The sequence below is a fragment of the Nuphar pumila genome, chromosome 3 (assembly GCF_984573655.1).
Source record: "Nuphar pumila chromosome 3, dmNupPumi1.hap1.1, whole genome shotgun sequence".
NCBI lineage: Eukaryota > Viridiplantae > Streptophyta > Magnoliopsida > Nymphaeales > Nymphaeaceae > Nuphar > Nuphar pumila.
The window spans coordinates 141,354,032-141,415,122 of record NC_143251.1 but is presented as its reverse complement, the minus strand read 5'-3'; the positions used below and the strand labels follow the sequence as shown (position 1 = coordinate 141,415,122).

Genomic DNA, 61,091 nt, shown 5'->3' with positions numbered 1-61,091 from the left:
TATAAATAGTCATGCCATTTCTTTTCTTCATGTTTTTTTGAAAGGCAAGTTGGGGTTAGGCAGACCCCTACCAGTTATAGAACTATATCTGCAACGTCTCACATAAGGTGACATACACTAGCTGCTCCTACCAAACAAGCAGTGCCCCCTGTTGATTTTTGTGGACAAGTAGCAGGGATTGATGTTTGTGGACAAGATGATTGAAAAAGGTGACCCATATGGGATGCTCAAAAGGGTGAAAAAGTTTTCCTCAATAATTGACTTTTAAAGAAAAAGCAATGTTGTCAAAATAGTATCGGCTATCGAATCGGTTTGCCCAACCATTCAGGTGAATCGGCCTATACCGATTCTCAAGTGAATCGTTTTGAATATGGCTAAAAATTAATTAAAAAATATTATGTATCAATCAAAACGTGACATGTGTTAAAACTGTTAAAATAATATTGAAATAATTTAAGTACTTTTTACATTTATTAAAAAATAGCCGATTCAGGTTAGTATAGTATCACCTTTTTTCTGCCGATACAACATGAATCACCGATACTGACGACATTGATAAAAAAAAAGTATATGTTTTAGAAACGGGAGCTCTCTCTCTTAAAAGATAACACGATTGGAAGTGGAAAAATATATATAAGGATTTTTTTTAAGGTAAAAGGATACGCTCTTAATTACTTTTAGTAAGGGTGTCAACGGCTCGGGTTTGGTTCAGACTCAGGTAGAACCAGACTTGGGCCCGATTTTTGGGTATGGTATCGGGTCCGGACTTGGGTCTAATTGGGTCCATTATAAGAAAAACCATATCAGGATCTGATAAGAACTACATGAACCAGACCCGGACTATACACAGTAAAATAATATTTTTTTTATCATTTTTTCATTGAAAATTTGTGGGTTAGTTGGAACTCGGGTCGGGCCCGGGTCTGGTATAAAATTTCACAAACTATACCCGGATTCATGCATTAATCGGACCTTCGGGTTCAAAACCGGGTCTTATTATTTATCACCATATACCCGGATCCTATAGAGTTTGGTCCGGGTAAACCCAACCTGTTAACACCCTTAACTTGAAAGAGGTCAAGTATAGATCCGGACCCAGGAGAGAACCGATCCTATCAGCAAACCAAATGATCTTGTAAATCTGATGAGATAAAATCTGATAGCCTTCAGTGATATGCACAAAAAAAACATGTGTTGCCGCAGTGGAGCCCAAGAAAACACACTGGTTTTCTGGTTTTCATGTGTTTCTGCGCATACCCTCAGATTTTTGCAGCAGGCAGACACACCCTTAGGAAAATTTGGCTGATATTGTTAATAGTGAAATTTAAACTCAAGTAGCAGCTTTTTTTCATTCTGGTAATTCAACAGAATTATTCTGTCGCTAATAACCTATTTTCTTGTAGTGTTTAGGGCTTTTTTCATGTGGAAAAACCTAGCTAAGTGCCCCAAGTCCTAAGGGGTGTTAACAGGAGGGACCTTCACCATACTCCAGTGGTTTTGAATTTGGATCCGATTCTAAGGTGCTGGTACTGGATTCAGATCAGGGTCTAACTACACCTGCCATATGAAAAACCATACCCGAGTCTTATAAGGATTAAATGAATCAGACATAGTTCATACCCAGCAAAACATGTTTTATGTTTTTCACAATGAAAATTTGTGGATCTTCATCCGAACTAAAGTTGAAATCAGGTCTGTTATGAAATTTCATAAACCACACCTAATTCCATATACTAATCAGATCCTATCAGTAGGGGTGGTCAACAGGCCAGGCAACTCGATGGGCCAAGTAGACCTGCTTGCCATGGGCCGGGTTTGGGTCAAGGTTTTAGGCTCGGGTCCGTTAGCTACAAGGTTGAAATTCGGTCTATTATATATGTGGGCTGGGTCTGAGTCGACCTGCAGGCTACCGGACCGGCCCGATGGGTCTGAGCTATTTATTATTTTTTAATAATATAAAAATTAAAAAAATAATTAATTGCATAGTAACTTGGTAACGTTTCATGTTCAAAACCCAGTGGTACCTTGAATAATAACTGATATGGTCTGCCTAACCCTAGCTTGCCTTTAAAAAAAAAAGGGGGTCCTCCCTTAAGACTCAAAGTAGCGTTCCCAAGCACTTACCCTTGCACACGAAGCAGTAGCTTTCCCACTTTAGGCAAATCTAATTGATTAAGAAACAAAATTATCAAAGTCTCACCTTTAATAAAGATGTAATGCAGGTTTAAATCTCATATCCAGACAACCTAAGTCTTCAGTCAAATTCGATTTGACAGAAGATAGTTGGGTACAGTTTTTGATCGGGTTGTGGGTCCAAGTCGAATCACTAGAATATGAGAACTACCGTGTAAACTAGGCATTTCTTTTTCTTTCTTTTTTTTCTTTTTTCTTTTTTCTTTTTTGTTTGCAAATTCAACTATATAGACTTGTTTGGCATGGTGAATTTTTTAAGAATCAACTGTTGGATCATATATTTTTTATCAAAAATATGATTTTTGGATGTCTGAATATTTATAAATATTATGACCCGCTGATTTTAAAGCCTGAAAAAATCTCATTTATGCATCACAATCAGATGATTCAAAAGCTGGTTCTTATAAAACCAGGCATAGGCACAGTTAAATTTAAGAGAAAAGAACAAAAAATCCATAAAATTGCTGTTCACATGGTAGTTCTCATATTCTAGTGACTCCTGGATTATTTACAACCCTAATTGTTTTCTTTTCATAGCAATACACAAATATTTACCAATCTGGATCGAGTTGGTGCCCAACAAGAAACCTCATGATTCAAATCTAATGAATCATCGTACGCGGAGATGGTTAACTAATTTATCAATCTCTTAGGAAAAAAAAGTCCCACGGAATTCTATTCCCGGTGGGTAGGAGTTGTCTCATGGAGTTTTACACCATGGATTTCGAAACAGGGCCACGGTCAACATGACACCTCTCAGCCTGTAACAACACGTCCAAACCAAACCGGTGGTTTCGCCGCGTTAAAAAAAAAAAATCCCAAAAAATCTAAGGGCAGTTTGGTACATCTCTCCAATGTTAGGTACATTGGATTCCTATATTTGAAGAGATAGAGGAAAAAAATAGGTCAATTCTGTTTTCTAAAAAAAAAAGGTTGGAAATCACAAACCGTTCCATTTTGTGCTCTCTAACAACCATCACCATCCTCACTATAAACCAACCTCAACCTTACAACTTTCATGTGTCCTCCCCCCCTTTCCAACTCTCTCTCTCTCTCTAGATCTCTCTCCCTACTATAGAAAATGAAAATGATGATCAGGCTTCTTCTTCTTCTTTCTCTCTCTTCTCTCCTCTTGCAGGGCACACATGCTATATGTGTGCCTAGGGCTGGCCATCTCAAGCCTAGTAAACCAGTTCATCCACCCAAGCTGACGCCATCAGCGGCACCATCGGGGGCACCATCGGGAGCACCATCGGGAGCGCCATCGGCAGCGCCATCGACTGCCAACTCATCAGTCATAGCCTTATGCAACAAGACCGACTACCCGGACCTATGTCTGTCAACGGTGCAACGGTGCCTTCCGACTTTGGGCAATGTGGGTCCAAAGGACATGCTCAATATGCACGTCAATGCTAGCATCAGTAAGCTTGCCAATGCTAGTGCTCAAGCAACCAAGTTTCTAAGTGATACAACAATATCCCCTGAGGTGAGGAGCTGCCTTGAAACGTGCAAGGAGAACTACGATGACGCAAACGCCAACATCGATGACGGCATGCACGCACTCACAAAGTCGGACCTTCCCACATTAAATACCATGCTAAGCGCAGCCATGACCGATGTGGGCACATGTGATGACGGGTTCAGCGAGTTCCCGGGCTTGTCCGCGCCGTTGACCAGATATGATGATGAGCTAACTAAGCTCTTTAGCAATTGCCTTGCCTTTGCACAATTGCTGTGATTCTGCACTTGTCTATCTCTACTTGCATCTATAGTTGTTTTTCTTGTCTATTTGTTGACATTTTCTAATGGTGAATGAACATGTTATGCAAATAAAAATCAGGGCCCAACCATTGTTTTTCTCATTTTCTATTACACATGGAAATTGGGGATTATGGCCCGTTCATCTATGAGATGAATGAACCAAAAAAATGAGGTAATTAAGACTAATTTATTTCTAATTTATAAACGAACTTTAGACCCTAGTATCAATTAAGGCTTGATGAGGTTAAAGAATTACATTGTGAGTTTGTTTACGGTATTCTTAGTCAGATCCAATTTGAGAGATGTTATAGGTCTATTGATTAGGGTTTGATGTAAGAACTTCATCAATTTCAAAAAAAATTGAGGATACATATCAAGAAATTGAATTTCAATTATTTGGGGAATCATATCAATTGGTGTTAAAAGAAAGAGATGTTGTGTATGAATCAATTGGAGTTATATGTACCCACAGGGTTAATTTGGTGAACTGATAGAAATATGCAAGAACAAACCATATGGCATCTCCACCGATTCCAATGTTTCTACCATAGTCACAAAATCTCGCTCTTGGCAAAGTATTGGTGAGAAAAAGTTTTTGGTACTTTGAAAAATCAAGTGTTTTCTTGATAAAACCTCGGGAAAATACTTGTATAGCATATAAATATAGAAAAATGTGAATATACAGCTTTAGAAACTCTGCAAAAGTGTTTTCTATCGAGTTTTATTGTGATAAAATTGTGATATTTCAAAATAGATGATATTTTGAGAATATCACATCTTTTGGTAGAATAACTGCCTTTGAATATACCATGATAAAATTACGATATTTTCAAAATTATCAGAGATATATAAATATAGAAAAATGTGAATATACAGCTTTAGAAACTCTGCAAAAGTGTTTTCTATAGAGTTTTATTGTGATAAAATTGTGATATTTCAAAATAGATGATATTTTGAAAATATCACATTTTTTGGTAGAATAACTGCCTTTGAATATACCATGATAAAATCACGATATTTTCAAAATTATCAGAGATATTTGAAATAATGGCTTCTACAAATGGCCAAGTCCATCAGCCCCAACTTGTCCATTACTAGCGCGAAGTTAGGAGTTTGTTGAGTTGATCAAACAGCTAGGCAACCTGAAAGATTGACAACCAAGCATTGATTAACGGCTTATGAGAAGTACCAAATGACGCTTTTAGCATTATGGTGAAGAACTTCACCTTCAAAAGGATTGCAGATGATGCTTTAAAGAGTGATAATATATTCCCCTGTCAAATTTTCAAAAATGAGGCTTTTGAACTCTTCTAGGTAAATTAGCATTACAACCCTTTTAAGGGACTCCCAACGGGTATGGGCTCCCTAAGGGCTTTGATGTCAGTGACCCCACCCAGAGGTTACCCACTTTGGCAGAGAATTTCGTCATAAAAAAAGATTATATATATATATATATATATATATGAAAACTAGAATATGTTTACCAACCAAATATGTTAGCTAGTATGAATCAAGATTTTTATAGGTTTTTTGCAAATTTAACCCTGCAGATGAATTCCGATCAATAAATGTGATTTTTTATGCTTAAATATTTATGAAATTTTTAAGTCATTGATTTTCAACCCTTAAAAGATCCTTCGAATACATTGTAATTAAATGTTCTAAAAGTCTGGTTCTATAAAAACAAGTGTCTAAATTACATTCATACTGTAAAATTTTTGGAAAAAAAGTAAAAATAACCTATGAAAATCTTTGTTCATACCAGTATATGTATTTGGTTGGTAACTGAAATATGTTTGCCAACTAAATATATTTGCTGGTATGAATCGAGATTTTCATAGTTTTTTTTTGCAAATCTAATCTGGCAGATGCATTTGGTGTGGTCCATTTATTAGGAATCTACTGTTGGATCATCGTAATCCGATCAAAAAATATAATTTTTTATGCTTGAATATTTATGAAAATTCTAAGTCATTGAATTTCAACCCTTAAAAGATTCTTCTTATACATCTTAATTGGATGATCCAAGAGTCTGTTTCTATAAAAAAACGAGCGTCTAGATCACATCTGTGCCGTGAAATTTTCAAAAAAAAAGTAAACAAATCTATGAAAATCTTGGTTCATACCCGTAATGAGTAAATCATATTTGATTGGTAAACATATTTCAGTTACCCATATATATATATATATATATATATATATATATATATATATATATATATATATATATATATATATATATATATATATATATATATATATATATATATATATATATATATATATCATTGAAAAGGTGAAAAAGAGTGAGACCCACAATGCCATATAATTTGCATACCTCACATTTCTTAGGACCCTCAATTCATGAGGATTTGACAAAACTCGCCCTTAATTAAAATCAAAGAGTAAGAATTTCCTATCTTAATTACAGCCACATGTCATGCTGGAACAGGAATAGGGTGAACACAGGAATAGTCAACTGACTCCAATTTGTCTAATTCCTTGATACCCTGTTCTCTGGACATGAGTTGGGAATCCCCAATTCTTTATAGTTTTCTCTTACGCTATTGGCAAAGGACTTCCCAGAAGAAATGAGGATTACTCAAGATCAGCAAAGGAAATGGATTGTGGGATGTTGCCAAATCTCATTATCCTATGTGAAAACATGGAATTGGAATTGTGGGAACCTTCATCTTGCTCCAACTCCTCCAAGGATAAAAATGCATATAAATGGAAAAAAGATGGTAAAAATATAAAAAAGGTTAAAAAAACAATAATCAAAAAATGATATTGTTCAGAATTATAGATCAAGCAAAAAAAAACATGATGCAACTTGGTGACCTATGTCACAGGGATTCTTTATGTCTCGTGTCCTTTTACCCGTGTCCTTGTGACATAGTTGGTGACTAACCCCATGAGCCCTATGAATTAGGTGTGACAGCTGGCCAATGGGGGCTCGCGAGCAGATCAAATGGTCTACCGAATCACCGATCATGGGTGCCCTGAGATCGTCACCACCTGTTGAAGATATCAACGACCGTTGATATAGCAGCTGATATGCCATTTGTAGGCCATCAGTGTGGGGCCCAGCTTATTGTGATTCCTGCCTCAATCAACATGTTAAGAGTAAGGATGGCAGTGGACCGGAGGAAAACGGGGTTCTGCCCCCACCTAGCCCGTTTGTACTGGGGATGGAGGACATGAAACAGGAATAGAGGTGGGGATGGAGGTTAAAATCAAAACTCTTGCAGGGATGGGACTTACGTTCCCCTCCCCCTCCTGCCCCACCCTGCCCTGCCTCGTCCCCAATCTTCGTTAGTAAAATAACTAAAATATCGTTAACGATTTAATCAAATTTTATATAACTCCCCTATATATATTATTAATTTCTAACTCTAAAGCTAAAACAATCCCTGGTTTCTTTAAGTAGCCGCTTCTTCGGTAAGCTCTCCTTCTTCTGGTTGGCACGGTCGACTTTTCGACGGTTCAACCTCCTTTAAGGATGGCAGTGGATCATGGAGAAATGATGTCCCGCCCTGCCTCGTCTTGTTTGGATCGGGGATGGAAGACATGAAACGGAGATAGAGGTTAAAATCAAAACCTGTGCAGGGACGAAGGCGATGATGAAGGGCAGAATTTTGAGATGGGGCGGGGGTGGAGACCTTGTCTCCCGCATTTGCCCCGGTCCACTGCCATCCTTAGTTAGGAGTGTCAATAGATCAGACCTTCACCTTATCTCGATGGATCCAGACCAAGATCAGACTTCTGGTGCAGGTACCAGGTCTGGACCTGGGTCGATTGGGCTTACCACCAAAAAAAATTAGGGCTGAGAAACGAAATGAACCGCTCCTGGCTTGGCTCATGTTTGGCTCATAAAATGCTCGTTTGAACTCTAAATATGCTGGACAAGCCGGAACATAAAACAATCAATGTTTGACTCGGCTTGGCTCGTATAAGCTTTTTAGTTAATTAATATATTTTTCAAGTGTTTTATATTATACAGTAAAGATAGTGAAGTGTTTGACTTGCAAGCAATAAATTTAGGCTTCAAAATCTATTGCTGACAATTTTGAAACAATTATTTATTTTGTAAATGAGTCAATTCCAGCATAGGTTAGTAGGTTTAGTCTAAATTCTATTATTTTAACTATAAAATTATATGTTTTTTATAAATGAGCTAGCTGTACTCGGCTTGTTCAGCTCAGGCTTTTTATGAGCTCAAACTCAGGTCGTATAGGCTTTTTAGTTAATAATTAATACATTTTACATATATTTTATATCAGAATTTGGCTTGCATGCAATAGGTTTAGTGTTCCAAATCTATTGTTTACAATTTTGAAATAATTATTTATTTCATGAGTCAGTTTGAGCATAGGTTAGTAGGTTGACGGTCTAAATTCTATTATTTTAATTCTAAAAAAGTTTTTTTTTTTATATATAAATGAGTTAGCTCTTACTCGACTTGTTTAGCTTCGGCTTTTCATGAGCTCAAGCTCGGCTTGGCTCGAAACATGAAATGAGCAGAGATTAAACACCCTTTTCTGTTTGTTCAGCTCGTTTAGAACCGGTCCATGCTAAAATAAGGGCTCCGCTTGTTTGGTAGGAGAAGCTAGTGCACGTCACCTTGTGTTGGGGCGTTGCAGGTTCAAAACCAAATTGTATAGTTGTTTAACTGGTAGAGGTCTCTGCCTAGCCTCAGCTTGCCTTTTAAAAAATAAATAAATAATATCTGAACTCTGGTAAGCTTGAAATTTCATAAACCATAACCAGAATTCGTGTATTAATTGGACGTTTTCCATCCTAACCAAATTGTTAATTGGACCCCTTTTTCTCTATCACCAAACCCGACCCATTGAACCCCTAGTTATATCTGATTATAAGGAATTCTAATTTGGATATTGACAAGCAGTTCATACCCATTGCTCTGTGGATGCAGTTCTGCTTAATTTTCATAATCCTGATCCAACCCCTTTTATATCAAGATATACGGGGTGGACAGCCAGTATCGGGTCCAAATGTTTCAGGTCTCATATTACCAATTGCAAAAGTAGTAGAGCATATGTTTACAGATGTTCAAGAGGTCAGTTTCAGGACCATTGTTTTAGGGTATGTTATCTATAATTGAAAGGACAGATCAAATATCTTTGAAATTTGATTTTTTCTGTTTTTTATTGTACAATTAAGAGAAAAAAATGGCCTTCAAGGGCGCCCCTCATCTGATAGAGTCGACTTGTGAATGTCACCAAGTTGACAGGACGTCACAAGTTCAAAACCCACGGATAACATTCTTTACAGCAAGGTTGAAGCTAGGTGTATTCCCCAGTGGTCCGAGGGGATCTCAAGGGTATTACCAAGCAAAGCAAAGGCCAGTCAATGTACCGTCGATTATGGGAGGGTTTTTTCAGGGTTACCGCAAACTCCACTTACATGTGAGAAACTCATTTTTTAGAAAACCGTTTTCGAAACCGGAAACCATGTGTTTTCGAAACTTGTGGGAACCGGTTTTCCATCGAGTGAGAAACCCATTTCACATCAAATGAGAAACATACTTACATTATATGGGAAACTCTTTTCCTAATTTGAGAAACATGTTTGCATTTTTTTTCTACAACTTTTTCTTGAATAAGAAAAAAATTTCAATGAAAAGTTGAGATATATGTGTTATTCAAAATTTTAATTACTTATTTTAGTTGTAATCAATGTAATCATATATTTTATAAAAAATATTAATTCTTAATATTTATCATAATATTAGTATAAAAAATTTTTTATGTAAACTTATAATATTCTTCTTTCATGTTGTTGACATTCACACTTTTGCTACATAAATATTGTCTACTACTAATGAAGGTACAAAACTAATGAGTTACAAATATAAATCATAGGTGCAAGTTGTATCGACCCAATCTAACCACGTAGATGTGTTCAACATGGTTTGTTTGCTTAGGATCAAGCCTTGGATGATGCTTTTCTATGTAAAAACTTGATCTTTCGAGTTATGAAATTTTGACATATTGTGGGTCATTGATATTTGAACACTTTAAAAACCTAATTATTTGGCGATTCAAAACAAGTTTCTTACTAAGCAAACCATGTAAATTGCATATGTAACATTTGATCTACAAAGAGTTATAATTTTTTGAAGAAAAAAGTGATGTCTACTCATTATTTTTTTACCTTCATTAGTAGCCAATATTAACCCTACATATATCACATTTTCCATTTCCCGTTTCTCAACACGTTTCTCGTTTCCGTTTCCCTTCATGGCGACCTCTTATTTTACAAAGAAGGTTCTTGATAAAGAGTTATTGAATTTTGAATTAAGCAGTATCACATGAGGGAACTTGCACTTGCATAGTAACAAAATTAGAAAAATCGCAGTTTATCGAGCATATATTGGAAGGTTTTGAATATTTTTTAGCTGATTATATTTTTATAGGAAAAAATCCTATTAAAGGCAAGGTCCCCCTATTGCTGGTTTATGGACAGCACCCATCCAAGTTAGGGCTTATCAAGGTGCATCCAAACCCGCCATATAACAAGCACTTGGGTTCGGATTATGTCGGATCGAGAAAAAGGAATCCCAGACCCAACCCTCATAATTTATAGGACATTTAGAAAAAAATTATATAAAATTGATCATCATCATCAGATCGGCAGGATCAGGTTGGATATCTGCAAAAAACATATCCTAAAAATAATCTATATATTTTTTCAGGTTTAGGTCGATCCAAATAACAATTGGATCGGTGTCTTGAAACCACTCAGGTCATCAGGATCAGGATTAAACGTGGGATGGTTTACAAGAGAATACCTTCTCTTTTTTATCTTCTTTTATAATAAGAGTGCCCACAAAATAAATACACGATTGGGACGATTCACCATTTCTCCCTAACATTACTAAATAAGTAATTACAAAGTTACAAATAAATAAATATCAAACGAAATTATAATTTTAAAAAGTAAATTTAAAACCAAACAAAAGTCTTTTGATGAGCTTACTCTTTTTTGCCTTGTAACTTTTTTAAATATCAAACCATGACATTTTCAACATATCATTATTTAATTGGCATTCTTAACCTTTGTGAAAATATCACTTTTTTGGCGATATCTTTGTAAACATTGATATTTGTCACGATGGATATGAATGGTTTTGGCAGCACATTCTTGATTTTTTTATTGTATTTCCAAGAATCTGTTAAAAAATTTGAAAAAAAATCTAAGACTCCGCATGGATTCCACTGACAATCAATAATTTTTTGGATATTGGAAATTCATAGGGATCAAAGCATGCTTCCAAAAGCACAAATAAGCACTACAAACTCAATGGATCTTCAACCCTTGTATGTTCAGAATTTTTACAATAAAAGGCATGGAACTTATGGAATGTTGCATTAAATTTTACTTGCCATAATATCATTTGCATTCCATGATACTCATAAAATTGACTCCATTTAGATGGGACAAGGCTTAATGATGATAATTTGCATGTGCCAACCATGATATAATGAGCATTTAATTTAAGTTTGTATGTGGATGGTGATGCATCATCAATCCTTAGATACTTGTTTTTTTTTTGGCTTCTTTTTAGATCATACATAACCTTCTTCATCTTCTTTATTGAACTCCAAATATATCCTGCGTATGTGCAGCAGAGATGATGAGTTTATGACATGGAGGGAACTATTTCTGGTCAACATATTACCTTGGAGAGTTGGAGATGGACGGTGGATTAAGGTGTGTTGGCTGGGCTCCACATGGAATCAGAGTTCACAAAGGCTCACCACCCCAACTGGGGAGTCAACATGGATACTTTGTGTCCTTGACCAGCAATCCAAGCACCTCACTGTAATTTAACCTTTTTCATAGGAAACAACACTACTGTTTGACATTTCCAAAAGAGCAGCAACCCTGCAATTTCCTTCTTCTAATTACACCAACAAGATGGGAAAATTCAAAGTTCAAACCTAACTGGGCATGTGATTAAATAAAAGAAAACAAAACCACATGGGTATATACGAGTTCTTGGATTTTCCAAGATAAACCAGGAAAATATGAAGGCAGACAGCATGTTTGTGGGCTTTAGGAAACAAGGCATGGAGGAAAAGGGCGTTGGGAGTTGGGAACACTATCATAGAGAGAGAGGGAGAGATTTGTTACCCTTTGCCTTTACCTCACCATGATGACCAAATACAAACGCCAACCTCTCAAAGTTGGGATGGGAATGGAACAACACCCCACACCTCACCACCCCCCGGTTCTCTCTCTTCATCAGAACAGAGGGAAACCTATCCTAAAAATCCCCAACATGCCCCCAATTGCCAGAAACTTTCCTCTCGCTTTCTCTCTCTACGAAACAAAACGCCATCTCCCCCTCCTCTTCCACAACTTTCCTTTTCTTCTCCCTCCCGCGGCTCCAGGGTTCCGAGTGCCCAAGGTAAAAACTCCTTCTTTCTCTCCCTCTCTCTCCCTCTAGCTTGTCTGGTCGATTTTCTTGTTGGTTTCGCTTGTTGGTGGCTGATTCTGTTGGTTCTGCGCCTAACCATTTGCCTGTATTGAGGTGGCTGCTGTGTTTTCTTCTTTGTTTTTGGATTTGGTGTTTATGGGGATCGGTGGTTTTTGGCCGTTGGTTTGGTTGTGTTATCGGTTTCTTCTTTTTTCTTGTGGATTTCTTTGGTTGCTTGACTTTTTGGGCACTTGGCGTGTGGTTTTGTGTATGGGGTTTGTAATGTGTTCGTTTTTTGGTTTGCTCAATTGTGTGATCTTTTTCTATGATGGGTTTGCGTAAAGATTGGTTTTCTTGGATGTGGGTGTCTCAAATTTGGGGGTTTTTGTTGATGTCTTAGGAGTTCTTTTTGCCTTCCCATTGCTTTAAAGTTGGTATTCTGTTGGTGCTTTTAGGGTTTGTTTTGGCTTTGTGCCCTCAAAGTGGTGCTGCTTCAATGGTGCAATAGCAGAGGCGTTTATTGGGTTTCATTGGTGTTGGTTCTTTTAGGGTTTGTTGATTGTTTCGTATTTTGTCTTCGCTGTTTTAGGTTTGCATTTTGGTGCTTTTAAGTTTTCTTTCTTCTTGTTACTGTCATTGCTCATTGGGGCGTTTGTCTAGCGGAAGAAAGGCATGTTGTTGTTTTCATTGGTTTTGGTTCTTTTGGGGTCTTATGTCCACGCCTGATTTAGGATTCCATTTTTTTGGGGGGGTGGGGGGGATGCTGTTGTTTCTGTAGTGCATGTGCCAAAATATTGAGACACTGTGGGATTAGGCTGTCCTTGATTCTTTTGGAATGTGCTTTTCTCTATGGCTATATTTCATGTTGCCTTCGGTGTTGACGGTTTTAAGCTTTAATTTATTATCTTTTAAACATCATTCTTAGGTTTCATCAATAACAAGAATGGTCTGCCCTTCGTGAACTAATGATATTCAGTAATCTTCAAACACGTTCTAAGCAAGAATGTCTGACCCATTTGCGCTCCCTCTAAAACCACCAAACCACATCTTGAAAATTCTTTCTTTCAAACCTAATCTAATGTTTTGTCATTAATGAAAGAATGCCTTGATTCGATTGTTACTGTTGAAAGCTTTTTGACTTCCTAGATGAACCGTATTTGCACCAAACCGTAATCAATTCCTGGAAATAGCAATAAGCAACAAAGTTTTCATCTTGATACTGCCATAACTAAAATAAATACTTCAGAACTCCATTCATTAAGTGTGCAGTTTCTCTTGCCAATTTCTTCTCATTGTTGCTGTGAAGCTTGCCATAGCTAAAATAAGTACTTCAGAATTCCATTCATTAAGTGTGCAATTTCTCTTGCCAATTTCTTCTCATTGTTGCTGTGAAGCTTTCCAGAATCCACTGATTGAGGTAACACAAGGCTGTCCTGAAGACTTCATAAATGGGTAGAGCCAATCCTTGGCATCCACTGCATTTGTAGCAGAAAATTTTGTGGAAGGAAAGAGGATATGGAGAAGGGTACAAGTACAGAATTCTGGTTGGAAACCCTAGTTTCCTCATTGTTGAGCCAACAATGGTGTGATAGAACAAAGAACCAGATGATTGCAAGAGGGCTGAACAATACTTTGCTGCAACAATGCACTGGAAACCAAAGAGAAAACAAAAATATCTATTCCTTTGCTCTGAAGCCCTTCCAGAAACCTTTCAGTTTATTCCTTCAGTAATTATTTGTATTCTTGTCTGTGAGACGTTTGGAATCTTTTGTGTTCTATCCTTCTTGAATACAACAGAAATATTATCCATGTCTGCAAGGGTTCAAATTAGTGGAAATCAAATGAAGAGGAACGTTGGTGACTAGGGCCTTTTTTAGAATTTGCTTGTTTGTGATTGGTTTGAGGTTAATGTTCTCTTAGTTGATCTATAGTGCCATCTTGATTGTATTATATCTGGCAACATCAAATATAAAGGAAAGTTGATGGCAGGGGCCTTGCCAGAATCTGCTCGCCCACTCTTGTGATTGGTTTGAGAGTGATGGTTTTAGTTCTTGTATAGTTCCACTTTTAGTGTCTTTTCCTTTTTTTATGTGTATTACTTCAACCTGAGCTGATGTTCATATCACATGGTCTGGGTAATTTGTTTTTGCTTTCAAATATAGTCTCTTCCAGTTGCTATTTTATTATTTAATGTGTTGCCTATCGGTTTCTCATTGTGATCTCGATTTTATGTTTGCCTCTTTATGAATGCAGGTAATTGATTTATTTGTTTTACTTTCCTAACAGCTTTGAATGATTAGTTTCTTAGTTTTTTTTGTGCTTGTTACTCATTTTCTTCTTTTGTATTGTTTTTTCTTTCTATCAGGTATTATGTAATGCAAATTTTAGAGTATCCATCATATTGAACTCATCTCATTCTGTGGGGTTGTCGTAGCAAGGTGGCACAGGGTAAACAATTTTAGTGTTTTGGGGAGTTGATTACCCTGATGGAGGGAACCAGTGGTTTGGCATTCGTTGGTGCAAATCTTGTAAGAAAGAAGCGTAGTAGTTTCTCATGTAGGAGGCCTAGGACAGATTCACAATTCTTCCATGATGGCCATGAACTTTCTTCGTTCTCACCCACTTTAGCTTCTGATGGAGGGAATTTTAGTAAAGCTGCAAGTGATGACAATTGGGGGAATGGTCTGAGTTGCAAACAAAGAGAATTCAAATCTATCAATGGTGTTGAAAGTGAAAATAGACCATGGACATCAAGTTCTGAGGATTCGAAGAAAACTAGACAAAATAGTGAAACAGTTGGAGAATTTGATGACATTCACATGAGGGATGCAGATAAATGTCACATCATCAGCAGTGGTCCTGAGTTCAAGCGAAGCAGTGAGGGAGTTCTTGTGCCAGCTAACTGGAAAAGTTTGAGCAATCACAGACAAAACCAACTTCAGTCAACTGAGACTGGCGCCAAGCAAATTAATGTTGGCTCAGGATACTCTGTGAGGTCTGTTAGCATTGTGAGAAATGTAGACAGCAGAAGCAACCCTGGACAGTTGGGGGTCATTTCAAATAGCATGGGAACTGACAACGCTGTTGCTGCTGAGGTTGGAAGCAGTCACTCTTCTCAGGAAAATAAGCTTAGAAAGGTGAAGCTCAAGGTTGGAGGGGTTACCCACACGATTCATACGAAGCCTATGTCTAACTCTGGTGGTAACCGGTGTGGCTCCCCAGTTGGTTCTTCTGCAAAGCCTCCACGTTCTTCAGATGTATATAAGCAGCGGCACAGGCTGATTCTGCAGGTATATTTTGTTGAATTACATTTATTTCAGCATTTAATCTGGTTAATGCAGTTTGTGAATTGAGAGTTTGGAAGTTCACATGTCATCGTCTCTTTAAGTTTTTTTTTTTAAACTTAGGCAATCTATTTGCAAAGAATTTTGGTGCGGTTTATTGTTAGAATCCTTGCTTATAGTACCTAACAAATTTGGAGGGTTTCTTTCGAAAAGCATTTATATATTGTTTATTTATTTGTGAAGGAATTATTATGTATTGTTGGATTTCTGTTGTGTTTAGCTTGCAATGCTACAAGGTGATGGGTTTTGCCATTCATTTCATTCTCCCATTTTCTCAATATAAAGGGTTGTAGGGGCTTCGCATGACCTGGATGGGGTATTTACAGTTTGTTGAATACAGTTTTCCTGTTCAGTATGCTTTAGTGCTTCATTTCCAAGTATAATAAACACTTTTGAATATCTAAAATCTGCAGGACAACTCAGATGACGAGGGTCAATCGCCTCCGGATAGTGCAAACGGCCTGCAGGGTATCCCATGGAAGAATTTCAAGAATAGGGATTTCACCTTACCATCAAAGCTGGAGTCTAGAGGGAAGGTCGCTGAAGGAAATATCTCTGGAAAATTAACTGAAGCAAGGTTCCCTGGTGTTCCAGAACCAGTTCGTAAGAGCAAGCGTGTTCCAAAGCGGCGTGTATTAGATGGTGACTTTGATGGCGGTGATAATGATGATGAGATCCGGTATCTTGAAAGACTGAAAATCTCAAAAGCAAATGTAGATTATGTTGCAGATTATGATGATGCTTATCAGGAAGAAAACCATAAGACTAGAAGCTCAAGAAATTCCACAAAGCGTGGTACTAGTGAGTTTGATGAAGATGTTGACTGTGAAGGTGGAACTTCCTCACGCAATGAAAACCGTAAGAAAGCACGATCAAGGGTCGCAAATGATCTTTATCATGTTGATGAAGAAGAAAGCAGTTTAGCTAAAGAAGATGATGAAAGCTTGAGTTCTGAGTCTAGAAGAAAGAAGCCGAAGAAAGGGCTTCTTGATGTTTTGGTCGATGATAAGAAGGAGATCCCTCTGACAACGCGTCAGCGGGCACTTCAATCTGGGAAAGATACATCATCTGGAGTTGCTCTGGTTGAGTTCCCTAATGGGTTACTAGCAGCACCCTCTAGAAGTAAGTTGGGCTTTTCTTCTTGGTTCGTTCAACATTTTCTACAAATGAGGCCTTCTTTTAACATATGCACGTTTGGAAGTGGGAAATTGATAGGAAACATGAGTGGAAAAGGAAAAGGTGCAGTATTCCCATTTTTTCCAAACAAAAAAAGTTTTTTCAAATGAATTTTTTTCTAAAAAGCCAAGTGTTTGATATAAAAAAATTCTCCATCTCTGGAGATGATGAAATTTTTCATATGACAAGCCTCTCTCTCTCTCTCCCTTTCGGATGTCACAAACAAAAGAAAAAAATTTATATGTAAATTTTCTTTCATATGAGATTTTCTCACTTCCAAACGTGGTCTTAATGACAGAGCAAAAGGAAAAAACTGAGATGGAGCAATTGAAGAAGGCTGAGGCAGCCCAGAGACGTCGAATACAAGTAGAAAAAGCAGCCAGGGAATCAGAGGTTCGTACTCGAATTGTGTCTTTCATAATTATTTTATAACCCTCCATAATATTTTCTTGTTCACCATTTTTAAGTCTTGTTTTCTTTCTTTCAATTTTTCAGGCACAGGCAATTAGGAAAATACTTGGTCAAGACGCAAACGGAAAGAAACGAGAAGACAAGTTGAGAAAACGGAAAGAGGAAATGGCTCAGGTAAAAGGGAGCAAACTATGCCTTGTTGATTCTTTTACACCTTCAAGCCTGTTGTATGATATTTTTGATATGATATTGTGTTTGGTTTCTCACACTATTCATTTTCACAGGAGAAGGCTGAGCGAGCCAAGACTCTTGCTTCCGACACTGTCAGATGGACCATGGGACCATCTGGAACAGTTGTTTCATTTCCTAAAGATGTTGGTCTTCCCAGCATTTTCAACTCTCAACCCTCCAGGTAAACATTACCCACCAATTGCAACCTGCAGACTAGGCTTTTTTTTTTGGATATTTGATGAGGGAAAACCCCAGTTCAGCTGGTGGGGACCGGCTCTGCCATATGGCCTACCCCAACCAGTTAGAGTTTAAGCACTGTTTTGACAGTTGTCTACATGAGTTAATGCAGGTCTTCTAGTATGTTTTGATCTTTGGAATTTTGCTAATTCTTTGTTTGTTTATATTGAGTTACTGACTGTTTATTTTTATCACTTATGCAGCTATCCTCCACCTAGGAAAAAATGTGCAGGTCCTTCATGTACGAACACATACAAATATAGAGATTCTAAATCAAATCTCCCACTTTGCAGTCTTCAGTGCTATAAAGCAGTAAACAAAATGATGGAACCCGTTACATCATGCTGATGCGTGCTTCTATCTGCTCTATAAAATCCCTTTTGGTTGTAAACCTGCAGATATATGGAAGTTGTGATCGGAGGATTTTTTTAAGGAAGAATGAAGTGCATGAGGTCTGGGATCATTTTTCTGAGAGGTATCTCTGAACATGCATGCATGCACATGCAGAAGATATTTTTTGTCACCCTTCAGAATCCTCTCTCTCTCTCTCTCTCTCTCTCTCTCTCTCTGAGATGCAAGTACCTTTTAACATGCATTATATGCTATCCAAAATTAATTGTCACCCTTCACGATAATTACATCTCTCTCTCTCTCATATTACTATAAACTGTAATGCTCTGATCGACACCTAGGAATCTCTTGTACACTTTTTTTTTTATTTGTACTCTGAGAAACCGCCCCCAGTGTAGAGACCTAGCTGCGCTGGCTCAGCTTGCCATACTTAAGGTCTCTGTCCATGTCGTCATAAAACTCCTAGGGCTTACCCTCGACCCCAGTGAGTTGCCAAGCTTTGGCTAACGCAGGGAGTGATGCTTATGGGATTTGAACTTAGACTGCCCGTCAAATGGTGTAGGCCCCATCTCACTGTACCAAACCCCTTGGGTCTGAATCTCTTGTACACTCTTGCTACCTAAAACATTAGATCACTTGCATAAATCGGACTAAATAGGGGTGCACAGCCTGAAACTGGTAAGTGCAACATGAAACCCCATGTGATTTGGACTTGCTGTCCAAGAAGGGAGCTGAACACCAAACATGAGCCTGCCTGACCTGAAAAATGTCTACAAATCAGTTTGCTTTTGAACCCGGACCATATAAGATCTGTGCGCAGCTTGAGCCCAAAATGAGCCTGCAAGACTAGTAATTGGTCCCTTCTTGGCTCAACGGAGTTTAGTGGGTCCAACCTGGGCCAATCTCGTGTCCATCCCTATGGTCCTAAGCCATCTTTCAACTAATGTCTGCAAATGGGTGATACAGGCAGAACAGACATGGAACTGCTCTGTGTTTAAGCTTAGCAATCCGTATCAGATCCAAGTCTGGATACAGCTAGAAGTACTAGGATAGATCTGGATCCAAACTGGGTATGGCCCAAGTCAAAACTTTCTGGACAATGACATATTTAAGGCATTTCAGACAGCTCAGATCACAGGTTAGATCAGTTGACAAATACCCGAGTCATATTCAGATCTTATTAGGATTTGTAGACCTGACCCATTGATATATGTAGTGCAGGGGCAAACTCTCTCTATCCTCGGTGCTGCCCTCTATCCTGTGCATGGTATATTTTACCCTATCTCAGGATTCAAAAGATTTTGAATTTCGGGGGCTTTTAAGCACACCTTGTTAACAGATAAAAATTTGAACTCCTGCATAAAAATTTGTTCAATTAGTACCATCTTTTAGACTTTGGCTGCAGCAAGTGCGCCGTGCAAACATGACAATAAGAGAAGTACGGATCATAAGACCCATACTTGTCGGTGTCAATGTTATAACGTGTCCGACTCGTGTCACCCATGATACGCCCTTCAAATAGAGGGTCACTGTGACATCATTCAAGGCATGCAAGATAATTGTTGGCATAGAAATAGAAATTATCAACTAATTTTAGTGAATGGTCATATTGGTCATGTTCAATTGATTAATATAAGAAACAGCTTAAACGAGAATACAAGGATTATGGCAGCAGGAAGGTATTAATTTTTTTTTACGCTATTTCGTCATGCTGCAGAGCAGATTCCCTTGTATAAATAGACAGACTGCAAGCATTAACTGACAAGTTCAATATAAAGTTTTTTGCTTTCAGTTTAAGCGAAATTTGAAGCCATGATCAAAGGCATTCTTGGAGACATTGTAAATGCATGTCTTAATCCTTCATGGACAGTGAGCACAATTGTCACCTTTAGTTTCACGTCCACATAAAGCAACAGGAGCTTTCCTGAGCGTGAATCATAACCATCTGTTTATTATGAACAAGTAGAAATCAATTTAGATATGCAAGTTATATCTTGATGAAGGAGCAGAGCAGCATACAATACGGGTCCAAGAGATCCATTTGGCTCTTATTCTAGTTTAAGGTTTTCTATTTGAGTTTTGTTTAGGTTTGGTTTTTTTTGTATCATGGATCTACCTTAGATCCAGATTAGAATTAAGGTTATCTTTCTAGTACTATAAATACTCTTTATAGGGATTTTTAGGGAGTAGTTGATGAATGAGAGCCTCTGTTTTCTTTGATTTATTGAATTTTAATTCTCGTTTTCCATTATCTTTCCTGCTTTCCTTTGATTTTAGTGCATAGGATCAGCGTAACGGAGGGTGCATCATATCTAAGACACACACTCACACACTGAGCCCTTTAAGCGCAGGATACAAATTTGATTTGCAGAGAATGATTAAAAGCAGAAGTTCAGTAATTCAATCACTTCAAGCAAATGCACAAAATAGAAAGAGATTTCAAATATTTCCTATCAAGGCACGTCCAAGCAGAGGGGCTCAATAGGTGATTTTTCAAATATTTCCAGTATTTTGAGCAAGAAATGAAACACAGGAAAATGACAAGGTTTACATAAACAAGTTGCTATCACTAAAAGCCCCTAACAAATTCATTGTAAACCAAGACATGGAAGTAAGCCTTCACAAGAGAACGTTGCGTAACCAACATGGACAGAAACAAGGATTTGAATGATACAGAGAGATGTTAACAACTATACAAACAACGGCACCAATGCAGATCATTCTCCCTCAGCATCCTGCTGCCTTCAAGAAGTTGTCAAATGGGCTAGCAGGAGGCAGTCTCAGAGCTTGCCATGGCTCTGGTGGCAAATCATTTTTCAGTGTATCCATTTCACACGTGTCCTAATCAATATATAAAAAAAAGGGCACTGAGAATCGGGACATACAGTGGAAAGGCAAACGATATCAGAGATGCAAAAACACCATGAAATCTCGCTCACACCATATCACTACCTTTGAGTGCACCATTGGCTTTACAGGTTGGGTGTCATTTGAAAGAGAGAGCAACGAGTCTGTTTTGGGGTCTTGGACCAACCAACTTGACAACTTCTTCCTGGTTCCCAAGCCAAGGGCCTCACATTGACTTGCCATTGTGCTGTATGAAAGTGGAGATGTCGTCACAGATGCACTGGCAACATGACCTGCTACTTCAAGCGCCTAATCAAACAAAAACAACGATGAATACAAGTTAGACAAAGTACAATAATTTGTACTTACACACATTCCAGTAAATGCGCAAAAGCAGAGAGAGAGACCGATTCTAGCAGCTGCCCGACACTGATTATCTGTGACAAAGATGCAGGTGTTTTTGCAACAGATTGAGGAAGGTCACAGATAGATGATTCGCTTACAAGATCATCCTCCGTCAATGCACTTGCAGAAAAATCCTGTCAAACAAGTTAGAGTATTTCTTAGCCAAGAATGGTATCTGATAATAAGCATTCTTGCTGTCAGATATATCTATATAGAAGTTTCAATAAAGAACCACGGTTACATATCCGAGGCATGCAAAAAACAAAAATAAATGCATCTGTTCTGCGTGGTTAAGTGCTGCATAGGCACCACAAGAACTTCATGATGACAAAAGAAACCACAAGGCTAGAGAATAATATTAATTAGACAATCAAGAATGACTTTCATAAACATGAGAATACTAAAGTTACCTCATCAAACGAAAGTGATTCCTTCATATGGGCAGTCGTCTTATTCGTTCCCAAGTCAAGCACAGATTGAGGACCAAGCAAGAAGGTGTCATCAGGCACAAATGTTTCACAAAGTTCCTTGGTTAGCGTATCCTCATCAAGCTGAAGATAAAAAGAGGGATATCAATTCAAAGCAATTATTCCTAATAACATTGATCCACACGACATCATACCTCAGTCTTGCTGGATATGCCTCGAATTATAACATCTATAAGAGACTTCCCTGACTCACTTTCTGCCATCCTTAAAGTGGAAAGTGAGGACAAGGCTGCATTTTCATCAGAACTGGTTCCATATTCCTTCAGATCATCTGGTGGCTTTACATATATATAAAGGTCATCTGTGATACTTATATATGGATCCATCTGAAAAAAAAAAGCAAACTGTTGCATAAGTTGATGAAACCAATGGTTGCTAATGATATGAGTGTGTTTTTAAGCTCCAAAATAAAGCAAGTTAAGAACATAATAATCAAATACCCAACACATAACTGACAGCGAGTAATAACACATGTATGGAGACCATCTTCGTTATTTCAGATCATCTTCTACCATCTCTATTTAGAATAACCATCTAAACTCGGATGTCAGATTTGACGAAAAAATGGCTAAAAAACTGCATTTGTCTATGTAACCTAAGGCTCAATGTAAACACTTTGGAAAAAGGAAAAAATATTAGAAAATATAAATGAAGATGGGCAAGATCATTCCACATTCTTGCATTGACTACAATGCTACTTGTATCGTCTCCTAAGTTCCCCTGTACCATTCTGACAGGCTTCACTGGCTGGAGGTCATGGTCACCAAGGCCTAAGACACAAGCTGGGTTAGGACTAATTGAAAGGATTACTGGTAAATAAGAAATACTAGGCCTTGGGGCCCAGTTCTCTGCCAATGTAGAAACAACAGTAATATGCCCTCTCTAAGGATTCAAACGTTGAAGCCTTGGAAAAGATAAAGTCTGACAAGATTCAAAGTATCCTGGTATGTTTCAATGAATGGGGATTCCTCAATTTGATCTTGTACATACCCAAAGAGATTGAAACTACTATCAAGATTCTTTACCATAAACTTAAGAGCACATAATATAAGTTGATGATGAACTCTTCATGATTGGACACTTTAGTAATAAGAATCCGACTCATAATCGATGACACCCTTGATATAACATTATACCAAAGCCATTTGTACAATGAAGTGCATCCCAACTGACCCAAGAAAAGAACATGAAAGTTGCTAACAAAAAACAACAAAACCTAGACCCTCATCAAATACAGACAATAGACAAAATGCACCCATTTTCATGGATGGGATGAAAATTCAGTTTCAAGTATCTTACACTGCTCAAGCTCAAGGACATCTTAAGAAAGTCAATTAGATCTGGTATGTGATATATTTTTGCTGCAGACATCATCATTGCTGTTGCCAATGTATAAAGTGACCTTTGGTGCGAAGGAGACAACATTCCTGCTCAAACAATGAAATATAATGAGATGGAATATGGTTAGCTACATGGATAGATGCTGCTATCAATAACTTAAGTTATAAATGTATATGACATGATGGTCTAGACTCCATACTGAAAAAAAAGGAACAAAGAAAGATGTGGACAAAATAGACAAGCTGCATTCTCAGCAGTCAAAAAGAACACATTTCTTGAAGACGTCATTGGCTATGGCTGATGAATGAAAACAAGCAAAGCATGCCTTGTTGAGGCTCAAATTGCTATGGATCATTACCAGCTCGAAAAGTGAGCTGAAATGAAAAAGGTCAAAACAGGATTTGAACATCCTGCCTCTCATACCCGAGTATTACAATAACCAACTCCCTCACACATCTTGTGCATAAATGTGTATTAGGCTATTAGCCAACCCAAGCCAAACAGTGCTTGTTCAGACTCAGCCTGTTAAGAATGATTGATAAACTAGGCTTTTCTAGTTTATGTGCCCCAACAACTCGTAACCAAGCCAAACCAAGAAAAGATGCAGGCAGTTCAGTTCCTTTGCCAGCCCCTTCAGCAACAATCAGCAAACATATAGTAAACCTTCCAGGCAAATAAAATAGAAATTTCATGTTTAACTTGGAAATCTTCAAATTACTCTCCCTGGAAACACCAACAACATTCAAAATTTTGAAACGAAAAGAGAGGGAGCTGTCTGCAAACGAAGGACCAGAAGCTGAATGATGATAAGTGACAAGATTTCAAGCACACTGGTACCAACTTTGTTTTGGGGAAAATGGATCAATGAGTAACATGCAATATTCAGGCTAGGCCAAGGTTTTGATATGTCTGGATTTGATTTTGAAAGACACATTCCAGGTCCAAGAACAGCACCCACAAGTTCTGGATAACTGAATCACCATCCAGGGCCAAGGAATTGAAAAGAGACCTAAGTGACGCTATTGCAAAAATCCAACATTTCCCACAAAATAAGAAAAATGGCACTTTGCTGGATCTTGGCCACAACAAGGTACAAGTAAAACTGTAAAATTATGCCCGACCAGTTAGCAATAAGTTGTTCCAACCAACCGGATAAGCCTATTGAACTCATTCAATATACACAAGCCATCAAAAACCTTAACTTGATTTTATTTGCATTAACAAGCAACATGAAACAACGGCTTGAATATACCATCAGGATCAAGCGACACACTCCTGAGAGAAAGGGGTAGCTGAAATGAACGCAGAACATTGTGATTTGATCCCTGCAGAATTCCAATCTCAAGATAAGAAACTTTTCATTGCATGCACAGAGAATGATGCATAAAAATAGTTAAGAGGGTCGAGGCCCAACAAATGTTCACACAATCAGAGCACCTATTTTTCTAATGGACAATTTTAACAACTAAAATTTTACGATATTAAGACCGAAAAATGGGCACATACCAGAAACTCACATAATTGAAAGAAAAAGCTGCCAGATAATACCAGCCATGACAGATAATAATAATTAGACTTGATTATAGAAACACCTATGATTATTCACGCATGCATGTGTGTGTGTACATCCTGCCCCTTTCTGTGCTATAACAGTGTAATGCAGAAAAGAGCCTGGCATATATTCCACTATCTTTTCACACGAAAAAACTAGCTGTTCAACCATAGAAAATTATTCTTTTTCCAACTGAGTAGCTGGAATACTAGTTCCACATAATTTCCCAACCCTGCAAAGTTGAAAAATCTAATATTTTTCCCATGACATGTATAAATGCTTTGTGCAAAGGGATTAGATATTTGGTATTAAATATTTTGTTTATGTTTATAAAACATAGATCTCTCCATGAATAATAATATCACTAAAGGCATGCTTGCATAACCTACAGAAGTGAAACATAAGAAACAGACTTATTTCTTGTTTACATTGCTTCATGTTTCCTGATAGGCAGCAGTTCCAGACAGGCCTGCCATACATTCCCAGGCTGTAGACACAACAGAATCATTTTGTAACTAATTGTTATGGAAATACTCCATTTTACACTAACTTAGCTTGCCTTTCCAGTAAAGCTATTCAAACCCAAAATGTTACATTATACAAGCACCACTTTGAAATCCAACAGATTATCATGCTAAAAGAATCCATTTATGGATTTATTCCTAAAGAATAAAATAAAGTGACTAGAACATACAACAAATACCTTCAACCATGAGGCAAGAAGTGTCAAGCTGAATGAATGAGCTATAGCTGCAAAATTTGATGGCAAATTATCAGGTAAATTGGACTGTATCCAGAAGGCTGAAAGTAATTGTGTTGTTTGATCTTCACTTAGTTTGACAATGTTTGCTTCCTGTAATCCACAAACTACATGTTACACTACAGGACATACAAGCCAAGATGAACCAAAATTACAGAAGAGCCTTCAAAAAATATGAACACCAGAGACGCCTAGACAAATACAAACTTGATATTGTGCACTACTAAAAGATTTGTTATGGTGTAGTTCATACATACCAGGTCAGTTGAGCCAGGACTGCTAGCAGCAATGTCAACAATTGAACAACTTATCCTGTACAAATTTGGAGAACTTCTTCGAACACACCCATGTTTAAACTCATCATCAGTAGATTCTTTATCCTTGGAATCATCATGACTATCACCACTTTTTTCAACATTTGGACCATCTTTTTCTCTCCGCAGTTTTTCAAACAGCTTAGAGGCCGAGGAAAAAATAGTAGTCGTTTTTGAATGCAGTCTTCTTGGTTCATAAACAGACTCCATGTACAAAGACATGCAGTCGTGTCTTGCATGGATAGAAGCTGGGACAAGCAGCACGGTGAAAATTCGATGGGCTATCAAACGGGTCTCCGTGTCTGGATGTATCATAGCTTTTAGAAGTTGAAGAAGCAGAGCCTCTGGGTAAACCTACAAAACATAAACTAAAGAAATAAGTACTGATGGAAAAATAAGAAGATAATCATGTCACTGTTCATTCAATCATCTCCTGCTTGAAAATAACAAGCAAAGAAAATTCAAACCATGTCATGGCGAAAATAAGATAATCATGTCACAAAAACTAGAAGTTGAAGAAGCAGAACCATGTCATGTCAACAAAATCACAAGCGAAGAAAATTCAATCATACTCCTACAGTCCTACTTTATAGTATAGCTGAAAATGGAAAGGGCCAAACTAATCCGAGTCCCCGTGAAACTTTGACCATGACAGCTGGAGGTCATAGAACTTCAAACCAGGACTAGGTTAACAGAAAATATAGAAAAGGGCAAGCCAACAACTTTTAACTATTAATAAGCACAAGAAATGTGCTACAAATCTTTTTGTTAAACCCCATCTGAAAAACAGGGAAAAAGGAAAAAGAGGAGGGAATCAAATTATCCCAATTACACAACCATTGAAATTATCAGAAAATGCGGTACACCAGATCATTTTCCATCAACTGAAGATTAAAAAGCCATGGTACACCATTTTCTTTAACAACGTTACTGATATACCTGAAAAATTTGTTCCCACTCCAACATGTTTTCCCAACCAATATATTTAAAACATCATGCCTAGAGTATGAAGAACACAAAGCTACTCTACACATATTACATACATACATATGTTTGTGTATCTATATAAGCATATGTGAGTGTGTGTATGTGTGTGTATACAATGACACACAGTCACACACCCTGACAAATTTAAGACAACATGATTTCATGACTTAACTTTCACCAAACCATGGGATTTTAGTAATTTTAAGAACAGAAACACATTAAAAGATTTTCTATTTGTAAACTGCAGCTATAAATGTGTCATTTTTCAAAAAAGAAAAAGAAAATGCTGGTGACAATTAATGAAACAAACCAAAAATTGTAACAGCTCATATTAAACCAAAATTTTTACATCCAAAATTCATGTTTTTTTTGTTAAATCAATTCATGCAAAGTATGCTTTTTAGTAAATAAGCAAAGATAAACACATCTGCAGGTTGAGATTAAGCAAAAACACATGAAACTATAATCTTTTAAGTGGCTATCTATGTAACAGGGATTCGGCTAGCAGGGTGCCGCACCCGCTCGACGTGGGTGCGGGACCGGGTGCGGCACCGGGTGCGGTCAACCCGACCCTGGATGCGTTGACCGCACCCAGGGTCATTTCGGTCCATTTTTTGGATTTTTTTTTTTAAATTGCCCTATGAAATGGGCTGCGGAATTTTAAAAAAAATTCTGGGCCGGGGGGGAATCCCCGACCCCCCTTTTATATATATATATATATATATATATATATATATATATATATATATATATATATATATATATATATATATATATATATATATATTACATTTTTGCCCCTGCCGCACCCGGGTTTTTTGGAAGTGCCGAATCCCCGCACCCGCACCCATGTGACATAGGTGGCTATGATTGATAGAGGTTAAACTGGATAGGGTCTACCAATTCCTACAACCAAACATGCATACAGACATGTTTACATATGGCAAATATTTGGTCAAGTCAACCAGACCATCCTGCCCAGCAGGAATCACAGGTTCAAGCTCTATCAACTCAACCTGACCTTATGAGTTTCAAAGTAAAAACACAATCTTAGAAACATGAAATTTTGGCACGTTGTAGGCCATCCATTTTTTAAACACTAGAGAAAACCTGCTTACATGTCGTGATCAAATGATCCAAAACAAGTTATACTAAATAAACTATGTAGACCATGTGTTAGGGTTTGATATACAAAATAATTCAAAAAACAAAAAAAAAAAGTGGAAGAAAGAATGGTGGCTTCTACTAGATAAGATATTTGGTTGGCCTTACCGAATATTAACTCGTACTTACACTGCAGTGTAATGAAATAGCAGAAAATGCAAAAACAATACCACTAAGGGCTTACAAGATCACAATCACAAAAGTTCACAAGCACAAACCAATGCCACTAAGGGCTTACAAGATCACAATCACAATGTGCACAAGTCCACTATGGTACAACACAATAACCAACAAATGGCAACAACAAAAGCACTAAGTGCATATAAAACATTAAAGAACTAAATAGAAAACACAAAATATAAAAATATTTATCTTTGTTGAGCATAAATGCTTAAGAGAAGCATTGAAAAATGAAAGGGGATAAAAGCACCTATTTATACACATACAAAAGAGAGGGAGACCTCAATAGAGCTGTTGGACTGTTCCAACAGCTCTATTGACTAGTCAACTCTATGTTGACTAGTCAAAAAAGAACCTAACAGCTATATTTGGTATTTGACCAAATAGTCCCTATAAAAACAGAAAAAGACAAAAAGAAAAGAATGAAATAAAATATTAGTTTTCTCTTAATGGCAGGCACAGCCTATTATAAGAATTGAAATGACCAAAATACCCCTAATGGGTATTTACCTGTTACATTATTTATAAATAATATATATACATGTACAACTTAACACTCCCCCTCAAACTTACGATTTGATATACCAAAAGTTTGAAAATACAAAAATAATCAACAGGAAGGATAAAAATCTTCAAATGTCTTCATTGGAAGTCTCCATCTTTATGTCGCATCAGAGAATTTTGCAAATACAAGTCTCTGAATGTCTTCATTGGTGATCGTCTACAAACGCCTTCATCGGCTATCTCCATCTTCATGATACAATGCATCAAATATATTCATTTCTCAATCCATTGCATCTTTAAGAACCTACAGAGAGAACAAAACAAAGGTTCCAACTACACAAGGAAAATATCCTAACCCAAATAGTTATAAAATTTTAAAAAACAATATACTTTCAAAACAAGAATAGCTCGTAAGTAAAATTTTCAAAAAAAAAAAGGTAATAACTTTTAGAAACATGAGATAATCATTAAGAAAGATAAGAAGAGTATTTCTCAAAGATCATTTTTTATGAAATCAAACCATAAACTCAAAATCAACATATTTTTTAAGAAACATCTCTTGTCTATATATAATAACATTTAAAACAAGTGTATCAGCCACTAGAACAAGACTATAACAAGAATGTCACTAATGAGCTAAAAATACACACGAATGTGTGAATAAACATCTTTTATCTACATATAATGATACTTAGATAAGAGGCATAATAGGAAGAAACACACAAAGTAAAAGAGCATGTAATGAAAACAAGCTAATATCACTAATAAGAATATCAATCTTTAACAATCTTTCGAAACACCATGGTTTCAAAAACAGATAGTCATCACAGATACACATAATTATAAGCATCCATAATAAAGACAATGGCAAAAAACAAATGAGTGATTCAGCACACTCAGACAATCAGAGATCACATAATGGTCAATTAGAGTCAAACTACAAGTTGACAATCTAAACTGATACAAAACGAGGTGCACACAACTCACTCCAATAAACATCTCTGATTCAACAATAAGAATAACAATTAAAATGATGAATCATATAAAAGTCTGTGATGAACAACACAAATGCCATAAGAAGGCAATAAATACTCAGAAAAATTAATTTTAAAATGAGTGACTTCATATATAAGAACCGATTTGAAAAAATAAAGTTTCAAATTAAATCCTAATAACGGTAGATGAAAACTTCAAATGAATATAGTGTAATCATATGCACAAGTGTCAATTGATGCAATCCAATGCAATGCAATCATATCAATACAAGCAAGTTATATAGAGAGATAACTCAATTTAGATTACAAGTCTATTATGAGATAATCAATGTCATATAACATTAAAGAGGGCCAAAACATAAATAGAGATTCTCAATATATAGAGATTCTCAAAGTACCATATAGAAAACCAAGTAAATACACAAGTACAACTAATCATGGATACTCACAAAGAGATCAAAAAACTCATGTATATGCAAGTGATAGATTAAGGCCCTAAGGGCACAATATAAAAATTTATATTTTATAAATAACAAGTATGCAATGAATCAATAGTCTTTTAATAAAGAACACACGTGTCCACCAAAGATCTAAGTCGACAAGCATGTCCACCAATAATGGACAAGTACTAAAGTGAACCACGAAGGAAACACTTATAACACCCATAAAGAGCAAACAAAAAAAGTTTCTCATGATTCTCAACTTAATATTTTATTAAAAACTAAGTATGAAACATAATCCCATGTAAAATAATAACATGAGACCTATGTCACAGGGATTCGGCCAGCTGGGTGTCGCACCCGTGTCGACGCAAAGTGACTCAGGTGCGGGCAAGGGCACGGGTGCGGCATCCGGTGCGGTCAAATTGACACGGAGTGCGGTCAACACACCCAGGGTCTTAATTGTCCAATTTTGGACTTAAAAAAAAATCCCCGATGAAATGGGCCCGGGAGTGGGATTATGGCAAAAAAATCCACCCCTCGTCCCGACGCCTCCTCTTCTCCATCTCCAACCCAGCGGCGTGGCGACTCCAACACTGCGAGGTATGTCTCCTTCATTCTCTCTCTCTCAATCTCTCCTTCAATCTCTCTTCCCTCGTCTCTCTTGCTCTTCTCAATCTCGTAAACTGGTGAGGCAGAGAAGTGTGCTAACGGCCCAGTGTGCTTTTAGTAGCTGATTATCTTTCCAATTTTGTAATTTGGCAGTTACAAGGTTGTCAGACTAGGAAGCGGAAGCGGAAAACGATACGGGAAGCGAAAGCGAGAAGCAATGCATTTTAAAATGTATAGGGAAGAGAGAAGCGAGGAATAAAAAAAGAAATATAATAATTGAATGTGAATCATAATGAAACACAAATAAAAACTAAAATAATAGTGACTAATATTAAATTTCATGATTTTTTAGTGTAAGAATTAAATTTTTAACAAAATCTAAAAATGATAATTACCAATTTAGAGAAAGGACATGGAAGTGAGTGTGAAGAGTGAGAGAAAACACATAAAAAACATGAAAAGTTGAGTAAGAGAACATATAAGATGAATAAATGAAGTGTGTGAAAAGCATAAGAGAAGCGTGGGGGAATCGAGGTTCTCATCAAGTTTCATTAGCAAGGAGTATCGTGCTTCCGAAGCGAGTTTCCGAGAAGCAAGCTTCCCACCTATCTAAGAAGCTTCCAGTAACTCTGGTCTGTTATTACCTTAACCCAAGCAATGAGTATTCACCCGCGAATGGTTGTTGTTCATTTTCCTTTTGCTTTCACTGATGTCTTGCTGCTTTGTAGGGTGTGAATCTTGTCCATTTTGATTCTTTTGGCTGTTAGTCCCAGCAATCACATGATCTTGTAGCGCTTAGATGAACAGGTAAGCCCATGTGAGGGTTTTCAGTCATCATCATTATGGTTAATTCAACCCACTAATGCCACATTCTTAGTAGTTAATATCATGTGCATTTCTATAACAAAAATAGTATTCGAACTTGATTTGGTATTGCTCTTGCAGCTCTTATCTAACTCGGTGCTTTATCCCTTAGATACACTGAATTGCTGGGTATCAATGGTCTGAGCTTGAGTGGCATTCCACTCTTAATCACAACCCATCCATTGGTTCTTCAACATCAGTTGATTCTGACATCCATGTTGATTCAAAATTTGCATTTCAGCTGTATAGTAGGACCATTTTTACTTTCATGTAGTACCAATTGAGATATGCAACTCGATCAAGCTGCCCTTAAACCTGGTGTGGTCCTCAGTTCCCAATGAGAATGAAACAAACGACGAGTCCTAACTCCACGACTACCAAAGGAAAGGCCCTTAATTCTAAGTTGAGCCCCTTTCTATCCTTCTATTGCTTTTTATTTCATTAGTGTTACTGTTAAAAATTATATATATATATATATATCCTCCCGCACCCAAGTTTTTTTAAAGTGCCACACCCGCACCTATGTGACATAGCATGAGACTAAGAAAATAACATAATCCTAAGTACCACAAAAAGAATCAATACGAGAAACACCTAATATCATAACTATTGTCCCACAGAACGACCATAAAAGGCATTTATTAAAGTGAACGACTTCCCATAAGTTCAACATGTAAGGCAATCATAAGTGCACAAAGATCAAATATTAATATAAAAATTATTTACTTATAAGTTAGATCATAATTTTTAACACTTTATATGCTATTTTTAATACACCAAGAACAAAGAAAAAAATTAAAGACAAGTTTAAGCAAAATTTCATACAATCATACTTGTGAAATACACACAACATCATTATTTTAAAATATCTCAAATTATTTTAAAATATATGATATTTTTTCAAAAGAAAACAAAACAAAGTTCAATAATAAATACAAACATGATTTGACATTTATAAGCATGACTTTTTCAAATAAAGCATCTAAATGCCAACAATACATACTCAAACATACAAGATTATATAACCATACATCAAATAAAGCATGTTTTGAAAAAAAATTAAGATTCAAACATGATTTAAAAAACATACATATATATAATTTCACAAGATTAAACAAATAAGCCTTATAAGATATTTAATAAAAACAAGTCCAACGATACAACAACAACAACTACGCCTTCATCCCAAAACAATTGGGGTCGGCGATATGAACCAACAAAGAAAATCATACCGTGTCTTCCACATGAATCCTTCTCCAATCATTTTTATCTAATGCCATGTCCTCGGTGAGGTTCAAAGCATTCATATCCTTTCCTATCATCTCCATCCAAGTCTTCCTAGGCCTACCCCGACCTCTTTTAACTAATATATTTTCCCATTTCTCCATCCTTCTAACTGGAGCATCATTAGACCTTCGCCGAATGTCCAAACCACCGTAAACGATTCTCTCTCATCTTATTTTCAATGAGTGCAACGCCTACCTTCTTACGTATCTCCTCGTTCCGAATCTTATCTTTTATTGTATTTTCACACATCCATCTAAGCATACGCATCTCAGCTACACTCATTTTTTGAATATGATGTCTCTTGGCAGCCCAAGATTTCGTACCATATAGTAAAGCGGGCCTAATAGTCGTCCTATAAAACTTTCCCTTCAACCGCAATGGCATTCTACGATCGCACAGCACTCCAGTTGCACTTTTTCATTTCATCCACCCAACCTTCATCCTATGATTTACATCTCCATCAATTTCTCCATACTTTTGAATGATAGATCTCAAATATTTGAAACAGTCATCCACCAGTATTTCTTGCTCACCAAGCTTCACTATACTCCCATCACTACTTCGTTGCGTACTAAACCGACATTCCATATATTTTGTCTTACTCTTACTCAACTTAAAACCTCTTGCTTCCAATGTCTGTCTCCATAATTCTAACTTAGCATTAACCCCAGCTCTAGACTCATCAATCAAAACAATATCATCAGCAAACAACATACACCACGGCACATTTTCTTGAATTGATCTCGTAAGCTCATCCATCACTATAGCAAATAGGAAAGAGCTTAAAGCAGATCCTTGATGTAACCCAACCGTTATAGGAAAATTGGTTGTCACCGCTCCACAAGTACGGACATTGGTTACTACTCCTTCATACATATCTTTAATTATACTAATGTACTTGAGAGAAACATCTTTCTTCATCATTGTCCACCAGAGAACGTCCCTAGGTACTCTATCGTATGCCTTCTCCAAATCAATAAAAACCATATGCAAATCTTTGTTCCTCTCTCTATTTCTCTCAATAAGTTGTCTAAGAAGATGTATAGCTTCCAACGATAATTCAAAAAAAAAAATTAAAGTTTTTTTTAATAAAAAAAACAAATATATATATATATGTTTTTTAAAGATATAAGATACATACCGAGTCAAGATTTCCCTTGAATCCAACGATCATGAATCCAACTCGAACCAAAGAATCCCAACACCCAAAAGAAGCAAAATGCTAAGAAGAATTTCTTGGCTCTATACCATGTAATGAAATAATGAAAAATGCAAAAACAATACCACTAAGGGCTTACAAGATCACAATCACATAAGTGCACAAGCACAAACCAATGTCACTAATGGCTTACAAGATCACAATCACAATGTGCACAAACACAAGTCCACTATGGGACAATACAATAACCAACAAAGGGCAACAACAAAAGCACTAAGTGATTATAAAACATTAAAGAACTAAATAGAAAAACACAAAACATAAAAATATTTATCGTTATTGAGCATAAATGCTTAAGAGAAGTTGAAAAATGAAAGGGGATAAAAACCCCTATTTATACATATACAAGAGAGAGGGAGACCTCAATAGAGCTGTTGGATTGTTTCAACAGCTCTATAGTCATCTCTATGTTGACTAGTCAAAAAAAAACCTAACAGCTATATTTGGTATTTGACCATATAGTCCCTATAAAAATAGAAAAAGACAGAAAGAACAAAATAAGATAAAGTATTAGTTTTTCCTTAATGGGCACAGCTTATTGCAAGAAGTGAAATGACCAAAATACCCTTAGTGGGTATTTACCTATTACATCATTTATAAATAAAATATATATACATATATGAATATATATATGTATACATGTACAATATGAACCAAATATATATATATATATATATATATGTATGAAAACACATATATATACACGTACAACTTAACATGCAGATAGTAGGATGCTATCTAGTGACTTCCATAAAATCCTATCAATTTCGAAATTTATCTATTCGTGTGCAATATTACACAGGAAAAAATTTTAAACTGTTGGAAAATTGAAAGTTCTGTATATCTACTTCAAGAGGAAAAAAAAGGAAAAGGAAAAGAGAAAGATGAAACCCCAGGAAAATCACAACAATGTACTTTGCTCAATCAAACCACATATAACAAAATAAAAATCCACACCTGTTGTACATATGATTGGAAAGAAACCAAGGAAATGATATGAGCAAGAATCAGCATTGATCCAACTGTTGCTCTGGCAATAACTCCAACACTAGGCAACTTCTCCAGTGCTATTGCCATCATGTCAAATAGGAGTCTTGCATCACTGATCTGAAAAATTTTCCAACATAAAAATATTAACAAGAATGGGATGAAGTCAAAGTCAAAACATCCAAAACAAAAAAAAAAGAAAATCAGCCACTGGTATTAGCTTCCAGGCTCACAAACAAAGCCCATTATTTACTATATCTAAGGTCTAGCACCACATCTCAGAAGCTGAAAACCTCTAAAGTTCTAGAGATGTGATTTTTCATGGCAACTAAAAAAACAGTGGTTCAAAAATATACCCTTTTCGATATTTCCAGCAAGCAATCTTCAACTGAACTCTGAAGAGAAAGATTTGCATTTGACTCTTCCAAACCAACGGATTCATCTGTGGCTTGAAGGCTTTTCCTCAAGTGTCTGCACAAGTCACTGACAACACCAACTTCAGCAACTAGAGCACGTGATCTAAATTGTCGAGCTAAGGCAGTAACAATCTGAATTATAGCAGATTTATTCCGAGGATCATGTGCAACATTTTTGTGATCCAGATGTCGGACAATAGCAGCCAAAATCAACTGGTCATTTCCTGCAACATTTTCCCAGACAAAATAGGTAATTACAAAAGCCAAATGCCAAGTCCAAGACATCTGCATTTAGAGTTAAGAAGGAAAGAAATACAACCTACAGTAACTAGAAAATTCTGAACCAGAACACATAAAAGAAGAGGTCTGGGACGGTCTGGGAGATACTCTCTCTCTCTCTCTCTCTCTCTCTCTCTCTCTCTCTCTGTATATATATATATATATATATATATATATATGAAAGGCAAAAGCCCCAGGCTAAACCAACCAAAATCAAAAGAAAATGCTAATCATACAGAAAACAACCTGAATTCTCCATCAAGAAACACATATCAGACAGAACGAGCATTGCCAGTCCTTGCCTGGGAACCCAATGTCTCCTTGTATCAAAATAAAGGAACATGGGGTCCAAAACTCGACGCATTGTTGTGGTCTCCTTCGCCAATTCAACCATCTTCTGGATGCAAATTCGTGACCATACCTTGGGTGATTCAATCTCATCCCTGCAAAATGAAAAACTTGAATCTACTCTTGCAGTATGAACACTGCTGACATTAAAAAATAAGAAACTTCACATGGAACAAAAAAGTGCATTATGACAATTACTTTTTTAGTCTATTGAACAAAACAAAAGCATATAAAATGGCAAGCACTAACTGTTTGTAACATTGTATCAGGTATATTAGCACAGACATAATTAAAAGACCACATCTTGTGAGCATCACATCATTTATCACATTACGTAAAAAGCAAGAGAATAAATGTGTGTGAGTGTCTGTGCGCAAGTGTGTATGCATGTGTACGTGAGAGAGACAACGAGAGAGATGGAACAGCCAATAGGCCCAATAATCTACCATTGACTCATGTTTGTGTTGAGCAGGAGGAGGTTCCACAAAGAACTGTTTCTGATGCTAGGAATGAAACCCTTCTTCAAGTGCAATGATAGATAAAATGGGACAGTTATAGAAATAATATGGGTCATGCAAGTGATGCACGATGACGCAACTCATGCCAGAATCCAACCTAGTAACAAAAATGTGTCCAATCTGAGGGCATTACACAAATTATAAATGCACAGCCTCATACTTTAAAATCCCTTGTTTTTACTTTTTCTGTACAGGAATGTGCATGCATACTCATTCATAAACAAAGAGTGTCGCAAACAAAAGTTAATCAGGTCAAGTTTACTAGAAAACAGGCCATAAAAAACACAATATACATATCTAAACCCAGAAAAACATATGCTAAAAGAACAAATACATGGAAATGAGCTCCCTCAAGAAATCATATAATACAAGCTTTGCTGAAAAAAATTACGTCGAATGATTTAAGCACAAGAAACATGCATTGGTGGTCTCCAAAATGATGAAAACAAAAAGGAGCAGTTGACAGCATTCAAAAGATGACTAGGTCTAGCGAGTTACCTTGTCAATTTGAAAGGATCTTTTTTTTCAGGTCTGGATCGCATAATATCATAACTTGGGCTAATATTATTAGTAACACCTGCATTTCCTCTTGCCTCGCAACGGACAACTTCATTCACCCAATTGTGATGTGTTTCCCCTTGTTCATCATCTGCATGACATATCTCTTCCCCATAGTTGTCCAAGATAACATAAACAATCTGCATCATACAGCGCAAATTACTTATAAATATCGAAAGAGACATCTCGAATGTAATGGCTCATATTGAAGGTTAATTATTAGAAAATTTGTGAGACCACATAGACAAATAAGTGCAATCCAATTATTAAGAGAAAAAAAGTTACTATAAGGAATATTCTTCTTAAATAAAACACCGCTATGAGTACAACTTATTTAAGCTGGTCTAGCTTAATGTGATACATATGGGCTTGCATATGTATTGAAACTATAATGTGAAATTTACATAAAATACCTCAATTCCAATTATTTCAAAATTCCACAGGTTTGTGCATGTTTCTAGGTTTCAGCTGCCTTGCTTACAATTTTGACAAAAAGTATGGGCCTCCATTAAATGTGAATTATGCAGTTCTAGCACCTGAATGGGGATGTGTTCTATTTATATGTGATGCTAATATTACACTTTGGAAATCGAGAAAGAAATATTATTCAAAATTCCACAGCCAACACATGTATCAATCATATAGAAGACAAATCTGCCAGTCTTCTTATGTGCTTGCTGTGTCCATGTATGAAGATAAGATCAGCAGCATTAAGATGCCAAGAACCCTAAATGATTGGATACATATTCTACCCAAGAGAAATGTATGGCAAGTATCAAGTCAATACCTGGTATGGTTGGATCATGGACTAGGTTGTGGAATTGAAAGTCAGATATAATTTTTAGGGTGCAATTTAAACATGATTTTAACCCTTATGGTTCAGCTTAAGAAAAGGCTAAACTATTTTCCACCTCGGATTTGTTCTACAAAACGTTACTACTCACATCGCTGCATTTTTTTTCCAAATTGACCGGCAAACCATCATATTTTTTCTCTAAACTCTAAAACTTTAAACTTAGTTTCAGAAAATCAGGATTAGCAGATATACTCGGACTCAGTTATTAGGCATCAATTTTAAGCATGTAGCAGAAAATTTATTCAAGTTCAAAAAGGTATCTTCAAGTAAATAGCCAGGAAGCTTTCCCAGAAAAATAAAGCTGGAAACTAAATAATAATCACAAAACCATACTTCTACAGAACATGCCTACCTCATCCAAATCTGAAAATATGTGTGAAATTTCTGCCATGAACCAAACCTGCAGTTTGAAAAAACTGAATCACATAAGTCATCTATAATTAAACTGTGTTTAGAACAAGCTCCCCTCAACCCCCATGCGCTCTGAGATAAAGTAATATTTTGAATAAAAAGAAGCAAAAACATCACAGCAACCAATCAGGAGATTGATATATCAAGACTTCAATAGACTAATCCCAACAAATCATTCACCTTAATTGAATCATAAACAACAAGAAAAAAAATACCATAGCAGAAAGGCATTGCAAGCTAGCTGCCTGCAGTGACTGTTTATCAAATGCTTCCCCATTCTCACGAGCAAGCATACAAACTTTGTGAACTAAGCTCTCGATATTGTGTGTATATGTTCCATCAGCCTGTTCAGTGAAAAATATTACTAAAAAGAAATTGATGCTAAGATCAATATAAGTCAACCCCAAAATCAAAAACATCCATAGAAATGTAACACCACAATGCAACAAAAATCCTCTACATTGGAAACGAGAAAAAAATGCTGGACCAAGTCATCAAAATGGAAGAAACCATCAAAATGTTGTTAGAATTATTAAAAAATAATAATAATCAATGTGGCACTATATAAATGCATCATGAAAGCTAGCAAGTGCAAGACTACGAGAATTTACAGAACATGTGACTCACCTGAGAAAAAGAAACATGTGACCAAAGCGTACCTGACTATAAATAAAATTTGTCAAGGTTTGACATCCAAGGATTTGTATTGCATCTTCACGTGTGTAATCCAAAAGTTCGTTTACCACATTCAATAGATTGGCAGCAAAATACGGCCTATTCAGCAACCAGATGAAAATGGTCAATAACAAGCAAAGCCAAACTCAACATAAAATCAGATCAAGTATTAATATCCTCCACTGGTTTCAACCCCAGAAAATATAAGAAAGCTCCCAACATAATTAACTACAAAGAATCTAGACATATATTCTTGAAAATCTTAAATAATCAGCCTAGGGTGAAATAGATATTTACTTTGAGCGCACACACACACATTAATTTGAAATTTTGAATTCTTTCAGAAGTAGATGATGGAAAGTTTTTCGGAACTCAAAAAACAATAATCTCCTTCTCAAGTATTACTTTTTAGTTCTAAACAAGTAGTCTACTTGTTACTTCTTAATGGTTAAACTGAAAGATGTACTTTTAAAAGGCATCATCAAAACCAAAGTTACAAGAAACTTCTTAGGTAGGTGGAAAGCACGCTTCCCGGAAACTCGCTTCGAAAGCGCAATACTCCTCAATTCCGAAACTTTATGGGAATCTCGATTCCCCCATGTTTTTTCAATGCTTCTCACACACATGATCTATGCTTCCTATGTGCTTTTCTCACGTTTCTTTTCGTTTTTCACGTATTTTCTCTCACGCTTCCACTCACTTCTCGTGTACTTTCTCTAAATTGGTAACCATCATCGTTAGATTTAAAAAAAAATAACTTTTTCTGAAAATCATGAAATATAAGAATGATCAATTTTATTTTAGTTTTTATTTGTTTCTTATTCGGTTCCTATTTAGTTACCATATTGCTTCATCTTTTATTCATATTTCACTTTCAAATTGATACTTCGCTTCCCTCTTCCCATAAATTTTAAAATACCTCGCTTCTCGCTTTCGCTTCCTAGTTTGGCAACCTTGATCAAAACATAGAGGTTTTTAAGAAATAATAGTAAAACTATTTAATTCTCATATTACTAGCATTTATCACAAAATCTTCTTATGAGCAGGCCTTTGAGATTCTGCCAGAAGAACCAAGGTGTCTATCAGTTATTGCCTATAAATGGGATAGAACAGACAAAACAGTCCCCATGCCATGATCTACAGTTTACATTAGGTCCAGGCGAATTAGGCAACAAAGGGGGGTCCAGTCAACCAGGAATGCGCTCAAATCTGAGTCTGTTAGCCAAGGCCATTGCTTCCATATTCTAACTAAAAGAACTAGATATGATCATATGAGGCAAGGTGTGCCCAATATAGCCTATATGTTACGGTAAAAAATCGGACAGGGGTTGCAGAATCATCAAGAGTTGCATAATACAAACTACGTATGTCTTCTCACCCTTCCATTGTTAACCATGTTAAACTATCATGATTAAGAAATATTCCACCAACTAAAACGCCTACTTTACAAGACATGAGCAGGTTGTGCAAATGGTGATATCAATTGAATGATGTTACTACTGTTGGTGCTCCTAAGAAAAAACATTATGTATTTATTATTTATTTTTTACATCAATTTATTATTGAAAGTGATGTTATAACCCGAAAACAATACCAAACATTTCAAACCCCCATGGACATGCTTTAGCACACCAGCACCATGTATCCAGAAATCCCATCATATAAAAATCATGATAATGGTAAGAGAAAGGCAGAAGGGCTCGCCTTTTATGGTTTAAACATCACATGAATAAACACTCGGTTATCAAAGTCTGACTAGGTTCCATAATGAAAAGCCACTGAGATTAAGATCTTATCACCACTTACATTTGTCCCTTGCACAAGCACAGCAGTTTGTTGTATGTCTCCATGATAACCTTAATTAACTTGAAGTGCTCAGAACGCAATTCCTTGTAGCTCCTTTGCTCCAGACACTTGGCAATCTAGCAAGGAAGGAAAAGCTACAAAGTCAAGCAAGGAAGATCCCAGCTGACTTCAAAAAGGTGAAGAAAAAAAAAAGGCTCTACACGACACCAAAGAGAGACATACCTTTGGGACTCGCAAAGGGTTCTTCGCTGCATATTCACACAACTTGGTGATTTTCCTTTCGTTTGGAGGATCATCCTGTTAAAGATATGAGTACCATCAAATCTCAAACAACTAAAAAGATCAAGAAATGAATATACCCTCATATAAAAAGTACCAAGAAATCATATCAACAAAAAAGGGAAAAGAAAGAAAACACCATGTTAACTACATACCTAATAAAAATCAAAATCACTATGAAGAAAAACTCTAAATAGTTAAGACAAATGGTCAAACCTCAAACACTACCCGCCATCTGAAAACCAAAAATAAAACAAACAGAACACATTTTCTTTCAACTTCTACCAAAAGCATTTTGATGCAAAAAGTACACCACATTTGCTTTGCTATGTGATTCTTGAACTTTCTCAGCTATTTGTAATTCTTGATCACAATCACAGAAGAATCACAGGCTACACAGACTTGAAAAGGTGTAGACTGTGATTTTGAAATCTCAACTGTGAAAGTTGGTCACAAATGTGAAGCTGTGACCAACAATCACAGGCTGAGGAATCACAGCTGTGATCAAAACAATCGTGTATCAGGAAACCATAACAAACAAAATGCCGGTATCACATCTACACTTGAGAAAATAAGAAATACAGTGGCAGTAAAGAGTGAAAGCAAGATGGTCGAGAAAAAAGAATAAATCAACAAAAAGGATAAAATTATCCCCACAAATCCCACATTTCCAACAAAACCAAAGAAACCAAACCTCCCCGTTGTTCAAAAGCAACCATAAAAACAAACGTGGCTACAAAAAGGATACCATCCAAACAAACAACACCAACACCATGATTTATAACCAAAGATCAATGAAACAAGACACACCCACTTCATAAAGCCAAGAAATAACACAAACACAGAAACCCAACATCAAAGCAAGACCCAACAACTCCACTACTCCAGAGAGACAGAGAGATAAAAAATCCCACCAGATTCTTCGGGAAGATATCAGCAAGGAGCTTTTTGTAACGCTTAACAGGCTGACGAGATCGAGACCTCAGCCCGGGGCAACAAACGCACATGTTTCCACAGACAGGCAGCACCCTCCTGGACATGAAACCCATCCTTCTTCTTCTTCTTCTCTATCCTTCTTTCTCCACCAAAAACTACAGAAAAGATCGACTACCCAACTAGAAATCCTTCCCCCGCTTGCTGAAAAAGAAGAGAAAAAAGTAAAATAGAGTGAAAAAGGACCTCCCCAGTGTCGGTTTTTTTTTGGAGTAAACCGACATCATTGCAGTACCCACAGGAGAATTTTTGGGTTTTTGGTGGGGGAGAATAAAAAAGGATAAAAATTAAAAAAAAAAAAATTGGGTTATGCATCGTCACGTGATCGATGGCCGGTACGGTCACTGACGTGTTAAAATAAAAAATGAGGCATATGAAATGACCAACATATCCATCGACACTTGAGGTAATTACATATTCTATTTGTTCAGGGGTTAGCACAGTGGGGTTTAGGCCTATGCAACTCAGACGGGCGATCAAGGTTCCATTTTCATGAGTGGCCACAAGCCAACGCCCAGCATAGGCTCAGAAGTTGGTATCCTAGCCACTAAATTTTATGTTGTTGGCACATAAGTGTCAGGTTCAAGTATTGTCGGTTAACAAAAATGGTTTCTCAAACCCAGATCCATATAATTTTAAAAGATTACTTTTACTTAAAATACATATGAAACACTTGGGTCGGGTCAGGTACCTGTCAAAATAAGCAAAAGTCATAACCCGTCGGGTTCAGGTCGACCCGAATATTATTCAGGTTGGTATTTTTTACACTCATACCCAAGAATTCGAGTTCGAGTTGAGTCTGATCCAGTTAACAGCCCTACAAGAAACAAAGCCTTTATAACTGAAGTTAGAATAAACATCCCCCTGAAAAAAAGGTGAGTAGGGATGGCAGTGGATGGTAGAAAACAGGAATGGAGGTGAAAATCAAAACCTGTGGGGGATGGAGGCGGGGATGGACTTACTCTTTTCCCTTCTCGTTATTAAAATTACTAATATACCTTTAATATTTTATAAAATAACATTTAATTATTTTTAAATAAGACAATTAAATCTCTTTTATATATATATTTATTTATTTATTTATTTTCTAACCTTAAGTTTCACAACCCATTTTTCTCTTCTTTTCTTCCTCACAATCAGTGGTGTAGGAATGACAGTAGACTAAGAGAAAATGAGAATTTGTCTGAACTCGTTCCATTTGAAAAGCGAATCGAAGACATGAAATGGAGAATGAATCCGGAATGGAGGTGAAAATCAAAACTTCCGGAGGTGAAAATCAAAACTTGTGCAGGATAAAGGTGGAGATGGAGGGCACAATTTTGAAATAGGATTGAGGTGGAGAGCTTGTCCCCTGCACCTGCCCGGGTACACCGCCCACCTTGGGCTCACTCATTAAACACCCCCTTTTCCTATGAAAACCGGATCACACCTCCCTTCTTAAAGAAACACTTTCTTGCTTGGATGACCCTTTCGTGGGAATGAACCTTTTCTTAAGACTTGTTGGTAGTATGGGAAACCAGACAACCTACCATAAATAAATAAGGAGCTAAACTACAAAGAAGATGCTGAATTCACGGAGACAGTAAATGATATGATTTTCTTTCATAGAACTGACCAAGGAGAAATAACATTAATTATGTGGGTCATAATTAAAACCACAAAGGTATTTATTATATTGAACCCTAAATAGTGCCCAGCTCACTGGGAACCCACACACCAACTTTTTTCAACCATTTATTATTTTACCGTGACGTTTGTATTCACACTAAAGACTGGGTATGACTAGGGATGGCAGTTGATCCGGGCTGGGGACAAAGGTCTCCGCCCTCGCCCCTTCTCCAAATTCTGCCCTCCATCCCTGCACGGCTTTTGATTTTAACGTTCATCCTCGCATCATGTCCTCCATCTCTGGTCCAAATAAGGTGAGGCAAGGCGGGAATCGTTTTTCCTTGGTCTATTGCTATCTCTAAAAAAAAGATTGGGGACAGGGCGGGTAAGACTGGAATCGTGACCGAATGAGGCAGGAGAAAGCGTAAGTCCATCTCCGCATGGGTTTTTATTTTAAGTTTCATCCCTGTTTCATGTCCTCTATCCCCGGTCTAAACAGGGCGAGATTGGGGCAGGGCCTCGTTTCTCCACTGCCATCCCTGGGTATCAATATAACTTGGTTTAAGTGAGAAATTTTAAATCAATCATTAGTTAATGAAAATTTCAATTAAGGACACACTTTTTATCACGGGCTTATTTTGGAAGTCGCGTGCGACACCTGGCAACCCAACCATGTCAGCCTTTCGAGTTCAGAAAGCACGCAAACACCCTTCACAAGGGTATCCAATCACATTCGAGCATACACAATCTCAAAAAGAACAACAAAGAGAAAGAGATAGCAATAAAGACAAAGAAAGCAACTTCCATTCATAAGTTAGAAATTACAAAGAAGAGGGAGCAACAAAGAAAGAGGGGGGGAGGGACCCGTTACTTTTCTTGATTAACGGGGGATCTTAGGCCAAAGGCTATTTATAATGCACTTGTAGAGGTCCGAAGTGATATTTACATCAGGGCAAGGAGGGATCAACATGGCAGGATGGAACACTTTTAACCCTTAATTTTAAAAAGATCTCGCATCTCTGAATATCTTCTATTTTTTTGAAAACTGCCAAACAAAAACATGCTTATGCCATTTACTGTTCATTCAAGTTAAATACCAGTTAAACTAAGTAAAATATTAATAAGAGTGTGTTTGAATGTCTGGGATCTCATATTTGAGAATTTGACCTAACATGTCAGTCGCTAATATGGCACGAGTCTCGCCCCAAGATCCAAGCATATCCAAAAGTTGGATTTCAAATATTTTAGGTCCTTGAATCAAAGAGAGGGATCCAACCAGAGATCGAAGTAGATCCCTCATCTCTCAAGATCCAAGGAATTCAAAAGTACCCTAAGTGTATGTTTGTTTGGGCCTCATGAGATTTGGATTCTCATTTAAATGAGATTCCAAATCTTAACCAAGCAAAAAACAAAGTAGATGATGTGAGAAGTCAAATCATATTTTATTTGGTTTCTCTCAAACATGTGAGATTTGAAATCTCACATTAATTGTGATTTTGAAACATATGATTTGAAATCACATGTGATTTATTTTCTCTTTTTAAAAACACAACCAAACATACCCTAAGACTTCAAATCACTAAAATATGTACCCTGTGTTCTTTGAGGGTAAACAAGTATACGACAATACAGAAAACTCAAAAGAATCACTTCTCAATATGTTCGAGGCTAACTTGGGGTCTTTGCCAGTTTCCAGACAAATAGAAGCTCAATTTGGGAAATTTAGAAATATGAGGCCATATTTTTAGATTAAGAGTAAAAAGTTGGCCCTTAAGTGTAATTTTCTCTGTTAGTTAAATAAATGTTAATGACATTTGTTACTAATTATATTCCTCAAAAAAAGACATTTGTTACTAATTAATTAAACAATGTTAAATGACATATTTATCCCTCTTCCTTTCCGTGCATGTTTTATTTCACTTGTTCGCCTTTTTTTCACCTTCCCCATGCTTGGTCTGTCTGTACGTTCACATGGTGGGGGACATTCAAGGAATTAATTAAAAGATAATACTTTTTGGCACCAAAATCTATGTTTCATGTCAAAGTCGAGTTTCAACTCATTGTGACTGACTTTACTCGGTCAAACAGGAAATGGGAGAGACAAATACAGGATATCTTTTAGGACCGGGTCCAGATCCAGATCCAGATCCATTCTAGTTCTAGTAACTGAGCCTGATAGTAGTTGGATATGAATAGGATATGGTGGTGGATCCTTTCTCTCTCCCAATTATTCGGTTAGGATCAACATGTGATTGAACTGGAGTCGGATATGCTAAAATCATACTTTTAATATAAGGGTTCCCATTGGGGTCCGATCCAATATGGTCCGAACCTAGATCAGTGAGAAGTCTATCCGACACAAACTTTCATAAGTGATATTGGGTCGGGTAGATATTGAGTATTTGGCCCAATTTAAATAAAAAATCTCAAGTTTGGGCATAAACATGCGGACCGGATCCGTGTCTGAGTATTAGTCTCGAATTGAAACAATACCCTGAATGTGGGCATAAAAATGCTGACCCGATACCATTTGAGTGGACCAGAACTTGTTCAATAATATATGGGTTAAGTTTGAACCATGATTTTTGCTTAATATCCAACCCGAATCGACTTGACCCAAGTATTTTATATGTGATTTTATCAAATTTTATGTTTTAAAACATTTTTTTAAAATATATAGGTTATGTTTTCAACTTTCATTTTCTTGAAATGCATGTATTTTTTTTACAAAATTAAATTTTGTTGTCACTTCCCTAAGTCCAAAATCAAAGTGTTCATGTATTATATTAAGATGATGGGGGCGATGTGAATGTCACCAAGTTGACAGGAGGTCACAAGTTCAAAACCAACAGGTGGGCAGCCAATGTGTGATCGGTGATGAGGGGTTTCCCTTGGATTATCCCCAAAAAAAACATGCATGTGATGACATGAGCATGGTGCGGGCCCAAACATGCACATGGTTTGGTATCATGGAACATGCCTTTGTGCCCCAATGACCACCATTCTGGATAGCATAAAAGAGTGGATTTGTTCACAGGGTTGACCTGTACTTTGGATTTCAACCCACTTTAAAGCCTATCCAAATAAAGAAGTTCATGTCTAGTCAAACCATGGCCAAGGTTGACCATGCATGGTCATTTAGTTAACTAACCATGTGTAACCATAGTTCAAGGAAGTTCGTGTAATATGATATCATGGTTTAACATCTTTTTTTAAGAATGGATATCATGGTTTAACATCACCATATACGTGAAGTTCATTTATTTGCCTTTTAAATTATTTGGTTGTCTAAAAGCTTCATTAAATCATGAAAGTTTGCTTAATAAGTGTGAAACTATATGCTTTAATTGCACTCATGTGATTTAGGATAAATTAACTAACATAAGATGGAACATTTGCTCTACTCAATAAAAAAAATCTAACTTTTTAATGTTGAATATATATAGTCACTATAATATGAGAATTGAAATATAAGAACTAGAAATATAGGCATTTCAAGCACTTTTTTTTGTAAATCCAACCATGTGGATGTGCTTGACGTGGTGAATTTGATAGGAATCAACCATTGGATCGTGTATTTTCAATGAAAAAATATGATTTTTGAATGCTTGAATATTTATAAAAATTATGAGTCATTGATTTTAAAGCTTTAAAAAAATCTCATTTATGCATCAAAATCAGATGATTCAAGAGCGGGTTCTTATAAAACCAAGCATGTAGATTCAATAGAAAGAACAAAATATCCATGAAAATCGTGGTTCACACATTAGTTCTCATATTCTAGAGAATATATATATATAGTGTATATTCTTTATAAAACCTTCACATCTGATGAGTATATTTTTAATGAAAACTGGAATTTTCACAAGTAACACGTCTGTTTTAGTGTTTCCATGTTATTTCCTATTACAATAGCTTTCTCAGTTAGCCTAGTTGGAGGGGGCTTTCTGCTGTGTTAGAACGGCCGAGACTCCCGGGGTCCGTAACCCCTTGCGCAAGCATAAATACAATGTTAGGCCTAATGAGTATAATAGGGACCTCAAAATAACCTCCTTTCCTTCTATGAACTTTGAGGTGTATGAAGTATCATAATTGACGCTTGAAGCGAAAAAATATGGATCCATATTGAGGTTGAACTAGGTCTAAGACAGACCTACGTCAAGGTAATCCTTTGAAACACATTGGTATCACACCTGGATCAGAATACAAATATAGGGGTTGAGGGTACTAGCCATGACTTTTTCCTGAGTCGGTAAGGTGATGTTGTCTCCTACGTTGGCTCAGGGTTTTCCCATGTTAAATATGAAAAAAAAAGAACATCTAAGGTCTCAATTCTCAACCCTAGCTTCATGCGTCATTTCTTGGGCCTACTTCTTACCCATATCACAAGGACACAAACACAAACCATGACTCAACACGAATTCAAGATGGGATTTTACAAATTGTTTATTTATTTGATTATAGTTATCCTTGATATTTTTATAAGATACATTCATTAATATTATTAGGAAAAGTATAAATTTTACCCTATCAATTATGGGTCAAACCATGGTTTTAAAACCCGGTGACTTGTCACTCGGCTCGTCCTTGAGAGACTTGTGGCGGTGACATGGCTGGGTCATGTTAAATTTATATTTTATATAAAATATATAAATATATACATATATACTATGTATATTTTATAGTATGTTATCAATATATTATATATAATATGTATTATATGATATTTTTTATAAATATTTTAATATATAATATTATTAATACATGTATAGCGATATTTTTATATATAATATACATAATATTTATATTATAATTCATATAATGTGTAATTATATATAAAATATATCATATATGTACATATTATATGCATGACTAGGCTGAGTCATGGGCAAACTCGACCGAGTCATGCCAAAACACGACTGACTCGGCCAAGTTTTGTACACAGACGAGTTGTATTGGATTTTGACCCAGTACTTGGATGATCCAAGCCAAGTCACCGGGTTGACCCGGCGAGTTTTCAAACCTTGGGGCAAACAACATTGCATTCCAACCGAGTTTCATGGCCTTGCAACTCAAATCATTACAATTATAGTTGACTACATATTTTATTAACCTATGTCACTCGCCATTTTGGTTGCATATGTTCTTATTGACACAATTGAACATGCTATGACCCAATAACACATATGGATACTATTTTAATATTTTAATAGCAATAATAATTCAATAAACATGCATTTTCAATAATATCAATAAATAGCTATTATTGTTTCAAAAATTTAAAAAATCCAAACTGTCATATCTTTTTTATCAAAACGATTTAAAACTTGCACATTGAACTCGCATTGTGTGTTAGGCAGTACAATTTTTTTTTGTTTCGGTTTATTACAAGGAAAAACCACAGAGCTGTTAGAGTTCTAGCCGCGTTAGTCTTAACACGTTGTACTTATAGTCGCCATCTCAGCTGTGTAAAACAGTGTGAGCACCCCCCTCTCAATACCCAAGGAGCCTACTGCTTCTCCTTGTGAAGAAGACTTGTGGGGACTGGAACTTAGGGTTAGGAATATAAACTGGTCAGGTTTCGGATCCCAAAATGCATTAGGGAGTTGGATCGGTTTGGGGTTCGGAACAGCCAAAATTTGCAAAAGTCCCTTCTCGAACCCCACCCGTTTGCAACCCTACTTAAGGTAGAGAGGGACCTCCATATCCACAAGCTTTAGACCGAGCCTAGAGGTCAAAGAGAAATATGTGCATGTTAACAACCAACCTTCATCTAGGCGCTGGATCAAACCCTGCTAGTGCACGGGTGTGTCTGTAGCTTTCTAAGTTAGACTTCATAAAGCAGGATGGTCGTGGGCCCCACCTTGGGTTTGCCTCACTATCAAGCAGGTCCACTAAGTGACCCGGTTCTGAACAAGGGTTCCTTGTCATCAAACACACAACCAAACTTCAGCTCTCTCACAATTTTTTTGATGTTTACACGAAGAATCCGCCTCCAAGATCAGAGACCTAGCTGTGATGGTTCTACCGTACAGTTGTTGGCTTACCCCTTACTCCTAGGGAGTTACCATACTTTGACTTGTGCAAGGGCTGACGCCCATGGGGATTTGAACCTACACAGTTTGCCTAGCAGCCTAGGCCCCATCCCACTACACCAAACCTCTTTGGGGCTTCAACTCTCTCACATGTGTTTTTGGCCATGTAATGATGACCAAGTAGGGGTGGCCTTGTATCAAGGCGGGGATGGAGGACAAGTCTCCACCCCCGCCCTGTCTCAAAATCCGGACCTTCATTCCCACACGGGTTTGGATTTTAACCTCCTTTCCTGTTTCATGTACTTTATCCCCAATTCAAACAGGGTGACGTTTTCCCTCAATCCATTGCCATCTCTAAAGAAGGATTGGGGACAGTGCAGGGTGGGACAAGGGGAAGATGAGGACTGAGACGGGATGGGACAGGAGAAAGCATAAGTCCATCCCCGCACGGGTTTTGATTTTAACCTCCATCCTCGCCTTCATCCCTATTTCATGTCCTCCATCCCCAGGGCCATCCCTATGACCAAGGTATGGTACGCTGAACCAGCGCGACCAGGTCTTTCTGTCGAGTGCAAGCCTCTTGAAAAGGAACCCATCAAATAGTGGCATCATGGCCCAGCATCCTTTTTTTTTGTCTGAGTAATGATTTCGTATATAACATATGATATAAAAAGGGCCCATGAGACAGTACTGCACCATGGCTCCATGCCTTTTGAAGTAGACACATCACAGTGCAAAACAGGAGGTCATTTTTGTTTTATTCATCTAGTGACAGTTTCCTTCTTATTATTTTGTTCAACTACCGACGTATCTTTTGGTTGAAATTATGTTTGTCATCTCCCTCGAAAGATATAAACAAATGGATGCAAGCATGAAAATAATCACCAAAACCAACACAATAAAATATTCCTAATGCCAATCAATAACAGTTGAAAGAATGGTTTTATATGTGCAGTAGGAATCATAGTTTTTTCTTTGCAGAAAGAGAATCACAATTGTATGTACAAATTATTTCAACCTTTTAGCTGCTTATATTTTTATTTATTTATTTGTGTTTTCTAAAGGAAAACTCGGTTTTCATTGCCCATGATGGGATGGGTGTGAACCCTGCGATCTACTCCCATTTTGGTCTGCAGTAAAGGAAGTGTACACAGCTCACTCCTATTTTTATTTCATCTCTCTCTCTCTAGAGAGAGAGTTTTTAGCCATTCTTATCATCTATATTTTATAGAAAAATGATATTTAAAGCTTTAAAATTTTATGAAGTTTTTGGGTGGTTGATTTTTCAAACCTTATAAAAGCTTATCCATGTGTGGTGTCAAACCCACAGGAGTTGATCCCTATAAAATCAAACATGTAGATCAGTTTTGCATGGTCAAAATTTAAAAAATAAAACAAAAAATGCTCTCAAGTTAAAATTGCCCGTACAAATGAGAGAAAGAGAGAAACTATTGAAAAAATAAAAATGCCCAAGAAATCCACTTAGCATGTTTTTATCACTAATTGACTGTATATATATATGAGAACTAGAAATATGTACGTGTGAACCACAATTTTCATAGATGTTTTGTTCTTTTCTCTTGAATCTAACCCTATTGATGTGATTGACATGCTTGATTTTATAAGAACTCGCTCTTGAATCATCTGATTTTTTATGCATAAAAAGATTTTTTAAAGCTTTAAAATCAATAGCTCATAATCTTCATGAATATTCAAGCATTCAAAAATCACATTTTTTTATAAAAAAATACACAATCCAATAGTTGATTCCCATCAAATTTATCATGCCAAGCGATTTGCTAAAAAAAGTGTTGAAAATGCTCACTTTTATAGTTCTCATATTCTAGTGATTCTCTCAATATATATAATGGGTAGCTAAAAGGTTGGTCTAACATACATGCTTATGGTGTGCTAAATGAATGTTTTGAGTTTATTTTATTTTTAAATTCTGACCGTACCAATGTGATCTATGTATTTGATTTTATAGGGATGTGAATTTTTACAAAGTTTAAAAAATCAACGGTCCAAAATGTTGTAAACTTTTGAGGCTCCAAACATCATTTTTTTCATGGAAAACACATACCTTCTTAGTAAATAGCCCATGTCCAACACATTTATAGGGCTGGAACCACATAAAAAGCACCTGAGAAACTGAAAACCCCATTTAGCAAGCTGTTTTAGCACCAAATGAGTTTATCATAGACAAAATTTTGTTATATATATATATATATAGGAAAACTGAAATATTTTTACCAACCAAACATGTTTTGTTTGTTTTTTTTTCAAATCTAACTCTACTAATGCAATTAGCAGGGTTCATTTGTTAAGAATCAACTGTTGGATCATCTTAATAGGATCAAGAAATAACAAAGCGAGACAAACCCCATGTGAGGCCCCACCACTAGGGATGGCAGTGGACCGGGGGAAAGTAGGGCCCCACCTCGTCCATTTGGACCGGGGATGAAGGGTATGAAACAGGGATGGAGGTGGGGACGAAGATTAAAATCCATCCTCATTCGGGGATGGAGGTGGGGACGAAGATTAAAAGATGGCAATAGACTATGGGGAAACGGGCCCCCACCCTGCCTCATCCCCATTTGAACCAGGGATGGAGGACATAAAGCGGGGATGAAGGCAGGGGTGGAGGTTAAAATCCATCCCTGTGCCAGGATGAAAGTTCTAATCTTGAGACGGGGTGGGGGTGGAGACCCTATCCCAGCCCCGGTCCATTGTCATCCGTACCCACCACCACCCTACCTTAGGTTTCAGATTCCTGGTGTTTCATTTAATCGTACAGAAAAAGGAATCAAATGTATCATCAAGAGAAACGACTCGAGTTATTACAAAGAAATTGCCCAACTTATCAACTATTCACAAAAAGGCACCTAACATTTTCTCAAATATATATATAGTAGTGACCTACTTTTGTAGCTTGAGTTTCAAAGACACGCTTGGACATAAAATTACGAGGTTGACCTTTGTTTGGTTAAATAAAGTGATTAAATGCCCTCATTATTGATTTGTTTCACAAAGGGTTACAAGACAACATAATATGATATGTGGTAATAAAGAAAACAAAGGGTCATTTTATAAGGTGGGCATTTGGAATAAATTCAAGTAAAATAGGTGTTAGCTCTTTTCAATTTATAGTATAAGAAATCAATCCCCATTCAAAGAAACCCTCTACACTCAAATGTCCTGATGAGCTATAGTCGCCAAATGAAAAAAAATATCAGGTGCAATGTGATTGCACACTTTTAGTGTGTCACTGCATTTGATGGCCTTTCATCTTGGGGATAAGGTCTATTAGTTGGGGAGCCCAAGAAATGATGGAGGGCCATCAGGTTAAGGGACACACTAAAAGTGTGCAATCACATTTCACCTGATCCTTTGTCTCGCCACACTCACTAGGGTAAAACCCTATGGCTTCCCCCCACCTTGAGATAGTCTGCTGCTTTGGCTTATGCATTGGAGTTGCCCATGGTGAGATTCGAATATGAGATGGGGTAATACCTCCACCTCTTGCACCCACTCCCTAAACACGTAGGTGCCTCTTATGATAGGGATGCAACTGGGTTAGATCGAGGATGAGGGTTTTGTGATTTTTGGTTGGTAGGACCTGATCCGAATCCGACTTTTTGATGTATTTAACTATTCTAAATCCGATCCACTTGCATCCCTAACCTATGGTGCAACATGCAGTCGAATTTAATAAAGCAAATATTAGTGGCTTTCTATCAATAGCTGATAAGTTAGGTAGCTTTTTGTAAATTACTTATAAGATTTGCATCATCTACTTTAGGCTTATTAGCACTAAAAGCGTTTAAAAGGGCAGTGGACCCGTGCATGAATGGAGGTTAAAATCAAAACCCGTGCATGAATGGAGGTAAGGATAGACTTACACTTTCCCCCTCCCTGGCCCCGTTCCGTCCCATATCTTCTATAGTAAAATGCTAAAATACTCTTAGGGATGACACTGGACTGAGGGAAAATGGGGCCCCGCTCTGCCTCACCCCATTTGGACCGGGTATTGAGGACATGAAATGGGGATGAAGGTGGGAATGGAGGTTAAAATCAAAACTTGTGCGGAGATGGAGGCGGGGATGGAGGACAGAATTTTGGGACGGCCCCCGCCCCGTCCATTGCCATCCCTAAAGCCACCCCACCTTCCGTCTCCGGCTTGCTTCTTGACTTGTACCATGGAAAGTCGAACCTTGTACCTAGGAGTGTCTACGGGTTGGGTTTGGTTTAGATTCAAGTTATAAAACCGGACCCAGACCTAATTTGAGATTATAGTATCAGGTTTGAATATGAGTCCAATTGGACTCACCATAAGAGAAACCATAACTAGATCATATAAGGATTATATGAACTAGACCTGAACTATACCCGGTAAATTTATATTTGTTTATCTTTTTTCCATTAAAAATTGTGGATCGTAATTGAAACTCTAGTCGAGCCTGGGTCTGGTATGAAAGTTCACAAACCATACCCGAATCCATATAGTAATCGAACCTTTTGGGTCCAACCCAAATTCTATTCAAACCTTCTTATTTATCACCAAACACTGATTTTATAGGGATTGGCACGGGTAGGGGTCGGGTCAAACCCAACCCATTGACACCCCTACTTGTACCCAACCTTCTAAGTGTAGCATTTCAATTTCCATGTGTGAGATGCTCGGACCACACAATTATTTTAGGTCATGCATGTGGCAAGGGTGCACCAAATATTAAAATACCTTGCCTCCAGTTTGTGTAGTTGAAAACAAAATTTTCTTTTTGCTTGTTATAATTTTTATAAAATTTTCTTTTTGCTTGTTATAATTTTTATAAAAGTAATGATGGAAATTGACACGTTTGGTTGCATAAGAGTGCAACTCCTTATTTTCAAAATATGGCAAAGATTCTGCACTATGAAATGCTTGGCAAGTTGAAAGTGAAGGCCAGAAAAAAGGAAAAAGAAAAAAGAAAAACCATTATGATACTTTTGTTTTATATTTTAAAATGATATGGTGCCGATCAAATCTATATCACATAAAATGATATGATGACTGTGGATATGGCAGTCTAAGCCATCACAACCAGATTTTCATGTGGGTGCGGTTTCTTCAGGTTATAAATAAAAAAATTATATAAAAAAAAACAGTCAAATTTTGCACTAAATATGACCAAATATGTTAAGATAGTGTTTTTTTTATTACAAAGGAAAACCTAGTATTTCTCATATTGAAAAAAGTTTGGAAAAGTGATATTCAAATCACTACAGGCTAGCTAGGGTATGATTTGGAATAAAATGATTAAAAATCACATTGATTCACTTCCATTTTTTTTCAAAAACACAGCCAAACGTTGTCGGCGTAAAACTCTGAATGATTCCTCTTGTCCACCAAAGATATTTTTCATTAGCTTCAACCTTGTGGCAAAAAAACACACCCTACATTATCGAACTGGTGACGTCGTTCAACTTGAAAGCTTTAATTTAACCCATTAGCCAGGTATGATTCCATCGAGAAGGGATCCAGAGAGTGGCTAAGTGACACAGCTATTTGACACAGGCAATCACACGAAAGCATTTCATGTGGGGGCCTACACTATGTAGCTGTGGGCCCATGCAATGCTGTCATGTGATTGGCTAGTGTCACATAGCCATGGCACTTAGCCGCTCCTTTGATCTCAACTCGATTCCCATCTAGCCAATTTAGACCAATTTTAACATTGGTTTTTTTTGTGTTTCCAGTTCCATGGCAAGCAAATGCACCCTAATGGTAGATGGTAAATTAGTAAATCCCCATTTACAAACTTTCTTAGGACAAAAGTGTGTGAAGAGAGGAAATTAAACTAGGACCAATTCCCCTTCCCTTTGTTTTTTCTGCTTTGCGTTAGAAGGCAATTGGATCTGAAGGCTCCTTGTATCATTTCGGTTATAGTAGTAAAAAATGACTCCCAAATACCTGACAGTCTCCAATCATGATCATTGGTGTAATCCTCTTTTCATTATGTAGTGCTCGTTAAAAAAAAAGGTTAACTTTTATCCATTTGTGAATCTGTTATCTCATTCAGTAATTATTATTAATTCTTGCTTGACAGATCATGAGAAGACTCTGGCTGATGATGTCGTCTCAGATGGTAAAGGAAAAGTTTATGTTACTGATGCAAGGGGCAATAAAATATGGAAGGTTGGAGTAAATGGTGAATTGGTATCAACCATAAAGAGTGATCTCTTCACTGAGAGAAAGGGATGGTATCTCAACTTTGTTGGGCTCAATGGCATTGTTTACCACCCTGATAGTTTTTTGCTAGTGACACACCTCTAGTGGCAACCTTTCTGAGGTTGATGTATACAAGGAGTTGGTTAGTAAGGTTGAACTTGTTCAAGGCTCATTGGTCAAGGGAGATGGCATGAAGCTACTGTCTCCAAGCCAGTTGGTGGTTGCAGGAAACCGGTCTGGTCGACTGGTTGAGAGATTTGATGGCTGAAAAACTGCCACAGTCGTTGAAAGTGTGAGCATGATGTAAAAACGTTGGTTGAGAACTTTCAAAACTTGAGGCTAACGTTTAGGAAGTGGAGGTATGGTAAAATAGTTTCCTTGCTTTTAGGAAGTGGAGGTATGATAGTGGTATGAAAAAGTAACTTCCTTGTTTTAAGAAAGTGGTGTTGTGGTAGAAGTTTGTAGAAGCGTGTAGTGGGTTTAGTTAATTTACTTTTTTCTCTTTATAAATAGTAATGTGTATTATGGTTTTAAAGTGTGTGAAATGAACAAGTAGTATTTTTTTGCTTTTTTTTCAAGGCTACCGTAATAGCAAGTGCAAGTGTATCTTCATTTTTACGTATTTTTATCTCTATGTGATATCAACTATAGTAAGTAGTTGATTATTTTTACTAACATTTGTGGTATCAGAGCAGCCAAATTTTGACATGATTGGGCATTGTGACCGTGAAGAAAAGTGTGCAAGGAAAGAAGATCATGCGTGTAGGCTTCTAAAGTAAGAAATATTTATAAAAAATTGGTATGATGATTAATTCTAATACTCTCAATATATCACAATCTTTTGTACCAATTTTTAATGAAGAAAATTATGAGTTTTGAAGTATTAAGATGATTTTTTTTTTCATCTCACAAGATCTCGGGGATTTAGTAGAAAATGGTTATACAGAAATCAATTTTTTTTAAAAAGAAAATGAAATAAAAAAATTTCGAAAAAAGAATGCTAAAGCCCTGTTAGTATTGCAGCAAGCAGTGGTGGATACCATTTTTCTAAGAATCGCTAATGCTACCAAGTTTAGGGAGGCGTGGACCATTCTCAAACAAGACTTTCATGGTAATAGTAAGATCACAACGGTAAAGCTTCAAACTTTGCACAGAGAATTTGAAACCTTCTCAATGAAGGGAGGTGAGTCGATTCAAAATTTTTTTTCAAGATTGTCAGTTGTCGTGAACCAAATGAGAATTTTTGTGAATTAATTTCTGATCCGAAAGTAGTCAAAAAGGTTTTAAGATCCTTACTCTATAAATATGATCATGTTGTTACTACAATAGAAGAATCTAAGGATCTTTTAGTTTATATGCTTAATGAGTTAATAAGTTCTCGTTTAGCACATGAGCCGCATATAAACAGGTCATTTGAAAGTACATTAGAGCAATCTTTTTCATCTAAAGTGGAGGTTAAAGAAAATAGCAAACCCAAGAATGATAGACGAGGTCGTGCATGTGAGGGTTATCATGACGGCTATCATGGTCGAGGAAGAGGAGGAGGAAAAGGAAGAGGTAGGTTCAATATAAACTTTCAAAAATATGACAATAATGATAAAAGTAATCCAAATTATAGATGAAGGCAATGCTATTTTTGCAAAAAATTTAGACACGTTGAGGCTAAGAAGACAAAAATCTTTTTCTTACTTGTATAGATTCTGATACGAGTAAGAATGACATGGTTTTTGGATAGTGGTTGTAGTAACCATATGACAGGTAATGTGAGTCTCTTTCAATATATTGATGAATCAGTGAAGTTAAAGGTTTGGCTTGGAGACAATAATCAGGTTCAAGTTGATGGCAAAGGGACAATGATAATGAAAACAAAGTCAAGTATTGAAATGTTAATTCATGAAGTATATTATGTTCCTGGTTTGGTGCAAAATTTACTTAATGTGGGACAGTTGATTCAAAATGGTTGCACTTTTTAATTTGTTTGATAATGATGCATGTGAGATTAAAAAATCTGGGCAGCTTATTGCCAAAATCAAAATAGCTTAAAATAAAATGTTTTCTCTTGAAATTTGTTGTTTTGATAAGTATGCATTGGCAGCCAACGTTGATGAACAATCAGTTCTTTGGCATCTGAGGTATGGTCACTTGCATTTTAATGGGTTGAAATTGTTAAGCCAAAAGAATATGGTTTCTGGGTTACCCTTTATTAGTTCTCAAAAAAATGTTTGGGAAGGGTGTGTTTATGAAAAACAACACCAACAACCATTCCCAATTGGGAAAGCTTAGAGAGGTAAAAGACCGTTGGAATTAGTGTATGTTGATATTTATGGTCCAATGAGAACCATGTCAATGAATAATAATAGATATTTTTTGTTATTCACTGATAATTTTTTTAGAATGAGTTGGGTATATTTTCTCTTAAAAAAATCAGAAGCCATTGAAAAGTTTAAGGAATTCAAGGTTTTTGTTGAAAAAGAAAGCGGGTATGTCATAAAAGTTCTTCGTACAGATAAAGGTGGTGAATTTTTGTCTGATAGTTTTTGTCTATTTTGTAAGCAAAATGACATCCATGGGCAATTGACGGTAAGAAAGACTCCTCAGTAGAATGGAGTCGCAGAAAGAAAAAATAGAGTTGTAGTGGAAATGACAAGAAGTATGTTAAGTGAAAAATAACTTTCAAATAATTTTTGGGCAGAAGCAATTGCTAATTCAATGTATCTGCTGAATATATCTCCAACAAAGGCAGTAAGAAATAAAACTCCTTATGAAGTATAGAAAAGGAGAAAGCCCAATGTAAGTAACCTTAGAATCTTTGGTTGTGTTGCTTATGCATTGATTGATCAAACTGAACGTTCTAAGTTAGATAAAAAGAGTGAAAAATGCATTTTTGTTGGTTATTGTAATGAAACAAAGGGCTACCGCCTATACAATCCTGTCATAAAAAAATGATTATTCACAAAGATGTTCTTTTTAATGAAGAACATATATGGGATTGGAGCAAAGAAGAAATTTAGTATTTTTCGTTTGATGAAAATGTGTTGGAAGTGGTGCAGAAACAAGAGAGAGAAAATGTATCTGAATCGTCTACCACTCATGATGAAATAGTGAAAGTCGTTAGATCTCTATCAACTGGTAACCAAGGCATTGAATCCACTCTAAATGGAGACACGTCACCTAAAAAGGTACGTACTTTGGATGATATATATAAGTGTGCTTTTGCTCTTATGGTTGTAGAGCCCGTGACTTTTGAAGAAGCATGTTTAAATAAAGAGTAGAAAAATTCTATGAGAGAAGAATTGCATGCTATAGAAAAGAATAACACATGAAAACTAACAGAATTGCCTAAAAAAAATAATTGATTGGGATGAAATGGGTATACAAGGTGAAATATGATGCAGAAGGTAAAATATAGAAATATAAGTCTCGTTTGGTTGTTAATGGATATATGCAAAAATATGGAGTAGACTTTTTTAAAACATATTTACCTGTGGCTAGATTTGAAACTATCAGACTTGTTCTTGCTTTACAGCTCAAAGAAAATGAAAAGTATTCTAGTTTGACATTAAATCAACATTTTTGAATGGGTATTTGGATGAAGATGTATATGTAGAACAACCTCCAGGCTTTGTAATTGAAGAAAAAAAAAGAAAAGGTGTATAAATTAAAAAAGGCCTTGTATGGCCTTCAACAAGCTCTAAGAGCTTGGTACAGTCAGTTGGATGCATATCTCCATAAGAATAATTTTCAAAAAAGTGAAAATGAACCTACTTTATACATCAAGGTAACATGGTCAAATATTCTTCTAGTATGTATATATGTTGATGATATTATTTATACAGGCTTATCCAATACTCTTATAGAGGAATTCAAAGGTAAAATGATGCAAGAATTTGAGATGGCTGATTTGGGACTGCTACATTATTTTCTTGGTCTTTAAGTAAGGCAAACAAATGATGGCATTTTTATATCACAAGAAAAGTATGCAGTAAACTTGCTTAAGAAGTTCAATATGACAACGTGCAAAGGATGCTTAACTCCTATGAATGCCTATAAGAAATTGACAATGAATGATGGAACTATGAAGGCAAATGAAACGTATTTCAGAAGTTTGATTGGTGGGTTGATGTATTTGACCCATACCAGGCCAGACATTATGTTCTCTGTGAGCTTGATATCTAGATTCATGCAACACCCAACCATGCATCATTTGGGAGCAGCAAAACAGATACTTCGTTACATTAAAACCATATTTGATTATGGAATTTGGTTCAAACCAACTACTAACTTTAAATTGCTTGGTTTTACTGATAGTGGTTGGGCAGGTTTGGTGGATGATCGAAAGAGTACAAACGGATTCTTGTTTGGACTCGGATCGGGAGCAGTACCATGGAGTTTGAAAAAACAAAGCTCAACGGCCTTATCTTCAGTTGAAGCTGAATACATTATAGCATCTGCAACAACTTGTCAAGCTATTTGGATGAGGTGCATCCTTGAATATTTGCGTCATGGCCAAGATTAAGAAACATTTTTTTTTGTGATAATAGGGCCACTATTTCAATGGCGAAAAATCCAGTATACCATGACAGAACAAAGCATATTGAACTCAAGCATCGTTTCATTAGAGAGGTTGTGGCAAACAAAGAAGTTGTGCTTAAGTATTGTCACACAAATGATCAAGTTGCAGATGAATTCACAGTCTCTTCATGTTCAAAAGTTTGTCAAGTTTAGGTCCTTATTAAGCGTGTTTGGGTTTTCACATCAAGGAGGAGAATTGTGAGCATGATGTAAAAATGTGGGTTGAGAAGTTTCAAAACTTGAGGCTAAAGTTTAGGTAGAGGAGGTATGATAAAGTAGTTTTCTTGCTTTTAGGAAGTGGAGGTATGATAGTGGTTTAGAAAAGTAACTTTCTTGCTTTAAGGAAGTGGTGTTGTGGTAGAAATTTGTAGATGTGTGTAGTGGGTTTAGTTATTTTACTTTTTTCTCTTTATAAATAATAATGTGTATT

General features: G+C 36.6%; 4 protein-coding genes across 4 annotated transcripts; 3 read left to right on the top strand and 1 right to left on the bottom strand.

Annotated features, from left to right (window-relative positions):
* Positions 1-3,583: 3,583 nt before the first annotated feature.
* On the top strand, positions 3,584-3,931 carry LOC149844147 (pectinesterase inhibitor-like). The gene has a single exon (XM_090001041.1). The coding sequence runs from the start codon at positions 3,584-3,586 to the stop codon at positions 3,929-3,931; it is 348 nt and encodes a 115-aa protein (XP_089857167.1).
* Positions 3,932-12,166: 8,235 nt separating this feature from the next.
* On the top strand, positions 12,167-18,431 carry LOC149844146 (uncharacterized). Its single transcript, XM_090000344.1, has 7 exons — positions 12,167-12,391; positions 14,766-15,690; positions 16,158-16,866; positions 17,219-17,313; positions 17,416-17,505; positions 17,616-17,743; positions 18,003-18,431. The coding sequence occupies exons 2-7, from the start codon at positions 14,887-14,889 to the stop codon at positions 18,145-18,147; spliced, it is 1,971 nt and encodes a 656-aa protein (XP_089856470.1). The 5' UTR covers positions 12,167-12,391; positions 14,766-14,886; the 3' UTR covers positions 18,148-18,431.
* A 2,156-nt stretch (positions 18,432-20,587) lies between these two features.
* On the bottom strand, positions 20,588-42,497 carry LOC149844145 (protein SEMI-ROLLED LEAF 2). Its single transcript, XM_090000343.1, has 19 exons — positions 42,157-42,497; positions 41,186-41,260; positions 40,964-41,079; positions 39,142-39,256; positions 38,698-38,826; positions 38,424-38,471; positions 37,156-37,355; positions 36,038-36,234; positions 35,453-35,736; positions 35,067-35,216; positions 25,801-26,211; positions 25,487-25,636; positions 24,484-24,556; positions 23,190-23,317; positions 22,025-22,216; positions 21,813-21,953; positions 21,405-21,536; positions 21,103-21,306; positions 20,588-20,991 (listed from the first exon to the last, which is right to left on the bottom strand). Exons 1-19 carry the CDS (start codon positions 42,289-42,291, stop codon positions 20,878-20,880), a joined length of 2,994 nt encoding a protein of 997 aa, XP_089856469.1. The 5' UTR covers positions 42,292-42,497; the 3' UTR covers positions 20,588-20,877.
* A 13,319-nt stretch (positions 42,498-55,816) lies between these two features.
* Positions 55,817-56,357, top strand: LOC149844144 (uncharacterized). Its single transcript, XM_090001040.1, has 3 exons — positions 55,817-55,859; positions 55,968-56,121; positions 56,195-56,357. Exons 1-3 carry the CDS (start codon positions 55,817-55,819, stop codon positions 56,355-56,357), a joined length of 360 nt encoding a protein of 119 aa, XP_089857166.1.
* Positions 56,358-61,091: the final 4,734 nt, after the last annotated feature.

Excerpts from the sequence above, each read along its gene's own strand:
- LOC149844147 (XM_090001041.1), top strand. The coding sequence starts at position 3,584 with ATGCTCAATATGCACGTCAATGCTAGCATCAGTAAGCTTGCCAATGCT.
- LOC149844146 (XM_090000344.1), top strand. The coding sequence starts at position 14,887 with ATGGAGGGAACCAGTGGTTTGGCATTCGTTGGTGCAAATCTTGTAAGA. Across the intron at positions 17,314-17,415 it reads AAGCAGCCAGGGAATCAGAG|GCACAGGCAATTAGGAAAAT; the intron begins GTTCGTACTCGA and ends TCAATTTTTCAG. Across the intron at positions 17,506-17,615 it reads GGAAAGAGGAAATGGCTCAG|GAGAAGGCTGAGCGAGCCAA; the intron begins GTAAAAGGGAGC and ends TCATTTTCACAG.
- LOC149844145 (XM_090000343.1), bottom strand. The coding sequence starts at position 42,291 with ATGGGTTTCATGTCCAGGAGGGTGCTGCCTGTCTGTGGAAACATGTGC. Across the intron at positions 21,954-22,024 it reads GCATATCCAGCAAGACTGAG|CTTGATGAGGATACGCTAAC; the intron begins GTATGATGTCGT and ends TTTTATCTTCAG. Across the intron at positions 21,537-21,812 it reads AATCACTTTCGTTTGATGAG|GATTTTTCTGCAAGTGCATT; the intron begins GTAACTTTAGTA and ends CTTGTTTGACAG.
- LOC149844144 (XM_090001040.1), top strand. The coding sequence starts at position 55,817 with ATGACTCCCAAATACCTGACAGTCTCCAATCATGATCATTGGT. Across the intron at positions 55,860-55,967 it reads CTCCAATCATGATCATTGGT|ATCATGAGAAGACTCTGGCT; the intron begins GTAATCCTCTTT and ends CTTGCTTGACAG. Across the intron at positions 56,122-56,194 it reads TTCACTGAGAGAAAGGGATG|TGGCAACCTTTCTGAGGTTG; the intron begins GTATCTCAACTT and ends ACACACCTCTAG.